The 71,239-nt window shown below is 41.1% G+C and overlaps 1 long non-coding RNA gene across 4 annotated transcripts; it reads right to left on the bottom strand.

Annotated features, from left to right (window-relative positions):
- Nucleotides 1–14,213: 14,213 nt before the first annotated feature.
- On the bottom strand, nucleotides 14,214–64,953 carry LOC142157905 (uncharacterized). 4 transcript variants are annotated; one of them, XR_012692687.1, is made up of 5 exons: nucleotides 64,837–64,953; nucleotides 25,656–25,788; nucleotides 21,883–21,960; nucleotides 15,723–15,972; nucleotides 14,214–15,042 (listed from the first exon to the last, which is right to left on the bottom strand). It is a non-coding gene; the product is annotated as an uncharacterized LOC142157905 (long non-coding RNA). The 4 variants fall into 4 exon arrangements; XR_012692688.1 differs by having other exon boundaries at nucleotides 14,214–15,972; nucleotides 25,648–25,788; XR_012692685.1 differs by having other exon boundaries at nucleotides 14,214–15,972.
- Nucleotides 64,954–71,239: the final 6,286 nt, after the last annotated feature.

The following is a 71,239-nucleotide window of genomic DNA, read 5'->3' as shown; positions in this document are numbered from 1 at the left end:
TAATACTTCTCTTCCCCCCAGTGTCAGTACATGTCCTCGTGTTCTAATACTTCTCTTCCCCCCAGTGTCAGTACATGTCCTCATGTTCTAATACTTCTCTTCCCCCCAGTGTCAGTACATGTCCTCGTGTTCTAATACTTCTCTTCCCCCCAGTGTCAGTGCATGTCCTCGTGTTCTAATACTTCTCTTCCCCCCAGTGTCAGTACATGTCCTCGTGTTCTAATACTTCTCTTCCCCCCAGTGTCAGTGCATGTCCTCGTGTTCTAATACTTCTCTTCCCCCCCAGTGTCAGTGCATGTCCTCGTTTTCTAATAGTTCTCTTCCCCCCAGTGTCAGTGCATGTCCTTGTGTTCTAATACTTCTCTTCCCCCCAGTGTCAGTGCATGTCCTCGTGTTCTAATACTTCTCTTCCCCCAGTGTCAGTACATGTCCTCGTGTTCTAATACTTCTCTTCCCTCCAGTGTCAGTACATGTCCTCGTGTTCTAATACTTCTCTTCCCCCCAGTGTCAGTACATGTCCTCGTGTTCTAATACTTCTCTTCCCCCCAGTGTCAGTACATGTCCTCGTGTTCTAATACTTCTCTTCCCCTCAGTGTCAGTACATGTCCTCGTGTTCTAATACTTATCTTCCTTTGTAGAATGTTTCCCTCATGTACCTTGTTATAACTCTGGATATATTTGTTCCATCTGTAGCTGTCTGTTGCATGAGCTTGCTGCTAACATAACTCTTTTTTATATAAGTGAAGAGTAAAAGACAAATATTATAACTTTAAACATTGTTAAAAACTGCCACTAAGATAGAAACAACTGATTTATTCTCTGTAAGTTGATACATTTACAGTACAGTTTCTCACCATTCTGCAGTAGTGAGGTCTTGCTGCTGATGAATTTGCTTAGTATGCCGCTTTGTAGGCTCATTATGGACCATTAACCCCGGACTGAGATGAACTATTCATATATGGGAAATCTTATCCCATCTTCTAGGTAGACGAAAGTAACGTGAAACGGAAAGACTTGCCCCCATAGCACTGACGACTGGATAAACTCTTCACAATGTATATCTTAGGAAGTTCAATTCCGATCATATCATACAACTGTCATATGCTAAGTTACGTTCAGGTCTAGCACTAAATCTATTGTACTGTGAGTGATCATGAAGATTTCTGGGATCTTCCACATACAGAATCTGGTGGGATAAAATATTCACTGACTCACGGACGTACAAATCACTCTCAGCCAGCAGTCCAAAACAAAGTCTAATCTCAAAAACAAATCTCAAAAAAAAAAAGTTATTCAGATTATTGGAGTTAGTGTCCTTATGAATATTTTAGGATAATGGCTAAGTGGTTAATGATCTTAAATCTTATTGGGTTTCACCAACTACAGAGATGGATCTCATACACTTTCAACGAGTCTTGAGAAAAGTGGAGCAATTTCACCCCCTTTCTGCTTCTCAGGGAGAAAAGGCTGCATTATATGTAAAATATAAGGTGTATTTTATTGTTTTTTCATTATTATGCAACAAAAATGTACAGCTTTTATACCATTATTAAAAATATTTGGGCATTTCTACCTCTAAGATCAAAACAAAAATGAAGTTAACAAGGATGTCAGTAATCATTAACGCAGATCATGTAACTCTGACATCCTGTTTATTATAAAAGACTTTGCTAGGGGTAGCCCACATTTAAAAGTGTATTTCCATTCAAAAATGGGAATATCTAGTATTTAAAATAGGACTTCTGGCTGAAAATACCTGTTGAAAACTCAGAAACACAGTCAATATCCACCAGCAACCTTTGCCACCATGAAAGTCCACATTTTTTTTCAATAGTTAGAAGTTTTGCTAAGGAGTGCAAGTCCTAAATATCCTTTCTGTCAAATGGCGGCAACATTTTTGCTAACGTGGGCTCTCTTCCCTAGGTGGTGCCCTAGTACCCAGGAAAAATGGTGCTCTTGGCAGCCCCTGAAGCGCTGGATTGGGGAACAGGCAAATTTATAGATATATTGCTAAAGAGTGCCAGTTATAAACAGCCTATCTGTCAAATGGCAGCAACATTTTTTCTTAATAGCTGGTGTCCCTGAGTTTAGGGAAATCAGTTGTGTGTGGCAGCCCCTGGATTGGGGGACAGGGAACTTTAAGAAAAAAATGTTCTTGGTGGTAGTGCAGCTTTAAGTATTAAGGATTTTTTACCCAGAATAATGCATTAGGCAATATCATTTTATAATAGCTTTGCCCTTTATATTTAACTCACAATAACAGTATTCTATATTAGTAAGGATATGAGATGAGCAGGAAGATTCATGATAGAGGCCTATTTTGGGCAAACTGTTTGCACACATCTTTTATTACATTTTGAAAACAAAGTAGATTAAAATATTTTTTAAAGGGATAAAAAAGTAAAAAAGTATAATGTATAATGTACATTTGTTTAATGTGTTATCTCTGGGTTTTTTTTTATAGAATTTCAAAACAATTTCGAATACCATATGTGGCCCTGGACTTACTGACAAGCCGCGCATATAGAGGGACATGGTGATAATGTCTGGAGACTACATCCCCCAGATCGGAGTCAAAGATTCACACAGAGGTTGTCAAGAGTGGGAAAGGCAGAGGGGACTGCTGGGAAGGAGAAGAGAGGAGGAGTCAGAGGGAGCGGAGAGGAACCAGAGTGAGAGAATCGGAGAGGCAGGAGCCTGGAGAAATTGAGAGAAACAGCATTCCGGAGCCTGGTGACCGGTTTACTGATCAGAGAAAGAAAGGAGGAGATTGGAGGAGTGGGAAAAGGAGACCATTCGGAGAGGAGTGGATCGGGCTGTAGACTCCATTTTCGGAGAAGGGCCATACCGAGATTAGAAATTGGAGACCTGTGGGATAAGAATATTGGTCATTTACTGCATTATCATATTTACTGGACTGAGACTTGTGATACCATTAGTAAGACAGGGAATTGGTGGGGGTGACCTGAAGATATAGATGTAAAACCCTTTTGCAGGACTGTGGTTTAGTATCAAGGGAATAGTGCAGGGAGAGTTTGATAGGGATTTTTAGACTGAGATACCAAGGAGAAGGAGTTTGTTAAACATAAAGAAGAACCGTTCCTAATTAAACAAATTACATGTGTGACACATGCTAAAAGGAGGGATCAGCCAGCGTTTGATACCTTTTGGAAAACCTCATGTAGGAGAGAAAGAGTGATGGTTATATAAATCTGTAAGATATATGTATATTGTTCAGTGGACGAGAGATGGCAAGTGGCGTGTTGCAACTGATGGTTCTTTGCGCTTTATCAAGTCAAATGATTCAGAGGAACTGTTCTTCATCCATCTATGTCACATGTATGAGCTTAGCATCTATCAGCAAGTAATAAGGGCCTACTGCTTTCATACTACAGGATACCAAAGTTCTGAACACTTATAACTTATTTTATTGCAAGATTTCTTTTGCAACTCTTCACGCAAGACAGAGTGTGGTAAAAGCTTATGGACATAGAACACTGCCTATGTGATTAGCACATTGTGTGTGCCTTCTGGTAATCAGCAGCAGTCAGTTGTCAAACGTAGTGATAAGCGGCCCAGAGGTACCTCTTAACGAGATAAGGAACAGAAAGTGGGTGATGTACAGAACAACCTTTGTTTACATATATATATGTTCATATATTGCTGTCTTACTCATATTCATATTGTTCTTCCTCGTTATGTATATACTATCAAATTAACCGTTCTACGTGGGAATATATATTTTATAAAACAAATCAAGAGCTTTAGTGGTCCTTCACTTAATCAATAAATGCCCGTGTGACTTTTAAAGACCAGTCTGCAGCATTGATACTTTAGTTGTATGTTTGAGGTCATTAGTAGGTGTACAGAGGGTTCCCTTGGTCTCTCTCTGGTGTTACATATTTACTGGAAATTACCTAATGAAGATACTATTGGATCCTGATGAAGGTGGAGGCACTGAGCAGACGATACATTGGTAATAAGTGTTATTCTATTATAAGGGACTAAAAGAAAAAGCACCTTCCCCGCGCAAAATACATATCAGGGAAAGGAGGTATTCATCATATTTACTATCTCAGATTTGCCAGATGTAAAAAGCAGTAATTCATAGAAATGTAAAATTTGTGAAACAGTTCATTCATCTCTAAGTTATAGACTCAAGCGGCCTGATTCATTAAGGAACTTAAATTAAGAAGTTTCTTATTTAAGTCTCCTGGACAAAACCATGTTACAGTGCAAGGGGTGAAAATTAGTATTCTGTTATGCACATAAGTTTAATACTGACTGTTTTTTCATGTAGCACACAAATATCAACTATAAATATCAGTGTACAAATAAGCTATCAAGTATTTGTGTGCTACATGAAAAAACGGTCAGAATTTAACTTATGTGCAAAACAGAAAACTAATTTGCACCCCTTGCATTGTAACATGGTTTTGTCCAGGAGACTGAAATAAGAGACTTCTTAATTGAAGTTCCTTAATGAATCAGGCCCAAGGTGCTCTTAAAAGCAATGACAAGAGATAAGTTAAAATTTTTAAATTTTTACTCCAAATATCCTCCTTGTTTGGTTGCAAAAGTACTCCTTAGTTCTTACACGCACCCCACCATGCAGCAGAATGAATTGAACGCCCTTGTCCCGATTCGATTCCTGTATTATACACTATACAACACGCAAACAGAAGCCATACTAGAAGATTGGACCGCCGGAACGTCTCACCGCATCAAAACAGTCGATCAGTCGGAAACTGTTGGAAAACTCAACTCATGCTAAATTTTTGCCTCAAGTTCGATCATCTCTACTAATAATATCTCTATGCTTTTTCAGTTCTGCGCTAATGTTGTCATTTTTACACCAAAGCGCTGGTTATCATTTTATTTTAATTATAAGGCAGATGCTAAATCATCATTGTGTATGCTTAAATTGTTTGTGATTTCTATGTCTCAGCAATCATGGTCATAATCGCCATGACCAAGACTGGCAACAAATTACAGGTAATTCTGGGCCAATTTGTGCTGTATTATATTTATTTCAATTTAAAATGTTTATCGTTTCGATTCACCTATCATGCGTGCTTCACCCCACAGCACTGAGGTCATGAGTTTGATTCCCGACCATGGCCTTATCTGTGTGACGTTTGCATGTTCTCACCGTATGTGCGTGGGTTTCCTCTGGATGCTCCGGTTTCCTCCTGCACTCGAAAAACATACTGGTAGGTTAATTGTCTGCTATTAAAATTGACCTTGGTCTATGTGTGTGTGTTAGGGGATTTAGACTGTAAGCTCCAATGGGGCAGGGACTGATGTGAGTTCTCTGTACAGCGCTGCGGAATTAGTGGCGCTATATAAATAGCTGCTGCTGAATGCCGAAAAGTGTCTTATTTTGGCCAACGTAGGGTGTATCTCCCTGACCCTGGACTGACGTCCTCCTCTTCCCACAAAAGCTCTATAGAAGTCTTTAGGGTCACGGTTGCAAGGTATTTTTAAATGTGAAGTTTCGCCATCTGGCCTCTGTCCAACGTGGATAAACAAACAAACAATGAGCACTCAGGAAACGTGAGCGATTGAGAAGCTGTGCTCTGTAAAGTCCCCAGTCACACAGGATATTTTATGTGTGTCTAACTTGCAGCTTGGTGAAATAGTCCTCGATTATCCAAATGTTGTGTAAAATGCTGTATAGACAACAATGACACGTTTATGATCCGTTGCAAAACAGCATCTGTGATGGGACCGTAATGTGTATAGAAATCTCTACATGTACACATCTATATAAGTGCAGGACTGTGTAGTGTTTTAGTGTAATAAACTTACCACTGCAGATGTTAATAGGCCACATAAATTAAATAACAGCAGAATACGGACAGGTTTAAGTTGATGTATTCAGTGCTCATTGGAGATGAAATGTATCACACAGCTATGTTGTAATACTGTGCGTCTCTGACAGCAACCTGCACTATTCTCAGAGGGGATACGACAATGGAAAATCAAATAATTAATTTGTTGCAGAAAATGATACATTTTTTAGAATTTGTTTATTGTTTAATATCACAAATGGATATCAGTTAAAAATAAGATTTTAGTGTAAACGGCGCCTATAATCAGCACACACAGGATACCTGTGACTATAATACAGGCTAAGCAGTTGCTGGTGTCCAATTGTGTAATATCAGTAAATGCCGAGTCAGAATTCTGAGCCAGCTGTGATGTGTGGATAACAGTTATGTATACAAGACACCAGCTTAGAGATATACTTCACATGGTTATCAATCTTCATCTCCTGCTCACATGAAGGTCCTCACAGGGTCTGTGTGTGGGAGGGAAATAATAAACTTTAACCAATCAGATCATAATATATGAAGAGATGCGTGAAGTCAACGTGTGGGAGATTGACATTTCCAGAAGTGCAATTATGTTAGTGAGGACAGGGCTGCATGTGAGAGGGACAGTGACATGATGTGAGGAGGGGAATGGAGGTAGGAGGAAGCCACAGACTGAGAGTTATATAGTGAAAGGAGCATAGTCCCCAGCAGCACAGAGTACATCAGGAGATGAGTGATGTGTTAGTGAGGACAGGGCTGCATGTGACAGGGGCAGTGACATGATGTGAGGAGGGGAATGGAGGCAGCAGGAAGCCACAGACTGAGAGGTATATAATGGAAGGAGCAGGGTCCCCCAGCAGCACAGATTATATCAGGAGATGAGTGATGTGTTAGTGAGGACAGGGCTGCAGGTGACAGGGCAGTGACATGATGTGAGGAGGGAAATGGAGGCAGCAGGAATCCACAGACTGACTGTTTGATCATGGAACAGCAGGGTCCTCTAAAAGCACACAATAGTGATTTGACATTTTTCATTAAACTGATGCAAAAAGATTGTGCTGTGAGTCAAAGTTCATACTATACATCCAGCTGGTTCTCCATACATAGGTATGCTATTTTTGCACACTTTTAATAATAAGTGGTCTCATCCTAAGTCTCTACCCAAGATTCCATCATGTCTAAAAATTGGAAAAGCGGGATTCATATCCTATGATTATTTATGAGCAAACATTCATATTTCATTATGTGATTCTCAACCTTTAATCCAACCAAAATCCGATGAAATATAAAAGTAACCAAATTGTGTTGCTCATATCTATACTGGCTCTACCCAGGGCCGGATTAACCCGCGGTCTAACTGGCCTTCAGCCCAGGGGCCTCGCGCAACCAGGGGGCCCTTGAAAGTGCTCAGCAACATTATTTCTCGGCCCGGGGGCGCTGCTGAGCCTGTCACTGTAGAGTGAGACTCACGAGATCTCCTCAGTAAGGAGCTTACAGCGTGCCGCGGAAGGAGGACTACAGTGACAGGAGAAGGTAAATGGAGGCCCTCTTATGCCCAGGGGCCTCCATTCCCTTAATCTGGCCCTGGCTCTACCTCCTCCAGCGAGACCCAGTTACTGGGATAAATGACACTTCCACAATGTTCTACATAGAGGTATTGGTCTAATAACTCAGCATGGTTCCAGTACAGGGAACATATATTTATATATAAGGGATGTCACCCGTCCTACTAGGCAAGGCTCCCTCACCATATGGTCTCCTATTTAGAATCTCCAGGAGAGCAATATTTGTGAGTGTTACATTATAATCACTGTCACCATACAGCGGTCACAGTAGACGCCTCACCAGACTCCTGCCTGTGGTGTTTTGGTAAGTGATGTCCTGTTAATAGTGTATCCGGTATATGGAAGTGGTGAGTTTGTCATCTTGAGTTAACTATTTTTCACACTAGAAATTTTCTATATTTTGACAAGGATACATTTGCAGCACTAATGTTACATGGAAAGTCACTGGGCTGTATTACAGCTTGGGTCTACCCTCAAAGTTAATATTATAATCTGTCACCGGTGTATCTACAATGCCGATTGTCCAAAGAGCTGACAATTACCGAGCAAGGAGACGGGTACATCAGGAACTGGTTTACAGAGGTAATATATAAAAAAAAATTACATTGATTTCTTCTTTGATTTAAAACATTATTAATGCTTGTAGGGCAACAATGTATGTATAGACAGACAGCTCCACACATTCTAAAGACAAATATTCCACGCGAATACACAGGCTTTCAAAAGTATTCATCCCATTTGGCATTTTTAACATTTTAATGAATCAAAATGGATTTTTTTATGGGTTCTTACCATTGAGCAACACAAAATACTTTGGAATGTCCAATGAAATAAAAGCTAAAGCTTTTTCTTAAACAATTGAAACAAGTGCAGACTGATGATAATCGGTAGCATAAGTATTCACACTCCATTGTCAGTCTGTCTGCTTTGCACATTCAGACATATATATATTGTTACCCATCATTATTTGTAATATTGCATAAGTTCCATCATGTTGGATCATTAGTGGACAGCAGTGTCCAAATATTTGAAGGTCTGGGCTTTTTCCGGGCAATCCCAGTACATTTTTGTTGTATTTAATTGACACCCCCAATTGGCACTTTGCTTTCCTGTTGAAATATATATATTTTCCCAAAGTTCCGGGTCTTTTGCAGACTGCAGCAGGTTTTCCTCCTAGCTCGGTCTGTATCTTGTTCAGTACATCATGACCTCTATTTTGACAACTTTTTTGGGGGTTTTTTGCGGACAATAATTTCAGTCTTGGTCTTATCAGACAACACTCATTATCTTAATTTATTTATATAGCACCACTAATTCCACAGCGCCGTACAGAGAATATTTGTTACTCACATCAGTCCTTGACCCATTGACGCTTACAGTCATGGCCAAAAGTTTTGAGAATGACACAAATATTATATTTCACAAATCTGCTGCCTCAATTTTTATGATGGCAATTTGCATATACTCCAGAATGTCACAAAGGGTGATCAGATAAATTGCAATTAATTTCCCTCTTTGCCATGACAATGAACTTTATCCTAAAAACAACATTTCCACTGCATTGCAGCCCTGACACAAAAGGACCAGCTGACATTAGGTCAGTGATTCTCTCGTTAACACAGGCGAGAGTGTTGATGAGGAAAAGGCTGGAGATCACTCTGTCATGCTGATTGAGTTAGAATAACAGACTGGAAGCATTAAAAGGTGGGTGGTGCTTGAAATCATTGTTCTTCCTCTGTTTAACCATGGTTACCTGCAAGGAAACACGTGCAGTCATCATTGCTTTTCCCAAAAAGGGCTTCACAGGCAAGAATATTGCTGCTAGTAAGATTAAACCTAAATCAACCATTTATCGGATTAGCGATAACTTCAAGGAGAGAGGTTCAATAGTTGTGAAGAAGGCTTCAGGGCGCCCAAGAACGTTCAGCAAGTGTCAGGATCGCTTCCAAAACTTGATTCAGCTGCGGGATCGGGGCACCACCAGTGCAGAGCTTGCTCAGGAATGGCAGCAGGCAGGTGTGAGTGCATCTCACGCATGCACAGTGAGGGGAAGACTTTTGGAGGATGGCCTGGTGCCAAGAAGGCCAGGAAAGAAGCCACTTCTCTCCGGGAAAAACATCAGGAACAGACTGATATTCTGCAAAAGGTACAGGGATTGGACTGCTGAGGCCTGCTGTAAAGTCAATTCCTCTGATGAATCCCCTTTCAGATTGTTTGGGGCATCTGGAAAAACGCTTGCCTGGAGAAGGAAAGGGGAGTGCTACCATCTGTCCTGTGTCATGCCAACAGTAAATTATCTTGAGACCATTCATTTGTGGGGGTGCTTCTCAGTAAAGTTAGTGGTCTCACTCACAATTTTGCCTAAGAACACAGCCATGAATAAAGAATGGCACCAAGACATCCTCCAAGAGCAACTTCTCCCAACCATCCAAGAACAGTTTGGTGATGAACAATGCCTTTCCCAGCATGATGGAGCAACTTGCCATAAGGCAAAAGTGATAACTAAGTGGCTCGGGGATCGAAACATTGAAATTTTGGGTCCATGGCCAGGAAACTCCCCAGACCTTAATCCCATTGAGAACTTGGGGTCAATCCACAAGAGGCGGGTGGACAAACAAAAACCTTACAAATTCTGACCAAGTCCAAGCATTGATTTGGCAAGAATGTGCGGTCGTCAGTCAGTATGTGACCCAGAAGTTGATTGACAGCTGCCAGGGCGAATTGCAGAGGTCTTCGAAAACGAAGGGTCCACACTGCAAATATTGACTCTTTGCATAAACTGAATGTAATGGCCAATCAAAGCCTTTGACACCTATGAAATGCTTGTAATTTTACTTCAGTATAACATAGCAACATCTGTACAAAAAGGTCTAAAAACACTGAAGCAGCAAAGTTTGTGAAAAACAATATTTGTGTCATTCTCAAAACTTTTGGCCACGATTGTACAGTCTAAATTCCCTAACATATGTAGACAGACAGAAACACAGATTAGGGTCAATTTGATAGCAGCCAATTAACCTACTAGTATGTTTTTAGAGTGTGGGAGGAAACCGGAGCACCCAGAGGAAACCCACACAGACACGGGGAGAACATGGTTGCTGTAGGCAACATCTCCACTTTTTAAACTGGACGAAAACTCGCAGCATGATAGATTTACGCCCAGGTCTCTCCCTATTCATCATCATCATCATCATCATTTATTTATATAGCGCCACTAATTCCGCAGCGCTGTACAGAGAACTCATTTACATCAGTCCCTGCCCCATTGGAGCTTACAGTCTAAATTCCCTAATATAGACATACACTCACACAGACACAGACAGACAGGGAGAGACTAGGGTCAATTTTTGATAGCCAATTAACCTAACAGTATGTTTTTGGAGTGTGGGAGGAAACCAGAGCACCCAGAGGAAACCCACACAGACACGGGGAGAACATATAAAATTCACACAGATAAGGCCATGGTCGGGAACCAAACTCGTGACCCCAGTGCTGGGAGGCAGAAGTGCTAACCACTAAGTCACTCGTGTGTGAGGCTCCTACATGTGAACTCACAAACTCTAGGTGAGATTTTAAAGAAGTCGTCTGCAACAATGATTTTATTTTTGCCACCCACCCATTAAATTAAGATTTGTGAAGTACCTGGGCTGCCATCTCTGCCATGGAGTGCTGTAACTATGCCAGAGATGTCGTAGGTCTCCTGGGGGCCTCCTGAACATCTGCTCAGTTTTGGTAGACACAGTGTTAGACTAGACAGTTGTTCCATTTCTTTATGATAGAGTTGACAGTGTTCCGAGGGATATTAAATTTAATTTAAATTTAAAATCATCGTAAATGCTTTACTTGCTTTTCAATAGCATTTAATCTAATTTGCTTTGTCTATTCTTTGATCTTCCTGATGAAGCACTTGTATGGAAGTGCACCAACCAACTGCGGGACCTCTCACAGAAAGATGTATTTATATTGAAATCAATAGAGACATTTTAATTGTACATATGTTTATTATAGACTGTGACCTCTGAAAACAACTAATTTGCCGGGTGTATCTTAGCAATGTGGGTGATTGCATAATGTAACTAATTGTTACCTGTTTTTGCTTTTTACCAGCTTTAAATCAATCGTTAAGGAATACCTTTAGAGTCATTTTTTTAAAATGTGAAAGAAAATTATTATGAGCATTTTTGTTGCTCAGTGATAAAAATTTCCAGATGAATCCAATTTGATTCCCTGAAGTAAGGAAAAAATTATAAAAGGGTGAACATCTTTCAAAATCATTCTATCTTACCTTGATATATTTAATGCAAAATATGTATCAAAATTAAATTGTATTTCCCTTAGTATTTATCTAATGTAAACATCAAGGGGTGAAAGTATAAAATATCTTTGTCATAGAACTTCAAGTTCTATGATGGTGCCAGTACGGCTACCTGCAGAACTCACCAACAAGTTCAGTTCCATTATTTGCTTTCTCTTACCAAAAATCCCTTTAACTTCTCCTAGCTCTCTTCTGTCAATCTTATTCCAGTGTGATAATCCTCTCGTACTATAATAATGTATGGGTTAAAGGATCACTTGCTTTAATTCATATTATGCGAGTATTATGAGTTGCTTTTTACAATAAATTAAAATATAGAGTGCATCACCACAGTCCTTATTTCTTCTTCTTTATGTGGTGAGTCAGACTTGAAGAAATACCACTTTGTGCAATCTGGGAGATTTTCCTGTAAGAACAACTGTTATGACATTAGTGGAATTTATTTAAAACACTGGATACTAATTACACTGCGAGAGTGGAATCAGAAGTGGGTGCGATGTGCTGGATCTTTTCAGCTTTCTGGAAAAATCACATACTGCACAATGTAACTGTGGGTGTGTTTTATGTTTAACAATATTACACTATAGTATTGTTGTTGTTTTTCCTTATTTTCCTTTTCTTTTCTTTTTTTTTAAACCAAGTGTTTATTGACGGTCACATAGGATAAACAATGCAACACAATTACAAGCTATATCATACAAAAAAAACAATCAATCAATACTTAAATTAATAGAACAGAGCTCTCCGCGTATCGGAGAGGAAATTGGTCAGATTCTATAAGATAATGTGAAAGAAAGACCGGTATATTTTTATATTTAAAAGAAAAAGTAAGGAAAGATGAGAAAGAGAGAGAGAGAGAGAGAGAGAGAGAAAGAAAGAGAAAAGTGAAGAGGAGAATAGGTAAAGGAGGGAAGGTGGTAGTGTAGTAGAGATCACCCAAGAATTAAGAGCAATGAGACGAGGAGTGGGAGGGTTGTGGAAGGGTATGGAGTATGACTAAGTAAGACTAAGTAAAGGGGCAGTGGTATTGGAAGTTTGACATCCATGGGTCCCAGACCTTGTTAAAAGATTTGGCCGTGTTTCTTATAATGCTAGTCATGTACTCCATCCGATGAGTTTGCCAAATCCTATTTGTAACAGAGATAAGTGCGGGAGGAGCGAGTTGCTTCCAGTCTATGGCAATTTGACATGTGGCTGCTGAGATGATGTGGCTGGCAAGTTTGTTTTGGTGCCTAGTGGCCATGGGAAACCCGAGGGGTAGAAGGAAAAATTTAGGGTCGAAGGGCAAGGGAATTTGGATCACTGTTTCTATCAAAGATTTCATTTCACGCCAGAAGGGGATCAATTTTGGACAGTCCCACCATTTGTGTAAAAATGAACCTGCGCCAGAGCACAAACGCCAACATCTGTCGGAGGAGTCGGGCAGTATCTTTTGTAGACAAGTAGGAACATAATACCACCTGAAGAGGAGTTTATATATATTTTCTTTTATTCTGACACAAATTGAGCTAGAGGCAGCATTTTTCTCAATTTCCGACCATTCCTCAGCATCAAGTGGTGAGCCCAGGTCGTGTTCCCATGCCAATTCATGAGGGTGACGAGGCGGAGTAGAGGGAACGAGTAATTCAGAGTAAATGTTAGATATAAGACCTGACGTTGATGCCTGGTGCAGGCACAATGCTTCAATTGTTGTGAGAGGACGAGAGGTAAGGCGCGACTTGGTGATGGAATGTAAGTTACGAATTAGTAAATATTGGTAAAATATCCGTGTGGGCAGGCCAAATGTTGCTTGAAAGTCTGCGAACTGGGGAAATGATATACTGCGAGTTATGTCGTTTATGAAATGTATCCCTCGGGAGTGCCGTGGAAGGAACGAGGGATGGTGTAAGCAAGGAGGGAAATCTGGGTTATTAAAAAGGGGGATTATTGGCGATGGAAATGGGGAGAGACCGTAGATCCTGATGGACTAGTCCCATATAGCAGAGAATGGGAAATTATGGGATGAGTCAGGGCTTTTTTGGGTCAACGTGCCCTTGGAATCCACAGAAGGGAGGCAGGAGTAAGCGTCCCCAGACTTTCAGCCTCCAGAGTTACCCAGACCCTAGTAGACTCAGGACCGTTCCATAAGACACATTGAGCAAGTTGGGCTGATAGGTAATATTTTTTGAAATTAGGTATAACTAGGCCACCGCCCCGTGAGGACCTCTGCAGAACCCCGAGCCGTACACGTGGGCATCTATCTGCCCAAATAAATTTAGATGACTCAAATTGGAGGAACTTAAATATGTAGGGGGGAATTCGAATAGGGAGGGTTTGAAAAAAGTATAAGAGTCTGGGAAGGATATTTATTTTAACAGAGTTTATGCGGCCTATCCAGGAGATAAATTAGTGAGACAAGCTTATTTTCCTTTTTAATATATCAGCAATATTGGGAAAGACGTTGTTATATCTATTTGAAACAGTTGGACTCACGACTGGATTGGAATTGGACTCTCACACAATGAATGGACTTGCTTTAAATGTTTGCACACATTTAGTTTATTTAATTTTGAAAGTGTGAATTTTTAAGGAGTTTATATCAAACATTTTTTAACAAGATAATGAGGAAAGTTACCATTGGATGTTTGTATTAATATTAAACTTTTGTTGTATTCAGAGCAAATCTGTTTACATAATCTGGTAGATACAGTTATATATCCCCAGTGTATTGGAGAAAATTACCCTGTTTGTATACAATATAATAAGATAATAAAATATAGAATAGTGTCTTGACAGTTATTAGTAAATATGAAAGTTGTATTTTCCATATAAAATGTAATTAAATAAAAGCACAAATAAAATTGAAATGACATGAGATTACATACAAATATGCTAGAGATGTAAAGCCGGACGTAACTTTCGACTGAACATATCCACGTAAATGCACTTTTTCTTGCACGTGTCTTTTTCTGCATACGTGGGTGCAAAATGTGCCAGCACTCTCTATTCCAGAAAAAGTTGACAATTCTTTAGACTTGCACTTCCCAAAATCTTCCCATCATTTTGTATATATTAGGAAATCACAGCCGTTTAGCAAAATTGACCGGGGGCAGCAGCAGACCTCCCAAGATTGGATGTGAGTGTCACATGATCAGATTACCAGGGACACCTCCTCGCCCAGGTACACCCCACTGCTGCCGAGTTGCATATCATGATGCAGCCCGTGATCCTCTACCACATTAATTCAAGCGCTTACAGCCAGGAAACATCTCTAACCATAAAATTCTCCAATAGCCAAGTAGTACTGTCAATGGGTTAGAGAATTCTATCCTGTATCTTTGAATCTTCTTGTGACACGTTCAGTCTGGTGGAAAATTAATGAAGAAGAACATCACTAAACATAAAAATTAACTAAGTACTGTGTGGTTTGGACTGTATTCTTGAAACCACATTCACAGAAGCCAGGGTGTGAAATTCACTTGGGGAGCCAGTTTAGGTACGTGTTCCTGGAGCATGAGAGGATACCTGATTTTTACTGGACTGTGGAGGTCAGTGTGGTCAAACACCATATATCGTGGAATAAATATATTATTAGGTACTTTTCTGCAGACATTGCACCTAGTGGCAAGTGCGTGTATCTTTACAATGAAGTATCACTGTAGTTATGGTCATGCTTTGGTAGGAAACGCATTTAAAGGGACTATTTAACACTGCGGTGTTAATAAAAGGTAGTAGTTTATTGCAGTGAAAAATGCACAATAGATAAGGATATCTTAGATAATTTTAGAAGTGAATAACTTGGAATATTCAGGTTAATTGCTAAGAAAGAAAAAAAAACAACAATTCTGCAATGGTGTTTGATTTGCCTCCATAAACTGTACTCCATCTGTACTTTGCGTGTACACAATTAGTGAAGCTTCTGGTGTAACAATACATGTACTGAATATACCTCTCCCTTATGAAATAGACACTTTGCTTCTCACATGAAAGAGTTTTGAAAAGCTATTTGGTTATTTTGCTTGTAGAATATATTTTGAAGCTTACCGGGCGGACAGTGCAACAGGGATTTCCTGAATCAATGGTATCACGCAAGCTTCCATCTGGCCCTGCACACATGTCAGGCAATCAAACCATTATCATTATTTAACTTTTTTATCAAAAACAATAGGCACATGGTCTGCTTTATCCAGAGAAACAATTGGAAACTTTTTTTGAGGCTGCAGATTTGTTGGCAAGAAACACTCGCTCAGGCACAAGCGCCATCGTCATGAGTGGGAATATCTGCTCTTGTTGTCTACAGAGAATATAATAAAAGAATTGTTCATTTCAGCTCTTCCTGGGTTTAAGCAAAGTTTAAAAGTAAATAGCACAATAGGTTTAGAGAAAAAAAAAATAATTACAGTAATTTTAATTAGCAATGAACACGAAGATGTGTGTTATGCCGTATCCTACATGCAAGAATGAAAGACATGCACAGGCAGTACTGTTCAAGTGTTTAATGGGTAGGAGGTATGTTATATACACAAGTTACCAAGCAGAACAATTGTCATTTGGATCATGGAGCTTCTGAAGAGGGGCTTTACAAGCCAAACACGTGACATCCTTCATCATCATCATCATCATCGTATGCCACAGATTCTGTAGCTCCTAACATCATTGGCATAAATGACATACATGAAAGCAGTAAGCATAGTAACAGCTACAGGGGTAAAACTGAGCAAAACAGTAAATGCGTGGATGCACATAACAGAACAACTCTCTTGGCACACAGAAATATTCCGCGTCAGACACTATAAGGGAGGTGGACAGATCATAAACACACATCAGATAGAATGTAGACAGGACTCTGTCTGTGAGAGCTTACATTCTAGAAAGTGGGGGAGAAGAGAGATAGTAGGATCAAGTGGTACAGTTCAGTTTGGGGCATGGACCAGGTTATGGGGCAGTTTGTAGTTTGATTTAGGGATCAAAAACAAGAACGGAATCTATAAATTAATTGGAATTAATTTAGGAGAATCTATAATGGAAAAGGATTTGGGAGTGCTCGTAGACAGTAGACTTAGCAATAGTGCTCAATGTCAAGCAGCAGCTGCAAGGGCAAACAAAGTACTAGCATGTATAAAAAGGGGCATAGATGCAAGGGAAGACAATGTAATTTTGCCACTGTATAAATCGTTGGTAAGACCTCATCTTGAATATGCAGTACAGTTCTGGGCACCACTCTATAAAAAAGATAATTTGGAACTAGAAAGGGTTCAGAGAAGGGCGACAAAATTGATAAAGGGTATGGAGTCATTAAGTTATGAGAAAAGGCAGCCAGTTTAGGCATGTTTACTTTAGAAAAGGGGCGTCTAAGAGGAGATATAATTACAATGTACAAATACATGAAGGGTCAATACAGAGAACTTTCATGGGAACTTTTTACCCCAAGGACTATAGACAGGACACGCGGTCACCCCCTAAGGTTAGAGGAGAAGAAATTTAACAACCAGCAAAGGAAGGGGTTCTTTACAGTAAGGGCAGTCAAGATATGGAATTCGTTGCCAGGGAAGGTTGTGATGCAAGATTCAAAAGATATGTTTAAGAAAGTGAAAAACATTTTTTGCGGAAAAGTGTATCCAGGGATACGACCGTTCATTAAATCGAAGGATAGTAGTGGATATAGGGTAAAAATAGGACTGCAATATTGGGTCTGGGGGGATTTTCACAATTGAAACAGATTGGCGGTTGCTTACTCTGGGTCAACTTCAAATATAAGTGCAGGATCGCAGGAGATCCAAAATAGGTCGAACTTGATGGACTGGTGTCTTTTTTCAACCTCATCAACTATGTTACTATGTTACTATGAAGAGTAATGTGTGAAGTAGAGGTACTTAGGGGTGGAGCAGATTATTTAGGTACTTAGCGCAAGTTCCATGATGGGAGGGGGTTGGAGGCAGGAAGTTTTGAGGTTGTCCAGGCAGAAAGAAGGTAAGATGGAAAGTAGGGAATGCATGTAGTAGAGTGGGGTGGAGTCCTGAAGCATGGAGGTGAGTGGACCAAAAGCCCAGTAGGTGGCTCTTTAGAATGGGGGAGTCGATGTGCTGAGAAGAGTCAATGCTCCACGTTGAGATTGAGCTCTTTTGGACACCTCTTGGGAGGGGGAATGTAAGGCAGGTTGTGGTGGAGTGTGTACAAGGCCACAGTGTCAGCTATGAGGGCTGGTGGTAGTAAGTAAGCCCGGAATTTGGCAGGGCTAGGTCCAGACGTGCGCTGGGGAGTTCACTTAGTAGATCACCAGACCATTTCAGATGGCCGTAGTCGGGAGTCTGGAAAACCGGTCAGGTAGTGGATGGGTGTGGGGTGCACCACAGTGTCAATTTTAGCCTTGGGCTCCGGGTGCCACCTGGACCGCAAGCTGTCGTTATGGGCTGGAGGTTAGGAGCGGCACATTGTATCAGGCATTTATAATTTGGTATTTCTTCACCTGTCACTTGCGTTTTAACCTGTGGTTTATTCTGTCTGCATATTATGAGCTTTCCTGTCTGCAGTGTTTCTCCTGTTCTTACTAATAATCACTGGTGTGTTGATGGTCTCCATCTGATGTATGGTCATGGCCAATCTGTCAATAGTGCTTCCAATAAACCCCCAAAACTGGCTGTTTCATTGTGGCCCTGGAATCAACTCTACCCATCAACTTATGTTTTGGTTCTTGACCATCCTTTCTAGTTGTGACTTTTGTTCTAAGATTCTAATCTTGGCTCTGATTTCCCAATACTGTTCATCTTTCTATATTTTGTCCTGTCCTGTTTCTCCTCCCTGTTAATCCCGTCCTGTGTGGTAACGGGCAATCAAAATTCAATTGGTCAGATCTGATTGTTTTCAGCCAACACAATTTGTGATGTAATAATTTGGATTGTTTATTAATACTTTTTATAAAGAAACGCCAGACAGTTTAAAGTTATACCAGGTAAACCAGGTTTTGCAGCTATTTGGCTGGCCATGAGAATGAAGCCAGTAGGTAGAAAAAACAAGAGAAGATACATTATTTACAGAGGACTGGTGGTACCATATATACAAGTCTTACCTACAATATCTGTTCACGATTTTTTTTTTCCTGCTTCAGCTTAAAACAATATATATTTAATATATCAACCAAGCTGCAATAGACTTTACTTAACCTATATAATGCACATTTCCAAGGAAGCTACTCTTGGCTGTAAAGTTGTTGTATATGCAGATATACAGATCGACAACATGGGGTTTTGCACCACACTGACCCCAAAATTGCTGCCTATTTGAGTCCAAAATGACCCCTAATCCCGTTGAACATTAATTCCTGATCAATATCTTATAAGGATTTTTCAGCTGTTCACTGAGAATGCAGCAAAGTTCATTAAGCTAAACACCGCCATCTGCCAGTGTGGACATTGGGCCGACCACGCTAATTGGACCCAATGTGATACATTTTTGGGGCCTAAGTTTCTCATCTGAATCTTCCCATGCATGGGTAATTTTAGGGACAATTCTCTCCTATTATCTCTGATTAATTTATTACAACTGACCTTGGAAAGCAAGGACAGCTTTCCAAAAGGCTTGGCCTAGTAAAAGCTGGATTAGGGGTTCCCTGGAGTGAATGGATAGAGAAGGATGGATCCTTTCCTGAGACCCAGTTCAAGTCTTCTGGACACCCAGCCAGACAGCAGCTGATTATCAGCTACAACTGCTACCTGTTCTGTGACAACACACAATACTGCAGATCAGCTCTGTGCCCTGCTTCCCACGTAAAACATCTTCTCACAAATATATACGACAGCTACACATTTTGAAGGCAGTGGGAAAATACAAGTTGATACTGAGGAGGGTAAACACTCTTGCAGAATTTTACCTAATGGATTCTAAAAAGCAGAAACTCACTAGTTCCTATATAATACTTAGCAAAATATGAAACTTAATATTATAAAATAAACCATGACTAACATAAATAAAGCCAGCATTCCTTATTTCAAGTTCACCAGCGCTTATCTGGCGTTACAACTTCTTATCTAGTGAGGAGCTGTTCTAATCTAATGTTTACCACCCTGAATCAAATGTGTACCGCTATCAATCTAATCCGTGGCATTGCTGGATTAAAGTTTGTGTACTTCTGTCATGGCAGGTACGGTACAGCGCTGATATAAGATTTAATAATACTTATCCAACATATTTCGAATATGTGTTACGCAGGTCATAAAAGTTGTAATGTTGCAGCTGATATCAGCAAATGGACCAAAATCACAGTGCGTATGAATGAAAAATTCCCCCAATGCCTCATAATAAGCAGAGGAGGGTTAGTGGAATGATACTGGAATAAGCCCATTGGGCTAGTGGCCAGATCTGGCCATATAAATGTCTTATGTGGCCAAATTAAGCTTTTATACCATGGCAGAGCGCTGGTACTGAGCGGCAAGGTGAACATACGTGTGACCAGATTTAGTAGGCATTCTCCCTCGGAGGTCAGTAAATTGGAGAGCACCTTTAGCTGAGAAAAGTTCACCTCCAGCCAATTGGACACCACCAGCAATTCTCCATCTGGGACATCTAAAACTATTGGAGGACCGTACTTAAGTTTAAGAACCTCATCAAAAATGGGGGTGAATATTAAGCTGTCTTACCAGTGATAATGCGAAACCTTTCAAGTAATGATCTCGAGAAAATCACGGTACTCTGTAGCTGTGTGCTACTGTCAGATCCAGTAAAATTAGTTAAGGAGGTCAGTATAATTGCCATTTAAATACATCAGGGCAACTATGGGGTATTAGGGTCAGTCGCCAGCATGCTCATGATTGATCCAAATTGGCAACAGGCACATATAGAAGGTCAGAGGGTTTCAGAGACAGCTGAGAAGGTGTTTGGAGCCATTATTATTTTTGTGGAGCCCTGTTTGTCCAACGTAAGTGACTCTCATGTTTGCATGTGGATACATAGACGGATGCTTACAGTTGCCTTGTCCACAATAAGCAAGAAATGCTGTAATCTACCCAGCTCCTTCCGTTAGAAGGGGCAACATTGTTCACCCCCCTCTTTGGGACCACACAAATGGAAGTAATAATGCAGAACGGCATGTAGCAGGATTAGTAATATAAAGCTTCCTAGTTCTATAAGGGAAAATATTGTCAGGGTCAGACCATCTACTGTCATCTAATGTTACTGGGTTCCACAGGTTGAACCCACTATTGAGACAGACGTCACCAAGGCTTATTTTCCAGTGCTGTGGTTTACCCGTACCAGTACCGTCTGTAATGGGATTTCACATGCGGAAAGGTCAAGGTCTGTCAGTCAGGATCCCAGCTGTACGGGATTTTGCCTTATGTAGGACACACCAATAAGGCTTCTTCAAAGGGTTCAACGATAGTGGAAGTGGATTTGAATATGTAGAGTATTTATAAACTCAGGATGGTTTTTCACTCCCAAAATGGCCAGGTGATGGAGGTAGGCACATCACTAAGAATGAGTGTACACTCATCTACATTCTAATATCTACATGCATCTCATGTGAGATGGGGGCATGGAAGGTGACATAAAGTCACCTGAACGATTGTATGGGCGTATGCGCTTCTCATTATGAACTGTGCAGTTGGGAGTGTGGGGGCTGCACAACCATCTTGTTTGGAGGCATACGCATCCCAGGCGAGCATGAGTGAGGCGTCTGGGGGTATATAGAACATTGCGTGTAAGAGTAAGGATGTGAATTAAGATGTGATTGGAAGTATGACGGAGGGATGAGTTAAGTCAGAGGGAAATTTACAGCTGAAGTTTGTGTTCATAAGTAGTTTGACCTCGCTAAGAGTTAATGAAACAATGGGAGGTTTTGGGATACGCCCTGTGGGTGGGAAGGATTAAGGAGGAGGTTATGAAAGTTCCATGGAGGAGTGAATTAAGCCTCTTGGATCCAGGACAAGCTGCCCTCTCTCCCATCCCTGATTGCTGGCCCTCGACGAGGGCTTTGGTACAGTCCTGCTCATGGAAAAGGAGGTGCCCCCCTCCACCGGTTATGTTGGGTGGACCCGGTAGACTGTGGAACTGCCTGGTGAAGGTTAACCTGGATGGGGAAGCGTTTCCAGCTGGTGCAGCCCGAGTTCTGCAGTGGGCGGGCAAGGTTGGTGGGGCGCACATTAAATGCATAAAGGCATTAGAACCCATTTCCCTTTAAAGAGTCGGCTTAGGTTTCAGTGCAAGTACTCACCTTGGGTGCGGGCTTGTGGGTTGCTTTACATTAGCTCAGAAGGGTTTTCAGGTTCTTGACCGAATGGGATTCTTGTCCCTATTTAAAGATAAATATTAAAGGTCCACTCAGCTAAAAGTAGTACATGTCTGATGTCCAGAACTTTGTGTCACGTTCATTCTTTATATACTACAGTAATAAGGATACGAGTTAGGGGTAATGGTTATGACACACATTTTAATGGCACTACTATATATATTTTAGTAGAATAATAAAATAATGTTAAGGTCTTTGAAACTATTATTGGGATAGAGAATTTGAATGACAATGTGATTGTCAGCAGTAAAACAGGCATAGAATACAATATTATAGTACAAATAAATTAATAGAATCAGAGCTGGAATCATGATTTGAATTAAAATTTGAATGACTTTGTCTAAAATAAACAAAATTGATCTTACAAAGAATGTAAATGACGTGATCTAAAATAGTTACGATATATCTTATCTATGTTAGATCTGGCCGTTTACATTCTTTGTAAGATAAAGCTTATCTTTTTTTTGAGAGGTACCTCAGATCACGCCATTCATACATTTTCATTCACATAATCATTCAAGTTACTACACAGACTTTGTACTTTAATTCCCAAGAAAGGAAACAAAGTAAAAATCCTGTACACAAAATGTCAATTCATCAGAACGGACACCGTGGGGTATATTTACTAAGCGGAGGTTCTAATGAACCACTGATTCTCAATGCTTTGGCGTAATTCCTCAAAACAGCACTTTTATTAAAGACAAAGCCAGCTGGGTTTTGGCTTTAATAAAATGACTGTTTTAAAACAAATGACGGCAATGTGCAGAGACATAGAGGGTCATCGGAACCATCACTTAGTTGATATACCCCCAAGACCCATATAACCCAAACCACTCAATATAGACATATTAGACTGTGGATTGATTTTTGGATTAAGACAGAGGGACACTAGTGATCCCTCCTCCTATCTGCCTGTTATGAACTTTTACCATCTCGCTGCCTTATAGTTTATTTGCATTTATTGTTCTTGTGCATTTATCTAACATCTGTTATTATATACCGTGCGCATTTATGATAGCAGGGACATAGTTACAAAAATCAGACATGTTATTCTTAAATGACACCAGGTGAAATGTAAATCAGGAATAAGTGAGGACGAGTTGTCTGGGTTACACAATTAGTGTACGCATGTGTAATGCTATCATATCCCTCCTATTTGGTAAACCAGGTCATTGTTATACTAATATCTCTGGATTAGACTCCTAGGGCCTGATTCATTAACAAACATAAAATGTATGTAATAATCATGTACATTGGGCATTGTCCGTATTCAACAAGGAGCTTGGTTGACATTCACATGTCTGCCATAGCAGTCGCAGCCTGGCTCCTGGTCCTTGTCCTGGGGCCCTAACGGTGGCTTATTGTGAGGAACAGAAAATTGCATATGCTGCTAAGACAGACTACTACCCAGAGGCGGAGAGAGTAGTGTATCAATTTGAAATCATTACAGGTGTGGGGAAGGTTGCTCTGGTCAATATGCATACACATCTCCAGGCGGAGTGGGAAAGGCAAAAGAGCCGAGGGCTGAGGGACTCTGGCTCATCCATCAACGTGGTGCGTACTGACTTGGTCCCAAAGTCTTGTTTGTTCCTTAAGCAAAGTATTCACATTTCTATGGTACACTGTGATTTAAAGGACATACCTATGGCTGGGATTTGGTTAGATTGCGGTCACAGTAGGGTCCAAGTGGAAGTGGGGCTTATGAATGGACTACAGTGTTGTCACTTTGCCAACGCTGTGACCCACAGCCAAACTAGAACCAGTTAAGTCCCAGCCAGATTCAAAGACCGGCATTGAAAGTCTTGGATGTGTCACCCACCGCACCCCATATATTGTTACTGATAAGTACTCCTGATACGAATACTGGTTTGATGCAAGGAGACTTGGGGGAGGTGGACTAGATAGAAATAAGACATGCTCAACAGACAAAACCTTCTTTAGTGGGCTTACATGGTAGAGCAGACCAACCCCTTAGTGAAGATCAATGTCACAAACTCACTTGCTCCTGTGCTGCTGATTTTCCTGCCTCTGTTTACAGTTCAGCACCTTCCGCTTATCCTTATTGACTACACTGCTGCCTGTGTGCCTGTGTATCCGACCCAGCTATCCTTATTGACTACTCTGCTATGTGCCTGTGAATCCGACCCAGCTATCCTTATTGACTACTCTGCTGTCTATGTGCCTGTGTATCCGACCCAGCTATCCTTATTGACTACTCTGCTGTCTATGTACCTGTGTATCTGACCCAGCTATCCTTGCTGAATACGCTGCTGCCTGGTCATCCGTGTATCCGACCTGGCAACTCTTCTGAGCGGGGTGTATCCTCAGTGTATCCAACCCGTTATTTATGTCTATCATAGGGGAGCCTTTCCAGAGAGTAGCCATGGACATTATTCAACCCCTTCCAAAACATAGCCATTCCGGGAAGCACTTTATTTTAACCATATTTGATTATGCAACCCGATACCCCAAAGCAGTGGTTCTAACCTCCACCAATGCTGAACACATAACTCAAGCCCTGATAGACATTTTCAGCCCGGTGGGATTCCCGCAGGAGGTTGTCAGTGATCAGGGAGCTCAGTTCCAGGGTTAGCTCATGCAAACCATGTGGGAAAAATTTGAATTAAAAACCTTTGTGTACCACTCCATATCACCGGCAGACAAACCGGATTATGTGAGAGGTTCAACGGTACCCACAAGAAGTTACTAAGAACATACCTCCTCTTGGAAGGGGGAGATTGGGAGAAGGCCTGGCAACAATTACTGTACACTTATCAGAGGCCTCTACCGATTTTTCCCCTGTTGAGTTGCTATATGCTGCGAGGACCTCCAGACTTAATCTGGGAGAATTGGAAGGGTGAAATCCAGGAGTCCCAAGAGCCAATACTTGAGTATGTAGCCAAGTTATGAGACAATCTTAAAAGACTCATGACCCTCACCAGAGCTAACTTGGAGACAGCACAAACGAGTCAGCACAGCAGTGTGACAAACATGCTAGGCGCTGTGAATTACCAATAGGACAACTGGTTATGGCGATGGTACCCGCCAGGTAAAATGAACTACAAGTTACCTAGGCTGGCCCATTCACAATAATGCAGTGACTGAGGGAGGTAGATTATGTTATGTCATTAGACGCAGCGGGTAATAGAGCTAGGAATTATCACATTAACCGATTAACAGCTTATGTCAACCATGAGATAGAGGCTTTGGCCATATGCTGTCCTCCTGTGGACAACCTGAAATGGACAACATTCCTGATCTAAGGGCAGAGGCTCAGAAAGACGTAGAGGTGGAGGCCGTACACTTAGGGGACGGGGGGGAAGTTGGGGAAGTTGCAGACAGAGAAGGGATGAGGGACGTGCTGGAGATAAAGAGTCCACAATTTACCACTAAGACAGGTTGTATTTTGTCTATCACCATGTCGGTACCAGAAATGCGTGGCCACTAGAGGTATCCGTGTATTGGGTACCACCGGAGGTTCTAACCATGATGCGTTCAGCGGTAAATGACATGCTGGGAGAGAGTTTGTAGTGGTGATTGCTGCCTCCTAGAGGATACAGGGATTCCGATCCTGTGAGTTAAGATTTGTTAGAGGTTACCGTGGTGCAGTGCTTTTGCAGGTTTCGGTGTTGTGTGTCTGTGGTAGATAGATGAGGCGTGGTAATGGTGTGTGCTTATCCGGGTGCTCACCTGCTTACCTGGATGGTCTGTTGGTCCTGAGTAATTGTGGCTGTCTGTCTTGAATGTTCTTTACGCTATGGGTCTTAGATTGAATTCTCTCCAGGTGTCGGCTGGTGTGTTCTGCTCTCGGTGTTGGGTGCTTATAGAATTCTGGGGAGAGAATATAAACAGTTGTCCAGTTATATAGCTCTTTTCTGTGTTTTATATCTCTTTTGCTTGACCTCAGGGCTGGATAAAAGGAAAGGAGGCCCCTGGGCTAATGGGCCCCCATTCCCCTGTTAAGCCCCCCCCCCTTGTGAGCCGCCCACCGCCCCCAAGCCCAAGCGCTGTTGTCCTGTCACTGTAGTCCTTCAGCGGCGCACTGTAAGCTCCTTACTGAGGAGATCACATGAGAGTGAGACTCACAAGATCTCCTCAGTAAGGAGATTACTGAGTGCCGCGGAAGGACTACAGTGACAGTGCTCAGCAGCATTGATCGGTCAGGGACGCCCCTGGCCCCGCACTGATCATTAATGCCGCTGAGCACTGTCAAGGGCCCCCTGGATGCCCTAGGCCCCCGGGCTGTAGCCCAGTTAGACCTCAGGTTAATCCAGCCCTGCTTGACCTGTTTATAGTTGAAGGAAGGTTTCAAATATCTATAACTCTGTGTATTTATAGCTTGTGATAACGCTTGTGATGGGCACCTTGGATAATTGCTGTGTTTATAGCTTGCCGTGTGTGCCGGACAAACTTTATAGCCGTCAGTGGGGGTTTTCTTTGCAAAATTTCTTTTGGTCATGGTGTACTGCTCGCAACGTTTGCAGTTTGTCTTGTTTATAGAATATTGTTTAATGCTTACTTGCTTGAAAAAGCTCTTGATCAGGATGTTTAAGGCTCTGGGTGTTCCTAGCTTGTGGTGGCTTTGTGAAGTGAGTTTTTTTAATTTCGATGTTTGTAGCAAGTGTAAGTGTAACTACTTGCTGTGTAGTTCATACAGGTGGATGAGTGTGTGGTGTGGATGAGAATTGTAGCGGTGTGTATTGATGAAATAAATAAAATAAAATGGGAGGTGTTTTTAGCAGAATTGCTTGTGCTGCAGTATCTTCGTGTGGGAGTGTGTCTGATGGGGGGTGTAATAAAAGTAGGTGGGAGGGTTGGGCGAAGTTGCTCTAATAAGAGAAGTTCTGATATTGAAGATTTCTCTTGTTTCTTAGAGTTTGTGGGGCTCTCCAGCATCTGTAACTCCGCAAATGGGGTTTGTGGGTGACCTTCTCCACAGGCAACCAACAGACCCCAATCACCATAGAGGAGGACCCTCAGGGTAATGCCTTATCATTAGCCCACGTATCATAACCTGGATACCCCTAGTCTGCCCACCATTGGCTCCATCCCCGACATATTGAAGGGGATACAATCTGTGTTTCGACTTTACTGAGGTGTTCATGGATCGGTACATGCTGTACCTACGAAGAATCGCATCTGGCTGGTGATGATATATCCAGCTGTCTGTATTGCCATCTATGGAATAAACTGCATTTTGGTTGCAACAAAGTGGCTATGTGATTTTAAATAACCCAGTATCCCATGCAGTCCTCACCAAGAACAATTAAAGTGTGTTATAAAAGAAACAAAGAAATGGTGGAGTGTTGACAATAAAATTATATCCAGAGCTCCACATCTCCAAAAACTCCCTAAATGCTACAGAAATATCAAAGCATTTATGGAAGCCTGGTTCAATGAATGAGAGACTTGCTCACTTAACCTCTTATTTCAGGAACACCAAAATAAACCTAAAAAAAAAAAAAAAGCATTAGTGAACACATTACAGACCACATGCCCACATCACATCGAGATAGCTAACATAGTCATAGGCACACTTAGCAAAATCATTCTAGAAAATAGCAAGAGCAAAACAAACAGACGGTTACAAAAGTGGAACACACAGGAAACTCACCAAAAACAGATCAAACCAAACAAGGAAATCAACAGCCATTGAAAACCACTCATCCAACCATTTAATTCAATGAATTAGCAACAAACACAAACTCATGCCCACCAACGCTAGCCCACATAATCTCAACCAACAGCACCCCAACATAACAACGCCAACAATATAACCATCTATTGAAACAATAGAAAATGACATGTAAATCCATCTAATGTGGTATAGTTAATAAACTGCCCATGTAATCTACACCAGACATCACATAAAATAAAATTATAAAATATTTACAAATATTATGTATTACTGCTATATTAATAATACGTTTTTTTTCCATGTAATGAATACGTTATCCACTACCTTATTTAGTATGATGTTTACCTTAATTTGTGGTTGCGTATTATGTGTAACAATGTTCTCTCCAGAAATTCAGTTCTCTATTGCTTTTTATTTGATTATGCAAGAAGTAATTAACTTTGTCTGGGTTATTTTTTAAGGAATTTTTCTATAACTAAGGAATGTTTTACCCTTAGGACTTTTTTGCTTCTGTTGTTTGATGCTCTTTATATATGGTTCCCTTTACAGAATACCACCTTGGAACGATGCATTGTGTGTTTTCTTTTTATGATCCTTTTGCAGATTTTCTTTTATAGTATTTGTGTTGTTATAGTTTAATTTAGGGCAAGTGAGCATCCTCTCTCTAGGATGTAAGGTAAATAATCACCAAAGCAAGGGAAGAAAATTAAGCTGTGTTCTATTTATCAAATGGTGCCCTGAAATAATGGGATTGATGCGCTTACATTAGATACAGATTTGAGAAGTTTATCTGGTGCAACTGGTACCGTCAACCAGTACTTTGTACATACAATAGTGCACAAATTGTCCTTTCTTCTAATTAATTTTATACCTATTAGGTGGATAATTCTGCTGTGCTAGGAGCAGCGTACGCTTATAAATAAACTCTTACTTTAAAGGTAAAGGCTGTTCTATTTAATTTACTGGTGAAACTGATTGAATCACCACAGCAGGTTAATTATACTCTGATGATATTGTCGAAGTCGTATAATTGGATGAAAGAAAGTATATTGAGTAATATTGTTTTACCGTGCGATTGCGGTCAGTACGCCACGTGTTACGTGTCATGGCGCGATCGCACGATAAAATACGCACGCATACACTCGCACTTTCACATACATTTATTTATATATTTAATATTTAAAATGGTTACATTCCACAGTCATTTATGAGCAGATGGTATTTGGTTTATAGTTATATATATTATAAGGTTATATGTACACTTTAGTGATATTTAAGGTTCAGGGGCCTGATTCATTAAGGATCTTAACTTGAGAAACTTCTTATTTCAGTCTCCTGGACAAATATCAACTTTAAATTTCAGCGTACAAATAAGCTATCAAGTATGTGTGTGCTATATGAAAAAACAGTCAGTATTATTATTATTATTATTATTATTATTATTATTATCATTTATTTGTTAGGCGCCACAAGGTTTCCGCAGCGCCGTACATGGTACAAACAGTAGACTATACAGGGTAAAACAATACAGAACAATAAACACAAAGTACCAGAACTTCAGAAACTCCAGGCAGGCAAATACTGTAAAGACGGAGCGGAAGAACAGGTGTGGAGACAGGGGGGGAGAGGGGCCCTGCTCATACGAGCTTACATCCTAATTTATGTGCAAAACAGAATACTAATTTTCACCCCTTGCATTGTAACATGGTTTTTGTCCAGGATACTGAAATAAGAAGTTTCTTAAGTTAAGATCCTTAATGAATCAGGCCCCAGGTTACAGGAAATATGTCATGTTTAGTATCATTTTAATCACCTACTTATCCGCAGTTCTCTGGTTCATTCGCCGAAGGGATCACACATTGCATACTCTAGTTAGCGATGTTAGGGAATAAATGTTTAAAATGATACTGTATGTGTAATGTAAATAGACTAGTTTAAACTGGATTCTTGGTGGGAAAATCGGAGTACATCCCCTGGAGAGTTGACCCCCACCTTTGGATAATTTCGTTTGAACTGGCCTATGACCTGCATTACACTGGATGCTCCTGAAGCCTGGACCTATTGAAGCAAGCTACATAATCTGTATTGTTTTCTCTGTATCACTCAGTGTATATAGTGTATATATACAGCTCCCTGGGACCAGCTAAGACAGTCATCACTGACCACAGTCTTCTGGACTGAAGGACTGTCTAGCTGTCTAGAGGGTGCAGCATATGTATGTATGTATTTATTTGGTATCGGCTGTATTGTACTTGTTGATCTGAACTGCTAAACGTTTTTTTTGCTTTTTGCTAAATAAATTGCTTGTGCTTTGGAACCACATAAAACGATAAAATTACTTTAATAATATATATATAAATATATATATATATGTGTATATATATATATATATATATATATATATAATGTAAGTGACTGAAATGTGATAGTGTTACAATGAAGGCAGTAGGAGAAGTGGTGGTATGATATACCTCCATATACCCCCCACTTCCACCACTGGTTTTAATTCTTTTTTCATTTCCCACTAAAAGTTTACTAATTTAGAGCAAAACCACCAAACGTGGGAAAAATTACCTGACTGAGAACAATTTCTCCAACTACAACCAGATAATGATGTGAAGAGACATGAATTCGGGAGAGAACAAGACACCATATATAATATAATTTATAGTTCTGGTACCTGTGATATAATGTGTCATGGTTTAATCATAAGACCTTGTACCTAGTAGCAGTATATTTACATACAAGGTTCAGGAGCTATGGCCAAACCAGAGCCAAATAAGGGTGAAAAATGTTAACATTAAACTTCACAAATTGCCTTTTTGAACACAGTGAACTTGTATCTGACATCTCCTAAGGGGATTGTGAAGAAGTCTATTACAGCTATGAACAGAGGACAGTATTCTCTCAGCTTCTGGAAGCGAGTACTATTCTTAACACACTGCATTGTAAGATACAGCAGGATGAAACTTGTTCATTGCTTGCACAAGACAGTAGCCACAACAACAATGTTGGCTATAAACGCGGAAGCGGTATTTTCCAGGAGCAGTGAAATGACAGAGGGTCGTGTCTTGAGATTAACAGAGGAAATTTCAGTATTAATGAAGGAACGAGATCTTTACATCAAGGGAAGCCGCTTCTGTACAATTTATAGTTAGGGGAAGTCATGTCGGCAGATTTGGAATTGTCAGGATGCTATTTTGCAAAACAGGCATCTAACATTATAGTACTTGACCTTGAATTCTTTTTATAGATTAATGGCCCTATTTAGAGTTGGAACCAATTCCTTCTGTGCCAAAAAAAATGTGAATTGCGTAAAATCTGACACATTACGCATGCGCACAACTTGCGTCTGTAGTTTAAGTTGTGTCCCCTTGTGCTTGGGCAGGGCAGGCGTTAAAGTATTATTTTTAATAAATCGATATGATTGTATCTTTAATCATCAGTTCATTGTATTCAACTAAATAAAACCTAAGTCTCCTATTATGAATGAAAAACCTTTCATTGACTATCTACTGAAAATTAATTAGAGTCTTGTTTATTACTTGTGAAACTAATCTATATGTAACCCCTAGATTTTCAGGTATATTTATTATTTAGTATAAACAGAATTTTGTTGGATTCACAAATTCTTACATAAACACCCAGTTGTGGAAAGTAATTTCTAACTGGGAACCAACTCCTGATTAACATTCTCAGAAAGGACGGAATCACTGCTCAATATCTTAAATGAGAGAGAGAGACAGAAGTCATTGATATCACAACTAAGTTCTGTTCGGGATTGTTGTATGACATTTATGTACATATGTGAACTGATCGCATTGCTCAAAAAGTATGAAACCTCCATTCTTACTGGTCAGAGGTTCAGTCCTGAAATCTCCAAGTTAACACGTTGGCTGTGCTGCGTATTTCAGTCTTAAACTAATGTTTTATTAAATAAATGTATTTATTTTTCCTTTAAGCAACTAGATTGGACAATCAGTTATTTTCCACTTTTAAACAGGTCAGAAGGTTTCACATGTAAGTGAAGTCCATTAAGGGTTTGCAGACCACATCAACCACAACAAGATTCATCCAACTTAAAGCTACACAATACTGCCTATTAATCAGATATGTGAGTAGACACCAGGGGGTAAATGTATCATAGTCCGGTTTTTGCATCCTGCGCGAGATCGGCAAGATGACAGCTAAAATTTAAATTTAAAATTCCCTTGTAAAGGGAAGTTTCCCTTTACAAGGCAGCGCCGCTTTAAATTTTAGCTGTCGCCGATCTCGCGCAGGATGCAAAAACCGGACTATGATACATTTACCCCCAAATACAGCTATACACTGACTTTGCATCCTATAGTACGTGCAGGATAATGCACGTCTATATGTTTTTGCAGAACAAGAGAAAAATCAATAAGATAAAAATAAACCTAAGAGAATAAAATATAATTTTCCTTTTACAGTCATAAAATAAGAACCTGTTTTACCTCAATTTAATTTGCATGAAAACAAACACTTTTATTGGGAACATTACTCCTAATAAATAGGCCACAGCGTCCAAACAGTGGTGTTTATCTAAGTGCTGGAATCTGTTCACGTTTTATGCCAAGAGCCATTAAACCATTGGAGCCTCAGGAAAACAAGAACAGCCTTTAATGTAATCAGATCTGAGGAATATACTGAAATCTACTGCTAATCCTCTCCTTACACCTCATTTAAATGGTAAACCCGTACACAACCATATATCAACCACATCTATACAACCACATCTATACAACCATATATATATATATATACAACCACATCTATACAACCGCATCTTTACAACAAGATAGTTAGATAGAAAGTTAGATAGATAGATAGATAGATAGATAGATAGATAGATAGATAGATAGATAGATAGATAGATAGATAGATACACAACCACATTTATACAAACAACTATATACAACCATATATACAATCACATCGGTATGACCACATATATACAACCACATCTATACAACCAAATATATAGAAGCACATATATTCAACCACATATATAGTACCATATAGATACAACCATATATATATATTATAATGGAGAGTGACAAGAACACTGCCACCCCTCCTGTTTCTGTGTGAGCAATGGCAATGAGTAATGTCACTGGAGACTGGAGAGTGAAAAGAACACTGCTTCCCCTCCTGTTTCTGTGTGAGCAATGGCACTGAGCAATGTCACTGGAGAGTGACAAGAACACTGCTACCCCTTTTTCTGTGTGAGCAATGGCAATGAGCAATGTCACTGGAGACTGGAGAGTGACAATAACACTAATACCCCTGTTTCTGTGTGAGCAATGGCGCTGAGTCTTCTGGGGAGGGAGGTACTTATGGAATCCAAAACCCACAGGATCCAACAACGCAACAATGACGTTGTCACGTTCAATGGGAAGGTTACTAGCTAGTATTTGCACAGCTGAGCAAAGAGGTGCGGAGTCTAACGCACCCCCGTGTTCACTAGGGACCACCGCTAAGGAGTTTGGGTATCGCTGCAAGAGGGTGCGCAGGTTCTCAAAGACAGCCACCAGCGCAGTAACAGAGTGGAGAATGCGTAGTCAATCAATCCGGGTCACAAACAATGGACAGCGAGGTACAAAAGGGAGATCCAAAGAATAGTCAGTGGTAGGCCAGAATCAGGTAACCAGAACAACCGGCGAGGTACAGAACGAAATCCAAACGGAGGTAGCCGGGTCACTACTGAGCAGGAACTGAATATAGACAGAGTGCTGGAGCAGCGTGGAACCATTACTCTGGCACTCTAGTAGTGCCAAAGGCTCCTATAAATACCCCTAGAGGAGCCCTGATAGACGGGACGTGTGTCAGCGTCTCTGACCGCCGACCGGAACCTGCCTGGCGTCCCCGTTGCCTAGCAACGGGATGCGGAAGTAACGGCGCATGTGAGCGCCGTGTCTGGAAGCTAGGAAGGCGTCCCTTTGCAAGGCAACGGGACGTAGTGATCGGAACTTGCAGGCGGCCACCTCTCGCACCTACTGTCAGTGCTGAGGTGGCGCCTAACAGACGCTTTGCCTCGTTTCGGCTCGGTACTCGGATTGACGATATTCGGGTGGGTTCGGTGTTCAGAAATCTGAGCCTGAGCATCTCTAATGATCACTATTTACTGTGTTTTACTCCCTTATTGTACTTTGTGACTGTAATGTAAAAATCTCATGATGCACGATGATTACACTGGAATTAATAAATTGTACGTTTACCATAGATTGTAACTATTACACAAGTCTCCTCCTTACTCTTTCTCCACAATAATAGGAGTCAAAGTTATTTTAATGCTCTGCTATAAATTAATTGTACCATTATGCATATTTAATTTGTCACTTCGGGTAATTTGCTATCTTACTTCAATAGTCATGTTTTTTGATGTTGTGTATTCAGTCAGATTGGTTTCTCTATATATAACTTATCGTTAGATTCTTGAATGAAGTCATTAAATATGTATTGTTTCGTTAATTACCTCCCATGTCCAATGTCTAGCCTAGAGTACAATATTAAGGAGAGCCCTGCAAAATAAACATTTTAAGATATGAATTACTTATTTTCTCTTGTGGTAATGTAAGATCAGATCATTGTCATTTTAGAGACTCTTTCTGCTGTATTTTTTAATTTTCCCTTTGTATCTGTCTATGGTATATACAGAATGATGCATGTATAACAATATTTTTCTATAGGACATTAGCGTCTATGAGGAGTAGAGATGGTCACTGACCCCCGTGTTTTGGTTTTGGATTCGGTTTTGGATCTGGATTACCGTCGTGTTTTGGTTTTGGTTTTGGTTTTGCAAAACCGCCATTGCGTGTTTTGGTTTTGGTTTTGGTTTTGTTTGGTTTTGTTTTGCTATTTTTTGGGAAAATCCATGTTTTTGGGCCTAAATTAACCCAATTTAGTGCTCCAACTGTTTTAGAGACAAGTAATCTAATTGTTGAGGTAATAAATCATCCAAAAAAACAGTTTAATTCTTCGTTGGTAGGCCTATTCTACACACAAAACAGATTGTCTTCCTCTCCATCTATGCATATTGGCAATGCAGCCATCGTCTTTGAATGTATATTACACCCTACACTTATAGTTAAATATGTAAAGAAATGGAAAAAGCCAGTTTGCTTTCTGTCTCTCAAGGCCCCCCTCCACTTGTATAAAATAGCAAAAAATTCAGCCATTATAGACTGTACAATATTAATTGACATGGAGAAAGCCAGTTTGGTTTCTGTCTCTCTAGGCCCCCCTCCACTTGTATAAAATACTAAAAAATTCAGCCATTATAGACTGTACAATATTAATTGACATGGAGAAAGACAGTTTGGGGTCACTCTGTCTCTCTAGGCCCCCCTCCACTTGTATAAAATACCAAAAAATTCAGCCATTATAGACTGTACAATATTAATTGACATGGAGAAAGCCAGTTTGGTTTCTGTCTCTCTAGCCCCCCCTCCACTTGTATAAAATACTAAAAAATTCAGCCATTATAGACTGTACAATATAAATTGAAATGGACAAAGGCAGTTTGGTATCTGTCTGCATCAGATCCTCTCTCCACTAGGAGTAAAATAGAAAACTATTCAGCCGTTATATAATCTAGAATATAAATAGAAATTGAGAAAGGCAATTTGGTATCTGTCTGCATCATAATCATCAACATCATCATTAGCGCCCTCGTCGCCTACACAAATCTCCCCCTCATCCTCTTCTAATTCCAAAGTGGCATCCTCAATTTGGGTATCACCGGCTACACTCGGGCTATTAAGGCACACATCAGCAGAATGCTCACGATTAGACATCCCACTGTTGGATGGACTCTCCACAGGGATTGTTGTCATTTGTGAATCAGAGCAAATATTCTCCTGTAATGCCTCACTGGTATCTTGCAGCTCAGCTTTGACGCGTAACAGTAGTTGTGCACCAATTGTAGCCTGGGTAACTTTTTGGGATCTGCCACTAATAGCCAAAGGTGAAGGCCTCATTCTCTCTTTGCCACTGCGTGTGTAGAATGGCATGCTTGCAATTTTTTTTTTATCGTCACTTAACTTTTGCTCAGTTACACTTCTTTTTCGCTTCAATACAGTAAATTTTTTTTTGGTTTTTGTTTTTTGCACTAATTTGAAAACACTCTGTTGTTTGACATCGCCTTGGCCAGATGACGTACTGGGAACACTAACATCAGGACTGGTGACAGAACCTGGTTGCTCATTTAGATCATATGTGGACTGCTTTGAATCCATTCTGAGCGCAAACCACTGAGGAGTGCTAAAAATTATTGAGTAGATACTGCTGACAGATATGACTTTTGACAGCCAGAAATATTAATGCACAATTAGGGAGGACACCCCAAAAACACTGAGGAGTGCTACAAATTATTGAGTAGATACTGCTGACAGATATGACTTTTGACAGCCAGAAATATTAATGCACAATTAGGGAGGACACCCCAAAAACACTGAGGAGTGCTACAAATTATTGAGTAGATACTGCTGACAGATATGACTTTTGACAGCCAGAAATATTAATGCACAATTAGGGAGGACACCCCAAAAACACTGAGGAGTGCTACAAATTATTGAGTAGATACTGCTGACAGATATGACTTTTGACAGCCAGAAATATTAATGCACAATTAGGGAGGACACCCCAAAAACACTGAGGAGTGCTACAAATTATTGAGTAGATACTGCTGACAGATATGACTTTTGACAGCCAGAAATATTAATGCACAATTAGGGAGGACACCCCAAAAACACTGAGGAGTGCTAAAAATTATTGAGTAGATACTGCTGACAGATATGACTTTTGACAGCCAGAAATATTAATGCACAATTAGGGAGGACACCCCAAAAACACTGAGGAGTGCTACAAATTATTGAGTAGATACTGCTGACAGATATGACTTTTGACAGCCAGAAATATTAATGCACAATTAGGGAGGACACCCCAAAAACACTGAGGAGTGCTACAAATTATTGAGTAGATACTGCTGACAGATATGACTTTTGACAGCCAGAAATATTAATGCACAATTAGGGAGGACACCCCAAAAACACTGAGGTGTGCTACAAATTATTTAGTAGATAATGCTGACAGATATGACTTTTGACAGCCAGAAATATTAATGCACAATTATGGGGGACACCCCAAAAGCGCTGGGGAGTGCCAAATATGAAGAAAAAATAATAAACCTCTATCCTCCTCTCTGCACTAGCGATTTTGGTTAGAGCAATTGCAAGAACAATATGGTATTCTCTGTCCCTGCTCTAATTAGCCTATGACTACACCCTGCTCTCTCCCTCTGTCAAATGGCGATGGATTGCTGTGGAGGCGTGTATTTATAAAGTTGAAGTATCGCGAGAACCGAGTCCCGAGATCCGACGACGTCACAATGACGTTCGGCCTCGATTTGGATTCGGAATGGGCGGGAGAGTACCGAGCTGCTCAGCTCGGTACTCGGATACCCAAAGTTCGGGTGGGTTCGGTTCTCGGAGAACCGGACCCGCCCATCTCTAATGAGGAGTAAGTTTACCAGAGCTCACCGTTCAGTAGATTTCCTGTTTGTTAATCTCTTCTCTGTCAGTTTTATTAAAGGGTAATAATCCTCTCACAATACAGTACTGTGGAGCATAGAGTTGGTGCGAGGTGTGACATCTGGTTTGGTACTGTTTAACGGTGCAGAAAATTCCGACACCGAGGATTACTACACTAAAACTCCGACTGTTGTAAAAAATTATTTTAATATAAGCAGACTTACCTCCAAACCGACGCTGTAGATCTTTGATCGCAGCAGGATGGTGACTTGAAGTTATCGCGACTACTCAGGTGTCCGTCACTAGATTTTGAGGTCATTGCAAACTCTATAACTTTTAAATTAAAGCGGCAATGTTGGGTTAAGTGTTTGAACGCTTAACCTGCGGGGTCCTGACATTGCCGCTTTAAATGAAAAGTGATGCAAGTCGCGATGATCTCAGAATCTATTGACGGACACTTGAGTAGTCGCAACTTCAAGTCACCATCCTGCTGCGATCAAAGATCTACAGCGTCTGCTTGGAGGGTAAGACTGCTTATATTAAAATCGTTTTTTACAACTTTCGGAATTTAAGTGTAGTACTCCTCCGTGTGTCGGAATGGTGGTAACGGTGAAAACGATTACCACCGGTGACATCATTGGGCATGATGTCATGGGGAGGGACGAAGCCATCCCTGGTAAGTGCTGAAAATAGGACAGAAGATAAGCAAAGAGGTAGCCTCTGAGTTTGCATGTGACCTGTACAGTTTTATAACATAAATATATGCCTAACATATACATCCCTTGTGCTGGGCCTAGTTAAACCTGACCTGTCACTAGTGGCGGATCCAGGGGGGGGGCGATCAGGGCATTCGCCCCCCCTAACAGCAAAAAGCTAGGTCCCAGCCGCCGACCAAATGGGAGGGGCGGGGCTAAGCGCGAGTGGGGGTGGGGCTAAATGTGGGCCGGCCAATCAGAGTGGCCCCAGTTGGCACTCAAAACGGGGGGCGGGGCCAATCGCGGGCGAAAGGCGGGGTTTAACGCGGGCCAGCCAATCAGAGTAAAGGAGGGGCGTGATTATGAAAAATCGCCCCCCCTAAACATAAAGTCTAGGTCCGCCCCTGCCTGTCACCAGATCCTATAATGCTATTTTCTTGCCTTGTGCCACAACAGGACAGCTGTGAGATACGGTGGAAGCCAGCCCAGGGGACAAGCATTGTATAATAGGCCTTGACCAAGCACAGCGTAGTCAGGACAGGCCGAATGCTCAACTTGGAAAGGGAATCAGGCCGTCAGAGCGGAAAGATGGCTCCTGCACTCTAGCGCTGTGCGGTCTGAAAAAATCACATCAGAAGACCCTGTCCTCTTTATTTAAAGACAAGATTTGGCGCTTAGAGTCCTTTTAAACAAATGCTGACAAAGGACCGGCCTGAACAAACTTTTTGCAAGAACATTACAGAAGGCTGCGCCCTGATAAGAGAAGTAACAGATTGTGGCTCCGTGAAGGCAGGATGAGCTCATGTGTTGTTATAGTGGAACATAATGAAAAATGAAATTATGTCACTTTTTCCAACTTTTTATTTCTAGGAATTTTTTGGCTACAGGAAGTATAGTCATTTATTCTGCAGTCATTTACAGACTGCAATAACAACAGCAGCAAATTAATGTATTTACAAATATGTATTTTTTTCTTGTCCATTTATCTAATATTTGTTTTGCATAAGACCACCTAGTGGTTACCGAGGGTCTACATTGCGAGCAGACCTCTATCTCCTGTCCTATGTCTAATGCTTTGCCAGATAAATTACCAAGACCCCTCATCTTCCGCACCGGACAGTTGTAGTCCTCTGTTTAGGACCAGACCCACCACCGCGTCACCAGCACCGACATTTAGAACTGAGTGACATAAAAGGTTATTCATGTAGTCACTTTAAATCAAGTTTGTTTTGGAAGGGATGCATAAGCCAGTAAAGAGGAAAAAGAATCTGCATTAAAGGTAAGTGTAAGATACAGCCTGCTAGAGATTGTATCTAGCCAACATATAGCCGTATGTTAAGGGCTATATTTGTGACTAGGGTCCATTATACATACAGCCACATCATCACACCTCCCCCCCCAACACGTTTCATTATCACCACCTATGTCAATTTCATGTCATTTCAAATATTGCCTATTCAATCATGCACAGCGTTCAACATTGCTATCACCTAGTGTTGTGTGCTTGGTTTCCATTCCCACCAAGGTACGTGTATCATCATCAGCGACAGCTATTTATATAGCGCCACTAATTCCGCAGCGCTGTACAGAGAACGCACTCACATCAGTCCCTGCTCCATAGGAGCTTACAGTCTAAATTCCCTAATATACACACATACACAGGCTGAAAGAGACTAGGGTCAATTGTAATAGCAGCCAATTAACCTACTAATATGTTTTTGAAATATGGGAGAAAACCAGAGCACCCAGAGGAAACCCACCCAAACACAGGGAGAACTTATAAACTCCTCACAGATAAGGCCATGGTCGGGAATCGAACTCATGATCCCAGTGCAGAAAGCCAGAATTGCTAACCACTGAGCCACCGTACTGTCCGTGTATCTTACATTTTTTTCCTTATGCTCATGTGGGTTTCCTCTGGGTACTTTAGTTTCCTCCTACTGTCAAAAGATAGGGACATTCACTGTATACTCAAAAGCATGACATTTTTTAAGTAAACAGTTGGGACATTTCTAATCATTCCACCGCCATTACATTTCTATTAATATAACATTTAAGCAGTTTGATGGAGGACAATGATTATACAACAGGATGAGGGGGGAGGCAGAATAGGCAATTGCCTTGGGCACAGCAAGGTTTAGGGCACAGGTCTAGCATAAAATGTTTGTTTTTTTCTCCTTCTACTTCGGACCTGCAGATGGGCAACTTTATCTTCAATGTTAAGACAGCCTATGATCAGTATCATCAAGGAAGAACATTTACGCTCCACATTAGGCACCACGTGATGTGTGGAGGATTATGGGACATGAACCTCTCCAAAAAAGATACTAGTAGGTTAATTGGCTGCTATCAAAAATGACCCTAGTCTCTCTGTCTGTGTGTGTGTGTGTGTTAGGGAATTTAGACTGTAAGCTCCAATGGGGCAGGGACTGATGTGAATGAGTTCTCTGTACAGCGCTGCGGAATCAGTGGCGCTATATAAATAAATGGTGATGATGATGATGATGATGATGAACGGTTAGTCATTTTGGTAAACATCTTGGGCTAGATTTACTAAACTGCGGATTTGAAGAAGTGGAGATGTTGCCTATAGCAACCAATCAGATTCTAGTTATCATCTATTTAGTACTTTCTACAAAATGACAGCTAGAATCTGATTGGTTGTTATAGGCAACAACCCCACTTTTTCAAACCCGGAGCTTAGTGAATCTAGCCCTTATAGTCACTGAAAGAGGTTCAGAGCAGAGACAATGGAGGAGTGTAGTCAATGGACACAAAGCAAATAAATATATATATATATATATATATATATATATATATATATATATATATATATATATATAAAACAAGAAATGAAATATTAACATAGATGAAATATTGTTCTACGTTGAAAACGGTCACATATGACTTGATTACCCTCCGATTATCTCGGAGCAGCCCATTATATCTGGAAATGTCGCTTTAGGCAGGGATATTTTAGCCAACCAGTCAGATTACTGTATCGCCCCCCCCAGGTGACTGCTGTTATGGTGAAAACATTGATTCCCCAGTGTGCACTCTATCATGCCAACGTACTTTTCTCAGAAACCCCTAAAGGATCATTTGAAATGAACAAAAGAGTGTTAAGGTAAATTACGCACAGAAGGGAACACGAGGCACTGCTTACGAATACACGGCTTCCTTTTCCCTGACTCAAATTTAGGCTCATGACAAGCAATAGGAAATGTCACTAAACAGACACACGAAAGTTAACTAAATATAGGATTAGGTCTCATCTGGTTGTAACCAGTTCTGTATGTGAATGCACATTGTCATGGGAAATCATATGTAGTTCTGTGTTTTTCCATTATTTGCTAAATCATATTAGAATGGTATACTAGTGTCATTAATGACATAGTATCTGACCAGTAATCATATTTGATTAGAAGCTGTGGATTGAATGTTGAATGCACAAAGATGCAATAATCCTACTTAGGAACTAGTAGAAATATTTTGACTACCGCAGTCATTGTTTAAAAATATGTCTATTACTTTGCTGCAAGATTGATGCGTTACTCAATTGCAATGGAGAATCGATCCCGCCTTCAAAGCTACTAGTGTTCCTATTCATAGTTTGACTCCACTGCAGAGTTCTGACCTCATCTACTGTAATGCTGGACACATAAAAATTCTACCTCCACTGCATAGAGTTCTGTCAAATGTACGTTAACATTATCATCTTTTAGCTAATAGGAAACATCCTTCACAGCAATCTACTGAAGGACACGACACTCAACTCTACTGAAGAATAGATACAACACTCTTGCACGATAAAGCCACCACACAAGAGTGCAACAAGCAAGATCTAGTTCTCAACAGTCCTGCAAGAGTAATCTGTGCCTGATACCTACTCCAGGACATTTCCATTCTTCATCTTTATTGCACGACATTCTACTGTAAGACAGATAATTTCTACCATTAACTCTGTTGCAAAACAGGTTCACTACTTAACTATTTTAAAGGATGGATGTAAACACTTGTAAATGGAAAATATATGTTGCAGATGTAAGTAAATAAACATTAACCTATAAAATTATATTGCAATAGTATCTCGGTTTAGCTGCTAGACTCAGTGAGTTCAGTTTTCCACTGCCATTGCATCTCTGTTCCTCCTTTGGTCATGTCAGTGGCCTCCTTGGTTGCAGCAGCTGCCGCCACACCTACTGTGAGCCTGGGGAACAAGTGTCCTGGCACTGTGTACAGCAGGGAGTACAATGCCAAACATATATAAAGGGCACACAGCTACTCCAAGATGGCAGATAACCACAAGAAGATTGATCATACAGCAATAAGTTGAAAGCCTTCTCCAGACCTACAATAGGAAGGTGATTGGATCACGTAAAAATAATTTCTTGTAAAAATTTATTTCAATTAGTGGTGCAGGCACTGTACTTACTTTTTTATATTGGTATGTGTTTTGTATGGAAATGCATTGATTTTTGAGACAGTATGTCATGTTTGGGTTTTCTAACTTTTCTATAGGCAGTCCCAAGTTTGCATATGAGTGGAGGGGATGTGTTTTTGCAACTGTCTGGAGACAGGTAATCTCATGTTACTTAGACCTTCTCATCGCTGAATGACCACCACGTCTGTTGAGCCTGAAAGCATAGGGGGGGGGGGGTTCATTAGATTGGCTTTCCTATGTGTGTAAGACTCAGAATGCAAGTGATCACAGATTAATGTTAATTTTGCAAGTTAAATTGCTTTAAAAGCAAGATTAAAGAATTGTTATATTCTGATCGTAAACATTTAATATAAAACTTCAGACATTGTGGCTCTATTACCTCCTTCCAGGGTATCTGTGTAAATCTGTATAAAAAGAGGACTGTTTGACCATGTAATGTATCATCATACTATCTGTAACGTTTGGAAAGATCGCTAGTACCATAGACTGGCGTGTAATTGTCCTTATTAGGAGTATATGAGCTAATAAAACATCACTGCTTCAAGATCCTGCTTTGGTACCTACTTACCTGCTGCAATTCCTGTGACCTAATCCATTATCTGGCTGTCCTAAGGTTGGAACTCAGCACCCAGTACCAACGCTCTTCCCGCTACCTGCAGCTCTGGCCAGTGTGATAGGCCAAGAAGAAACCATCCCCAGCAACCCTGTTCTCAATGTAAGAGGTCAGTTGTACCAGCCAGGTACCCAGCAAAAGGGTACACTAGCAGAAAGAGTTACCCAGAAGGACGCGGTTCTCGGTGTTGCTAAGGAGCCTTGTGGTGGCAGCAGCAAAAGCCCCTCCTACTGCGGTTCAAGGGCGCATTTGGGATAAAGAAAAGAGTACAGTGGCAAAACAAGCCCAACCGGTCCCCTGCAACACAAGGACAGGGTGGCATAGGAGGTCCATACTGTCACAGGAGGTATGGTTAAAGTAAATGGTGAAGGACAGTCATGGTTGGCAGCAACATTCTTAAGATTTTAACTGTGCTTAAATATGTAACATCACTTTCTGCGCTGATTACTTTCCTATTTCTCGTGAGTATATTCACAACAGGATTGTGGTTGCAAGTGGTTGCAAGTCGGAATATGTCCAAAATATTTTGCTCATCCAGAATCTGTTGGAAATCGTTTTATTCTTAAGTTGCTTCTAAAACACATGAGCAGCTATTACATTTCATTTACATCTTGTTAGACTCAAAGAATTTCATTACATTGTTTTTATCTGTCTTTGAATTTTATGCACTTCAATGGAGGGAGATAGAATAAAAGATTTGAAACCTTATTGAGGACTACAAAAATTGTCATGGATTCCTAATAAATCTTCATTTGTGGAATCATTGGAGAAAAAAGATTTTGGTTGCAGCGCTCAGTATAGTCTTACTGAGCATGACACATAGGGAGAGTGGCTGCCAGTCATTGTATACACAGAAGAAAATTACTCACCTGCAGACACTGAAATATGTTTCATTTGATAGATTTGGTGTTTGGACTATATTATTATCTGCGTATTTTAGACATTATTTATAAAAAATTATTTGTGTGCCATTTGAAAGTGGGAGCGCCAACCCGCCATCTTTGGGTTTAGACTATGCGTTAATCTTCACGTCCTCGTATAGTTTTAAAGAAGTAGATCTAAGTTAATGATTCTACTCAAAGTCTCCCCCTAAGTCAGAAAATTGAAGGTAATATATAATAATAATAATAGTAATGTAAAAAATAATAAAACTGAGTAGTAAAACTATGATACTGTTGATATACTGCTACACTGATTTGCATATCAGTATTTGCACGATCATTCTTCTTTCATTCGTGTAATCTTTTTCCTATGCCGAACAAAATCAATAAAACTTAACAATAAAAAAAAACAAATCTGAAGGCGCCCCTCATGCACCATTATGGTTTCCGAACAGATAGTTTACTTAATAAAATTCACACCATTGTTGGACATAACAGTGCACCCCCCCCCCCCCCCCCCCCCACTTCCAGTGCATATGAGTTTCAAAGAGGAATATTAACCTTCACCCTCTGGAGTATTTAAGCTGATTTTATCACAACACTGATTATGTTGCACTGATGTTTAGTTATATCTACATCCACCACACTAAAACTATTGCACATATTTAACTAAAATGATGCCCCTTGGCACTACTTAAAGGTTATATCAGCTTGAACTTCTTAATCCTGTCAGATGAACCCTATATTGTAAAAACACCATTAATTCTGTGTAGTTTCAGCTGCATTGACATATATTACACAATGTAACATGTTATTGTTCAGGACCGCTGGATAACAATTAGGTGCTATAGTGATGGACTCTGAGCTGTACAATCACTATGTGATGTAGTCACCAGGGGTGATCACTGAATACCTGGATGTATGGCCAATTTGGACAGATCCAGTGGGTTGGGATGGGTCAAATTACCAGATCATAAAGTGTCCTTCCTATTCCTGATCCATTCAGGTCTGTAGATAATCTCACCCAGGATCAAAATGAGACCAGTGGCTCCCCAGATTCTTCTGCCCTTCCCGATCAAATATGATCTGATTGTTTCAGATTTTAATTGTTCAGAACATTGTTTGGATGGTCACACATTATGCCATATCCTTCCTTACTCAGTTTCCCTTCCTACCCGCAGTGTTCTCTCTTCTTAACGCAAATGTCTCTTTTACAGTAAATAGAGTATAGAACTACAAACAGAATCAGGCAAGAGGTTGGTCTTTAAAGCATACCGAAATATAGCAGAAAACGGTCAGTACATAAACTAAGTTTCACACACTCTTCCCCCTCCTTCACCTTACATCAGTTCCTTCGTTTAGCAAATAAATTTTATTAACTAATTCAGGGTTTTTTGTATAACTTTTTTCTAAAATTTGCTTCTATTGCCAGAGAATATCTCCCTTATTGCCAAAATAAGTAGATTCAGTGTAGCCTAGATCTAGCAGCATGTGACCAGTCAATCACTGTAAGATTCAGGTTACACTGCATCTATCACTGTTGATAAACAAGGAAGACTTGATACATATCTCCCATGACACAAATTTATAGTACTAACTACAAAGGACATCGGTCCGAAAACAATCACTGTGAGGATTCACAGCACTAGATCCAGAGGACAGCGGTCAGAAAACAATCACTGTGAGGATTCACAACACTAGCTCCAGAGGACAGCGGTCAGACAACTATTCACAATGACAGCTACAAACAACTTCTCTCAATTCCTGTAATCAACACTCTTCTAAGACAAGCAATCCATCTAGTCACCTCACCGGGTCTACTGAACAACTTTATTTACTATGCAATCAGCCCAATCAACTAATTATAACCTTTATAAAGTTCCTCAGTTGCACCAAACCTTTCCAGCAGCAGTTTTGTTTTGGATCTCTCTGTATGTGCTTTGAAGAAAACTTGTTTATTTGACTGTACATCACAATTCTACCGTCTCCAACTCTTTGGCTTCATCCTTCACTATTCTTCTACAATCATTTGATGTCTGCTTGCACCTCACTACCAGTCCTCTCAGGACTAAGCAGCTTGGTCGGATGTGGTTTGTCTCTGATGGCTGCAACCTTGTGTCTCTTATCAGGGAGCTGCCAGCACCGTGAGAGCTCTCCGGGCTTCCCTACACCGAAAGAAACCTGGGATTTCCTTTTCTAAATCTGATTGTGTGCACACGAACTGTAAACAATGGTTCTTGTCCACTTCACTATAAGGCTCAGTGCACACTATATAAATTGTCTCCCGATGCGATATCCTTAACAATTTTACCAGCGATTAGAAGAAAAAATAGTCCCGATCAGCAGCCGATTCCTGTGTACATACTAAACACGTTTTACAAGATTTACCGCCAGATCTGTGCTCTTCATCTGTCATAACCATCTGCTAAAAAGATGGTGACTCTGCACACTGCATAGAGATCTATGGACTCTGCCGGTCATGAGTGCATACACACTGCAGAATTGGAACGACATTGTTCCATCGTTGAATGACATACGATGAGCTTTGGAACGATGATTGTTGTTGCAGCGTACAAACTAATGCGATATCAGGCCGAACGGTCATTTATCGTTTAATTGGACAAATAATCGACTGAAAACATTATAGTATGTACCAAGCCTAACCAGAGTCATTGATGACCCTGTACCATCTGTGTGGCCATGTGCTGCAGCAATCAATCGTTATATCCCGGCACCATTAACTAACGTTAGCTAGAGGCAAAGTCCAGCCTCTGTAGAACATCCAAAAACGCCTGTGGGCAGTACTTGAAATTATATTTTTACTGATACCACCATGGATAAATCTGTCACAGACCACAAGTATATAATCATTGTGTGTTCCAAAGCACTTAGTGAATAAATAGCCACATCTGTGGTGTTCCTCCATATTTTCTTCTAGATTGTAAATAACCCTCACTGCCTTACGGTGGTTGGATTGTGCATTAAACTGCACATCCCCATGTAGTGACAGAATGAGGAGCGCAGGAAGAAGGTAGTTAGGATGAAGAAGAGACCTGTTATTGGAGTGTGCGATGATGACAACACATGAGAGAGAGCTCAGGCGTTACATGTTCCCCAGCATGTTACCAGTGTTTCTAGAACAGTTACATTATTTAAAGCAGGCCTGTCCAACCTGCGGCTCTCCAGATGTTGTGAAACTACAAGTCCCAGCATGCCCTTCTAGCAATCAACAGGTTGTCTATTGGCAAAGCATGCTGGGGCTTGTAGTTTCACAACATCTGGAGGGCCGCAGGTTGGACAGGCCTAATTTAAAGGAATAAAACCAGAATAATAATTCGACTCAAAGTTTCCCCATCGCCAAGTACTAAAACTGAAGGGGCCCCTCATGCACCATGACTGTTATTGAATAGATAAAGTTTATTTAATATCACTTCATTGTTGGACATACACGTTCCAGGCTATTAGCTCATAAGGGGGATATGAACCTTCACTCTCTGGAGTATTTACGCTGATTTGTATCATAACACTGAATATGTTGCACTGATATCTAGTTATATCTACATCCATCACACTATAACTACTGCACATGAGTAATTAAAATGATGCCCTTGACACTACTTAAAGGGTTATATCAACTTGAACTTCTTAATCCTGTCAGATGAACCCTATATTGTAAAAACACCATTAATCCTGTGTAGTTTCAGCTGTGTTGACATATATTACACAATGTAACACGTAATTGTTCCAGGAACCCTGGATAAGAATTAAGCACTATAGTGATGGACTCTGATAGAGCTGTACAATCACTATGTGATGTAGTCACTCAGGGTGATCACTGAACACCTGGACGTATGGCAAGATCCAGTTGGTTGGGTCAAATTCCCATATTTCAAAGTGGCCTTTACATTTCTGCTCCTTTCTGGTTTGTAGATAATCTCACCTGGGATCCAATAGAGACCAATGGCTGAGCAGAGTTTTATTTTCTGCCCAATCAAATCTGATCCAATTGAAACAGATTTTGATTGTCCAAAATGTTTTCTGCATGGTGACCTACTGTGCCATGTGAAGCCAAAATGATCTACCAACGTGTTCTGCATGTGGTGGTTAGCATTTATAGGAAGAATGATATATCTTTGTATACAAGGTAAGTAAAATGATTATCAAAGTGATGTGTTAGTGAGGACAGAACTGCATGTGACAGGAGCTGCAGACTGAGATTTATATAATGGAAGAAGCAGGTCCCCCAGCAGCACAGAGTATATCAGGAGATGAGTGATGTGTTAGTGAGGACAGGGCTGCATGTGACAGGGGCAGTGACATGATGTGAGGAGGGGAATGGAGACAGCAGGAAGCCACAGACTGAGAGTTATATAGTGGAAGGAGCAGGGTCTCCAGCAGCACAGAGTATATCAGGAGATGAGTGATGTGTTAGTGAGGACAGGGCTGCATGTGACAGGGGCAGTGACATGATGTGAGGAGGGGAATGGAGGCAGCAGGAAGCCACAGACTGAGAGTTATACAGTGGAAGGAGCAGGGTCCCCAGCAGCACAGAGTATATCAGGAGATGAGTGATGTGTTAGTGAGGACAGGGCTGCATGTGACAGGGGCAGTGACATGATGTGAGGAGGGGAATGGAGGCAGCAGGAAGCCACAGACTGAGAGTTATACAGTGGAAGGAGCAGGGTCCCCAGCAGCACAGAGTATATCAGGAGATGAGTGATGTGTTAGTGAGGGCAGGGCTGCATGTGACAGGGTTATGGGTGTAGGGATAGGGAGCAGGGCCGTCTTTCCCATTGGGCACAATGGGCAGGTGCCCGGGGGCCCTGCAGCCCAGGTGGGCCCGTCGGAGGCAGCAAAAAAAAAAAAACCTGGAAAAAAAAGAAGACAATACTTACCTTGCGGTCAGCTGGTGATCCGGCTCCCTCCATGGTCTCCTCCGTGCGGCGCTCGCAGTGCATATCGGGCGTGACGTCATCACGCCCGCCCGACATCCATTGCGGAGCGCGACGGACCCCTGAAACTCTGACAAAAATTAGGATTAGGAGTTTTTATATATCTACAGTCACTGTTACAACTGTCATAAAATGAGATATCAAAAGCAAGAAATAGTAGTGGCCTTTTGCCCCCCCATGAAAATTTTCGTTCCTACGTCCCTGGACAGGGGCAGTGACATTATTAGAGGAGAAGAATGGAGGCAGCAGGAAGTCACAGACTGAGAGTTATATAGTGGAAGGAGCAGGGTCTCCAGCAGCACAGAGTATATCAGGAGATGAGTGATGTGTTAGTGAGGACAGGGCTGCATGTGACAGGGGCAGTGACATGATGTGAGGAGGGGAATGGAGGCAGCAGGAAGCCACAGACTGAGAGTTATACAGTGGAAGGAGCAGGGTCCCTCAGCAGCACAGAGTATATCAGGAACTGCCCCTTGGCCTAGAAGATCTCTTGGTTTAAAGAGTGGAGTCTCATCTTGCAACATGATTCTAAGATGTTTGTTCAATGATTTTAAAAATGTCATATAATGCTTAAACCATAACCCAAACAGTTACCCAGATCACACTCCCGTCCAGTCCTAACAGATCTCTGGTGTTTCCTCCCCAAATTCTAAAACTGTAAAAAAAACCCACAAAGTATATTCTGTAGTTGTGGAGTCCTAAAGAAAATGCCACATTCTCTCTTAAGAGAACTCAAACCATTTCCCCTCATGTTATACAAAGGTTATGGGGGATTATAATGTGACCTCTGCCCTGGGCACTGTTATGCCTTTAAGCGGCACTAAATGCCCCCAATATATTTTCCATCCGTGGCTATGTCTCCAAAAATGTGGAGAATGTGTAGAAGTTATGGGTCTGGCATTTTGATACATTCATCCAGCTCACTGGTCTATAGATGTATCTTCCCCTAAAACCCGAGATTGATGTTCAGACCGCTGCTTGGGAATAAATGACGTTAGAATTTACTAGCGAACAGGTCATTTAACTCGAGCAGTAACTTCTAAATTTTTTGTGTTTTTTCCCCAGGACACTTAATGCAGTAATGTTTCTCTCATGCCTCTTTGGCCGGCTACCAGAATGAATCCTCCCCTTGCCCTGAAGCCTTTCTTGTCTTCAGTTGCCTAGCATCATCCGCATTTCTTCTTTTATTAATGAATTCATTGTTTTGGTTCCAAGCCCCTTGTTCCTCGCTGTGAACATTTGGAAAGCTTCTCTGCTTCATTTGCACTCCACCACTGTCCCCCCACAACAATGAGGGTCCCTGCAACGATGAGAGACTACTTCTTTATTGACTCTTATCCAAACATCCAGCAAACTCCGATTTTCCTCTCTAAATATGTTACTCGCTCAGTTCTTGCGCTTAAAAATAACAAGCTCATTCCTAAATTCGGATACATCCTTTATCAGCTTTACTTTTATCGTTTTGTAAAAGAGACATTGACTAGTCAGTGTGTTAGAAAACATCTAAAGGATGCAAGTAAACAGGAACACAATTACAATGCAACAAAGTAACGTGATTGCAAGAATGTGTCGTTTTGACAACATGGAGATTGACAATGGAAGTGACTTCAAAACGCTTTCTGTGGTCAGCTGACTTCCTACATATTAAATTCAGAAATAAATAGTGTGTTGCATCAGCCATTGTTACCAGTTGTTCGTAAATGAAAACTCATTAAAAAAAAAAAAGATATCACTTTGACCCAGGAAAAAAAAAAAGTAACATGTGTTCATTCACTGAAACTCCTAAACTCACACACTTTGCACCACATTACAAATTAACATACCTACACAGTGGCAAACGCAGAATTTGTAGAGGGGGGTTTCCACACCACCCTGCCAGTGGGTGTGACTAGCATGCATGGGGGCGTAGCTATAATTTTAGACAGTGCTTGGCTGCTCTCCAACTCTTCCTATCCCCAAAATATACATGGGCAATGTTGCGTGCACTACTGTTAGGTGCACGCAGCTCTCCCTTTTCAAGCAGAGCTGCGTGAAGTGGAACAGGGTCCAGCCACCTCAATTATACAGTGGCCCAGGCTTGGAGGGGGGTTTCCAGGCAGTAGAACCCCCCCCTCGGTTTGCCTATGCTACATACAAATCAGATTAAATAGAAATATCTGCTGTTTTCCAACTTTATAAATCAAATGGAATTTTTGTTTCCTGCAGTAGTCCATATTGAAATGTCAGTTAAGTAATATAAACATACTTGCCAACCTTATGTTGGCCGGGTCCGGGAGATCCTGGAGGGCACGAAGGGGTGTATGTGCCGAGGGGGCAGGGCTTCACGAATTGCGTCATTTTGGTCCCGTCCCCGGTGACGTAATGCCTGTTTTGGCATTACGTCAAAGAAGCATTATATCACTGGGGGCAAATCATGAAGCCCCCTCCACCCATACATGACGGCTTTATTTTACTGAAGTTGGCATGTGCGTAAGAATCGCCAGCTCTCCCGGGATTCCGAGAGACCTACCCGAAATTCGTGAGTCTCCCAGACATTCCGGGAGAGTTGGCATGTTTGAGTATGAATGGTCGGCCATGACTTCATATAATATATTTATGTTAGTGATTTAAGTGCTATCAGCTGGAGGGGTCAATATGCAATCAGTAAAAACAGCAGAGGCTAGCGAGTGCTGCTAATGTCATCATCGTTATGTATCATTGTATTAACCCGCAAAGTGATACGGCTCCTGACAGATGGATATGCGTCTGCGTCCAGATGTAATTGTGTCGCAGTGACGTGAGCATGCCCTTACTTTAGCCTATAATTATCCTCCCCTGCTTCATTCCTCCCCTCCAGGTGTAAAGAGGTGTAAGACAATATATAAGAATACTATATACAGACATGTGCATGTGCAGTACAGAAATGCATATTTTACACAAAAACTTGGAGCGCGCTCATCTGTTAATGTGCCCCTCTTTGGGCATATGCAAATTCACTATTGATCTCTATCCAATAAGTTTAAGCTTACAGGCAGGAAGTCTGCCATGCATAGCAAAAAAGAGGTGCCCTCCACCATCACAACCTTATCTCAAATATCTCCACTTCCTGGAGCCGTTGCAAATACAATTGTGAATTCTGATGATAACTCTTCTGCACAAGTATCCTCTATTTTAGGACTAATAGCCCTTTCAAGTGACACTACCACCAATGACAACCCATGATTAGATCTAACTACAGTAGGTGTAATATATTTCATGACGTGTATTGCGAGATTGCGGTCAGTGAGCCAATATATATGAAATACCCATAGGGCATAAGATACATTATATGATCTCATTCATCCATTGTCTATATGTAAAAAAAAAAAAAAAAAAAAAAAAGTTGACAGATCTGACGATCTAGCCCAGTTCTGGAAAGTCTCGCATGTAAAGTATTAAAAAAAAAATTCCCAGCTCCATCAGAAACATGAGAGAGATAACGTTATTTACAGTCATTCGTCAGCACATTGTATCGGTAGAGCACAGGGCTGCTGTTGGGTCAAGTGGTGGTTTCCTGCACACACCAGTCACAAGCACCGAAAACACGTCCAGCTCAATTATTGTGCAATAATGTCTGAGAAAGTAAAAGTATCACCCAACATATTAAAAATCAAATAATAATAATTGTATTTACATAGCACTTTTCTCCCATTAGGACTCTTGAATATAAAATTATCCATATTTCTGATATACCACAATATGCCGTACCCTAACCAAGCCCCGCCCAGGTGGCCCATCAGATTTCCTACAGTGTAAAGGCCACTTTCTGGGAGACCACATGAAAGAGCAGCCAAAATAAGTATATACGCCAGCTTGTGACCCTACGCATTTTGCCAACATTTGCTATCAAATACGTCTTACCAATCAGCCAACATTGAAACCACCTGCCTAATATTGTGTAGGTCGCCCTCGTGCTGCCAAATCAGCTCTGGCCCCTGGAGGCATGGACTTCACAAGACCTCTGAAGGTGTCCTGTGGTATCTGACACCAAGACTTAGCAGCAGATCCTGTAAGTTGCGAGGTGGGGCCTCCATGGCTCGGACTTGTTTTTCCAGCACATCCCACAGATCGGACTGAGATCTGGGGAATTTGGAGGCCAAGTCATCCCCTTGAACTTTTTGTCATGTTCCTCAAACCATTCCTGAATAATTTTTGCAGTGTGACAGGGCGCATCATTCTGCTGAAAGAGGCCACTGCCATCAGGGAATACCGTTGCCATGAAGGAGTGCAACAATGTTTGGGTAGGTGATACATGTCAAAGTAACATCCACATGAATGCCAGGACCCAAGGTTTCCCAGCAAAACATTGCCAAGAGCATCACACTGTCTACGCTGGCTCGTCTTCTTCCCATAGTGCATCTTGGTGCCATCTCTTCTCCAGGTAAATGACGCACATGCACCCGGCTGTCCACATGATATAAAAGAAAATGTGATTCATAAGAGTAGGTCACCTTCTTCCATGGTCCAGTTCTGGCACTCACGCGCCCATTATAGAAGCTTTTGGTGGTGGACAGGGGTCAGCATGTGCACTCTGATCGGTCTGCGGCTATGCAACAAGCTGCGATGCGCTGTGTGTTCTGACACCTTCCCATCACAGCCAGCATTAACTTTTTCAGCAACTTGTGCTACAGTAGCTCTTCTGTGGGATTGTAAGAGTCTTCACTCTCCACGTGCGTCAATGAGCCTTAGGCGCCTATCACCCTGTCGTCAGCTCGCCAGTTGCCCATCCGTCGACCACTTATGGTGGGTACTAACCACTGCATACCGGGTACATCCCACAAAACCTGCCATTTTGGAGATGTCTAACCCAGTCATCTAGCCATTACAATTTGGCAAAGTCGCTCAGATCCTTACGCTTGCCCACTTTTCCTGCTTCCAACACATCAACTTCAAGAACTGACTGTTCACTTGCTGCCTAATATATCCCACCCCTTGACAGGTGCCGTTGTAATGACATAATCAATGTTATTCACTTCACTTGTCAGTGGTTTCAATGTTGTGGCGGACAGGTGTATATTTATATATTAACATGCACAAATACATAAGTTGCCCCCAGAACTTTCTTCCCATCACCAGCTATTTTCTAACCTTCTTCCCCATGCTTTCTTTTCTTCACTCCCGGGGGTAAATGTATCCAGCTGAGATTTGGCATTTTCAGCGAAAATCTTGGGTAATTTTAAATCTGCTGATGTATTAAAGCAGTGGTCAGGGAACAGGGGTAAATTACCCCAAATGGGGTAAAAATTTAATTCCTGGGGGCAATGCTGATGATTCACATGCTGTCAGTTGGATTGGCAGGGTTGGCAGAGGCACTTCTTGACCCCCGATGCAATAATGAAGCACGTATTGCATTTGAAAACAAAGCAGATCTGTCATATTTTTGGATGTCAACAGCTGCAAAGGCATCAAAATTGCACACGAGGAGGCAGTCAAAAAGTTGCTGCCTTTTGCAACAACCTACCTTTGCAAACAAGGATTTTCCACTCTAACGAACATAAAAACAAAGCAGAGAAATCAATTGGACGCTGAAGACTGTATCCAAATTGCTCTGACATCAAAATGCCCCAATATTGATGCTCTTGTATCAAAAATAAAGCAACATCATTTCTCCAAAACCTGAAGTTTTGAAGTTGAAGCTTTCAAAGAAATTTTCAATAGAGTCAATAAAATTTTGAATTCCAATAATTAATAATATATGATTTCCTTCCTTTCAAATCAAGGGGGCAACATCGGCGCATCTAAATATATTTTGGGGCAAAAGGTAAAAAAGTTCCCTGACCCCTGTATTAAAGGGTGAGTGGATGTAAAATTGCCAGTAAAGTGTTTGTTTCAAAATCGCCATTTGCAAAATTGCTACAAATCCCAGTCCTGACGTTTTGCCATTATACAAATTAATTGAAAATCACCCGGATCAACACGTGGCTTTCTATCAGCGAGATTGGCAAACCCATCACTGTTACCCTGCAGGGCAATGTTTATATATCAGGAGGCAAAATAGAAGTTTAAGTAAAGCATGTTTGTTTTCGAGGGGCAAAAATTATTTAAAATGATCTTACAGATGACAAATTATTTTAAAATATTATTATATTAGTTACTATCTAAATACCAGTGGAGCAATATTTTTTTCTCATGATGTGGCACATCATGAGAAAAAATATAATATTTCATAATATTTCCAGATGGGGTCACCAATTAAAGTACATATATGTGTCAATACAACACCCAGCATGTTATAGGCGTGATTAGCAAACACATCAGCCATTGGTCTATGCCGGCTAATGAGGATTATAAAAAGGGACCCAAAAGCCCATTACTCTGAGGGTGGCTTCAAATGGTGTTGGCAGGAAAAATCTTGTTGGGTGTTTTGGAGCAACATCTGATTGTGGATTCAGCACCGAGAGGGAGAGACGAACATCCCCAGCACCAGGCTCCTGGTAGGCTGTGCGGGCCAAATGGGTTATTATTTTTTTTCTCTGTATGGTGTTTTTGTGTGATATTTAAAACCTCTAAATGTATTTTTGTTTCAGTCTACGTGACTCATGGTATGGGTGTCAATCCTGGTTAATGACACCTCTGTTGAATCTACAGTGTCCTGCCCAACACAGATATAATGAGTCGCAAACAGCCACTAGAGGGTGATAGAACTGACTTTTGGCATTTTATTCATACTTGCCATCTTTTCCTCGTTGGCTTCAGGGAGATCCCGGGGGAGGAGGGCACGCGGGGGCGATGCTTGACAAACCGCATCATTTTGGCTCTGCCCCAAAACGATTGTCACAATTTGGGCCAATTACAGCAGGGGGCGGGGCTAAGATGACACAATATTTGCATCATTAACCTTCCTTCCCCCCCTCGCCACTTATCTATTGCGGGGGCGAGAACCTGGAGGTTGCCCTGCTCTCCTGGGAGGTCTCCCAGAAATGCGGGAGTCCCCCGAACATTTCAGGAGAGTAGGCAACTGTGCATTAAAGAAAAGCAGCTAATGAATCTCTAGAGACTGAAGTGTCTTTTACATTTCTGTCAATATTACTGAAGTCATGTTGTCTTACCTGTAAGTCTTTGATTAAACCTTGGTCTCCATGAAAATGGCCACCTCCATAGGCATCAATACATGGACATAGGACACAATTTCTGAACTGTGTCATCATGCCACAGATGGCGAAGCCAACCACGTCTTGTACTGGCTCAGCATCAGGGAGAATGCCAGACTCTTCAGGGAGTGAGGGAGATCACCCCTATTTCAGGGAGTCTCCCTGACATTCAGGGAGTGTCGGCAAGTATGGTCTTATTGTCCACATTCAGGTGTCTTGATACATCTGGTGGTGTGCTTCTCTATGTCACAGGTAACATGGCTGATATCATTCGTGCTGTGGTGCTGTTTGCTGAATAATTTGACCCTTAACCAAAGTATACCTCTAGCACCAGCAATAGACAGTAATGAAGCAGTTGAACTAATTTCAACAGCAGCTGTGGATAATACAGTGGGCTGGAAGGCAGGTCAGAGAAAGGATAAACCAGACTTATTTCTCAGGTGAGTATGGTTTTTAAGTAAGTATAATTATTTTGTAATTACCAGTAACCTTGTTGTACCAGTAACCTTGAGTTGTATCCAGGTCCGGCTCCCTGCGATCACCGATTTAATTAAGTTAAATTTTTGGAGCCGCGGTGGAGCTGTCATGATGTCACACGTTATGACAGCTCTGTGGGCCGGCCCGCGCTTCAGGTTTGCGGCCGTGCGATGTGACGTCAGGACGTCATGCGCAATGGATGTCGGGCGGGCGTGATGACGTCACGCCCGACATGCACTGCGAGCGCGACGGAAGAGGAGACCATGGAGGGAGCCGGATCGCCAGCTGACCGCAAGGTAAGTATTTTCTTCTTTTTTTTTCAGGTTTTTTTTTTTTGCTGCCTCCGACGGGCCCCCCTGGGCTGCAGGGCCCCCGGGCACCTGCCCATTGTGCCCAATGGGAAAGACGGCCCTGAGGGGGGGGGGGGGGAGAGGACCGGATAATGTCTGCAGGGGGGGGTGGAGAGGACCCGATAATGTGTGCAGGGGGGGGAGAGAGGAATCAAAAATAAGTGGGGGGGCTGAAAATGTATGCAGGGGGAGGGAGGGGCTAAAAATGTCTGCAGGGGGGGTGGAGAGGGGCTGAAAATGTCTGGTCTCAACTATCACTGGAATATTAAATACCAGTGAGATGAGGCTGATAGAGGTTAACATTTTATTGACCACAAATGTTCAGATATTACTTATATATGCCTGTATATTGGGGTAGTGTTATCTGGCCATAAAGGAGTGTTTTTTTTAAAAATAAAAACCCTAGTCATTCTGGGTTTAACATTTTGTAATATAATAAATTTTTTGCATTTTCAATACAGGACTCCAAATTTCCCAAAGCCAGCGAGAAGACAAAAAAGCAGCAAGAGAGAAGAGCAAAAATAGGTAAGAGACGACGGCGCAATCAATCTAAATTTGAATGCTTGAGAATATTTCCGAATATTTATATTTAGGAGTATTCCTATACATTGGGGGGGGAGGGCGCTGTTGGTGTACTTGCCTACGGTGACCGGAACCTTTAGCGCCACTTCAGCGTGCAACAATATTGTGCATGGAGCCGACAGCAGGTGGGCCTGTGTGTTTAAAATGCCAGGGCTGATTTTTAGTCCCAGTCCGGCCCTGGTTGTATCTATTCTTGTAGAATCAACATCGTTATCAACATAAGCACAGGAGTATTTGTAAAAATCTACAACCTCATTTTAAGTGTATGTGTTTTTAAATAACCATTTAAGCATCACTAAAAGATAAAAACAATATCATCAGTTTACCCAGCTTGCTCATCTAAACATCTTAAGGACAATCAACTTGGTTATAAACAAATTATTTATTTTGTAACTAAATTTCACACAACAAAAGGGCAGAATCTGCACAATGTCACTGGTCTGTTTTGCAGAAAGAAAATAGACTTTAACTTTGCAGTAGATGCATCAGAAAAAACCTGGTGGAAGGAAACCAATTCTCCTGTACCCCGCTAAACTGCTGAACGGATTCAGCCAGTCAGTGCTGCAGGTTGTGGTTGGCTGGGTGTTGAAGCTGGTGGGCTTGTTGGTGCAGCCCGCACAGACTCCTTGGGGTATATTTACTAAACTGCAGGTTCAAAGAGTGGAGATGTTGCTTATAGCAACAAATCAGATTATAGCTGTCATTTTGTAGAATATACTATATAAATGATAACTAGGGGCCTGATTCATTAAGGATCTTAAATGAAGAGGATCCTTATTTCAGTCTCCTGGACAAAACCATGTTACAATGCAAGGGGTGCAAATGAGTGTTCTGTTTTGCACATAAGTTAAATACTGTCAGTTTTTTGAGGAACACTTCATGGAAGAATTCAGTGATATAGAGAGGATATGAGTCCCTTAGATGAGGATTTGCTAAGGCAAATCTGCTCAAAGGGGGAGAGAGGTCTTGCAGAGATTCTGGTTGAGGAGGTGCAAAGAAGTCCTTGGGATAAATTCATCAAGCTGCGAGTTTCCGGCGGGTTTGAAAAGCGGAGATGTTGCCTACATCAACCAATTAGGTTCTAGCTGTCATTTTTGTAGAATGCACTACATAAATGGTAACTAGAATCTGATTGGTTGCTATAGGCAACATTTCCACTTTTCAAACCCGCCGGAAACTCGCAGCTTGATACATTTACCCCCATGAGTTGGAGAAATTGATGAAAAGCGGGAGTTAGGAGTTCATAGGATACTTGGAGTTCTGAAAAGGTGGGAAATATGCCCTGTACGGCCAGCTGATTAAGAAGCCTAAGACCGGGCAACATCCAATGAGCAAATGCATTGAGACTGAACAGTCCATTGACCTCAGTACATTTAATTTGCATTAAAAGCATTGAATGGAACAGCCAGATATCAGAAAACCACAACATTGCCACAATGTTCCTGAGTGGGGATAATATTGTGAGTGGACATAGGGTCACTGAAAACAATGGTCTATATTGTCAAAACCATTTTAATGTATTGCACTATCACTAAATATTCCAGTAGGTATGAGGCCCAAAGTAGGCAGTTTAAAGAGCTGGTAGTGAAGTTTATATATATATCTAATATATAAATGTCTAGTGGCGTCTGTGTGTGTGGAAAAAAAAAACCGAGCTGCAGCGCCACCTGCTGGTCAGAGTTATACACTGACCTACTAAATTCTTAGTGTGTGTGGGGAAAAAAATTCAAAAAGGGCTGAAATTTGGTAGGGCTCAAACTCATTTTCGTGAGGTAATTTTACCTCATGAACACACATGTGTAGAGGCGTACGTTAGTGTGTGTGTGTGTGTGTGTGTGTGTGTGTGTGTGTGTGTGTGTGTGTGTGTGTGTGTGTGTGTGTGGAAAAAACTATTTTCTCAGAAAGGGCTCATCCAATTGACCTGAAATTTGGTATACTGACATTATTTGACAAAATAATTAGAATAGTCAAGTCAGTTAACTTCCATCATCCCCCCTTCCCCCCGTGGGAGGGGTAGTAAAGGCTAAATTTACGAGTTAAGGGGTCAAACTCATTTTCGTGAGGTAATTTTACCGCATGAACACACATTAAAAAGGCCGCTTGCGTCGGGAAGTAACGCTCTTCCCCTGAGGAGGCCTGGGCTAGGCCCAAATGCATGACAAGAACCTTTTTAAGACCTTAAGTAGCTTGATTTGACTAGAATGCATGGGTATCATGCACGGGTTAACTTGTATATATATATATATATATATATATATATATATATTCAAAGAAAATATGTAAAAGGGGTATATTAGTTGTGCTCCTTAAACTGGAACATTTTTGAGGTATTAAATGGGCAGCACGGCGGCTCAGTGGTTTCCTCCCACACTCCAAAAACATACTGGTAGGTTAATTGGCTGTTATCAAAATTGACCCTAGTCTGTCTCTCTCTCTATCTGTCTGTGTGTGTATATTAGGGAATTTAGACTGTAAGCTCCAATGGGGCAGGGACTGATGTGAATGAGTTCTCTGTACAGCGCTGCAGAATTAGTGGCGCTATATAAATAAATGGTGATGAAGGACAGATATATAGTTTTTTTGTTATTTTTTTGTTTTTGTTTCCATGGTAAAATTGACCACCCAGGGCTTTGTCTGTTCCCAGTGTTTTGCCAAGTAATGCCAAGGACAAGTGTACCCGATGGGGTAGCAACTGATTTAGCAGAGGAAGCAACTCCCCTGGTTTACGGCTGCTTGGTTCTTTCCCTCTCGTTGTGACTGCAGGGTGCCAGCAATGTTCTGTTTATCAGCTATTCAGGTGTAACCCCCCTATTTGCCTGGTGCTGCTGCCCTCCCCAATAACAAATAGATGTGTCTTCCTTTAACTGTTCTCAAATTCTAACAAGGACCCATCTGTTGCATGAGAAAAAGGTCAATACATCCCTGCTCCATTCTGTCACCCGTAAACTACAATACACAGCTCATCAGCTGAGTGTCCTATGTACATGAGCTGGTGCAAAACCTGAAGACTACATGAGCTGGTGCAAAACCTGAAGACTACATGAGCTGGTGCAATATCTGAAGACTACATGAGCTGGTGAAAAACCTGAAGACTACCTGAGATGGTGCAATATCTGAAGACTACATGAGCTGGTGCAAAACCTGAAGACTACATGAGCTGGTGCAAAACCTGAAGACTGCATGAGCTGATGCAAAACCTGAAGACTACATGAGCTGGTGCAAAACCTGATGACTACATGAGCTGGTGCAAAACCTGAAGACTACATGAGCTGGTGCAAAACCTGATGACTACATGAGCTGGTGCAAAACCTGATGACTACATGAGCTGGTGCAAAACCTGAAGACTACCTGAGATGGTGCAATATCTGAAGACTACATGAGCTGGTGCAAAACCTGAAGACTACCTGAGATGGTGCAATATCTGAAGACTACATGAGCTGGTGCAAAACCTGAAGACTACATGAGCTGGTGCAAAACCTGAAGACTACATGAGCTGATGCAAAACCTGAAGACTACATGAGCTGGTGCAAAACCTGATGACTACATGAGCTGGTACAAAACCTGATGACTACCTGAGCTGGTGCAAAACCTGAAGACTACCTGAGCTGGTGCAAAACCTGAAGACTACCTGAGCTGGTGCAAAACCTGAAGACTACATGAGCTGGTGCAACACCTGAAGACTACATGATCTGGTGCAAAACCTGAAGACTACATGATCTGGTGCAAAGACTGAAGACTACATGAGCTGGTACAAAACCTGAAGACTACATGAGCTGGTGCAAAACCTGAAGACTACATGAGCTGGTGCAAAACCTGAAGACTACATGATCTGGTGCAAAGACTGCAGACTACATGAGCTGGTACAAAACCTGAAGACTACATGATCTGGTGCAAAACTTGAAGACTACATGATCTGGTGCAAAACCTGAAGACTACATGAGCTGGTGCAAAACCTGAAGACTACCTCAGCTGGTGCAAAATGTGAACACTATCTAAGCTGGTGCAAAACTGAAGTCCTGTTTTCAGATAAATTTGCACTTCTTATATGACATCCAAATGACCTTCATATGTCGTATAATGGTTTTAATTGCTCATTAAAATCTCATTTATAAATAATGCAGCTTACACAGCATATAGAGAGAGTGATGAGAGAGTTGGAATAAAGCAGATTTCTGCACTGTATATTTTTTGTACTTTGTGTTTGTTTGTGTGCGATCACATAGGATACCATTGTGTGATATTGTTTTGATTTCTGCACTGTTTTGCTATTACAAACATTGAACCATATTCTTGATGACCTCCGGGAATAGTCAAGGTCAGAGATTAACAAACAGCAGTGAAATCGGAAACCTAATGCTGCTTTAGAGAAATCAATCACATTAGGTAACACTGCAACAAATTCACCTCGAGACAACCTGTTATTAATTGCACACAATAAGTTCCACAATCAGTGTGTTATTTATGCGACAAGTGAAAGCAAAAAGGCTTATTGTTCAGTGCAGCACAGATGTACCAGAAATTAAATGAGAGTTTAAGAAAAAAAACAATTACATTTATAAAACAAATTCTCCCCAATGACAGAACATTGGCCACGTCCTACATTTTTCTACATAACCAGTTTTCCTTTTAAGTCCGTCCCTTTGTGTGCGCAGTTATCTGCTCCCATAAATCTTTTGTGTCATTTGCTTTTTTAATTAATTTATTTCACCGCTAACGAACTGTACTTTCTGGATGAATACATCCATCGGACACATTGAATCCGTTTTGTTTGTTTTTTAAAACCATGACTCTATTCAGAGAATTCAGATGCATGTGAACAGTTCGGAAGCATGATCATTTTAAAAAATAAAAATATTAACAGGGGTGCTGTAGACAGAGCATGAAATCTGCAAAAAAAAAAAAGAGACTAATATAATTTTACGAAAGCGATTATCGCTTGCAATGTGTGAGGAGATATTTGTTCTTTAAACACTGAAGTTGCTAACTGACAAATTTATTAATGGTATTAATTAGCCCAGTGGTAGAGGGATACTCAAACCTGTTGGACTAGGACACAGTGAAACAGAACTGTCTCACAGCATGATACTGGAGATACTTAAAGACCCATAAAAGTCCAGTCTGTGAGTGCTGCTGGAAGGTTCTGTGTTTTGGTGACAGGAAAAATGATGAGACTGTGGAGACAGTGATTCAAGGAATCAGAGTAACAGAGAGAGGACTGAGGAGCCTTGTGAATAGAGAATATAGAGGATAACAAATAAAGAAGAGCGCTAATGAACTGGACAGCAGCAGTGAGCAGGAGAACTGATAGAGTGACAGAGGAGCAGCTGTGACCAGGAGAACTGACAGAGGAACAGAGGAGCAGCAGTGATCAGGATAACTGATAGAGGGACAGAGGAGCAGTGACCAGGAGAACTTATAGAGGGACAGAGGAACAGCAGTGACCCGGAGAACTGACAGAGGAGCAGCAGTGACCAGGAGAACTGATAGAGGGACAGAGGAGCAGCAGTGACCAGAAGAACTAATAGAGGGACAGAGGAGCAGTAATAAGTAGAACTGACAGAGGGACAGAGCAGCAGTGACCAGGAGAACTGACAGAGTGACAGAAGAGCAGCAGTGACCAGGAGAACTGACAGAGGGACAGAGGAGCAGCAGTGACCAGGAGAATTGACAGAGTGACAGAGGAGCAGCAGTGACCAGGAGAACTGACAGAGTGACAGAGGAGCAGTAGTGTCCAGAAGAACTGACAGAGGGACAGAGGAGCAGTGACCAGGAGAACTAACAGAGGGACAGAGGAGCAGTGACCAGGAGAACTGACAGGGACAGAGGAGCAGCAGTGAGCAGAGGTGATGAGACACAGTGAGAGAGAGATCTGAGACAGACATTAAAAAGTGTGAGAAAGCATTATAAAGAGAAACTGATAAAGAGATAAAAAGAGATAACAGAAGAGGATGATGGTATATTTACCTGTTTGCAAGTGACAATTACTCTGTCAGGAAAGCAACAAATAGTTTCACATATTTATCAGAATATCAGTATTATTTATTCCTCCCAATTTACAAGAAGAAATGTACTGAACATTTGGCTGAAAGTTGTTTAATCACCAGATAAGTGTTATGTGTGTCCAGGGAAAGAGACTATTACCTCCCAGTCACACAGAACCTCCATTATCACTGTAATTAACTGTCACCTCAGAGACATCCTCCATTTTGTAGTTGTCACCTTAGAGACATCCTCCATCTTGCGGTTGTCACCTCAGAAACATCCTCCACCTTGTGTTAGGCATCCCTATTGCCTAGCTATGTTCATTGCCACAAACACTACTGATTATTCATAGAGAAAGTAAAAGTTTAATTCTTTTATTTGATAAGCAATAAGTAGAAATGTAAAAATATGTGTGTAAATTTGCTGTGCAATTTAAATCACTGTTGTCAAAACACTCAAAGGCAGTAAATATTGATTTAGATTAAGAGTAAAATATTTGTGAGCAGCATTGTTTATAAATAGAAAATTGTAATTATATGGTATTTGTTGCTAATAATTATTTGCCTCCAAAACATACATTTTAGTAATATATTGTTCCTGAATAATAAATTTGACGTTACTTGACGTTTATTTCTGGTGTCCTAATTGTATTAGTGACCTGAGGGTTCTCTGTCGCAGTCCCGTGTCGTGATACAAGGAATCTTCTGGAGACCTGGTACGATCCGCTCTACACTCTAACAACCCCTACCTATAGGAGTGTTACAGCAGCCATAATTATGACGGAAGAAATAGTGACACTTACCTTGCCGACATGAACATGCCGACAGGCTAAATGCTGATATTCCAATTTCCCCAACACTGATAAAATACTGACATTGTGATTGCTAACAATGAATACTCATTTACATACATTTACATACACTAGTGAAGTGGGTGGGATGTGGGCCTCTATATCGCCATTGTGCCATGGGCCACAATGACGTGATTCACAGTACCTCGCCCTACTTGCACTTCACCTCCCTACTCGCCAACAAACCAGACAAATCAGTGAGTGGTCACGTAAAGGCGGCCACAGAGCAAACCAAACACATAATAGTAATATTGGTGACAAAAGACTTTTTAACACTTGCAATTTAATGTTAAAGCAAATCCTCAGTCTATTACTCAGTACTACGAGAATTATAACAGCTATTTGCACATTGACCGTGTTACCTATAGGACCAGCATAACCAGGAAAAAGTCACAAACACATACTTGCCAACTTTTCCTCGTTGGCTTCAGGGAGATCCCGGGGGAGGTGGACGTGCGGGGGCGGAGCTTGACAAATCACATTTTTTTGGCACCGCCCCCTAAACGATTGTCACAATTTTGGTCAATTACAGCGGGGACGGGGCTGATGATGTGATATTTGCGTCGTTAAGCTCCACCGCCGCCACTTATCTATTGCCGGGGTGAGAACCGGGAGGTTGACCTGAAATGCGGGAGTCTCCCAGACATTCCGGGAGAGTAGGCAACTATGCGTTAAAGAAAAGCAGCTAATAAATCTCTAGAGACTGAAGTGTCTTTTACATTTCTGTCTCCATTACTGAAGTCATGTTGTCTTACCTGTCAGTCTTTGATTAAATCTTGGTCTCCATGAAAATGGCCACCTCCATAGGCATCAATACATGGACATAGGGCACAATTTCTGAACTGTGTCATCATGGCACAGAGGGAGAAGCCAACCACGTCTTGTACTGGCTCAGCATCAGGGAGAATGCCAGACTCTTCAGGGAGTGAGGGAGATCACCCCTATTTCAGGGAGTCTCCCTGACATTCAGGAAGAGTTGGCAAGTATGCACAAACGTGAGTAAGCTGCAGCTGGTTAATATCGTGATCTGAGAAGCAGAGGAAGTGAAGGTGACGGTTCCAGGACAGGAAGAGAGCTGGAAACAGCGGCTCTGTGTGTCCAGCAGTCTCCAAGTACAGCCGTGTACAGCTCCTGTTCCATGCATGCCAGAGCCTCAGGATGTTATGGTATGAGAATGTGATAATGTAGCTGGGAAATAACGAGTACAGCTGGACATGACTTTATGTAACAATATATACAAAGTACGCTTTATTCACGTAAGCCAAGAGAGACATTATTTCATTGTCTAACTAGCGCTAGACACATAAACGCTCATTGCTGATTGGTTGCTGTGGTTTAGACGACCTAAATGTAATGTCCGTTAATGAGCCCCAGTATGTGCATGAGATCATTTTCAGACCTTCAGATGAATATTTGCAATGTTAGGTACATAAGGATTTCTCTTTACAAATGAACCATCTGCACAATATAATCCCTGTTACTTTGTATCCTGAGTGTAATTCGTACCATTCATTCTTATACTCTGTGATTTATAACTTAATGTTTATTGAATAGTAGGACTGAAAATGTATATAAATTATATTATAAGTAAGGGGCCTATATAACAAAAAGCAGTGATAAAAAGTCTATCAGCGCTACTTATTATTAAAGGTCGCTGGGGCAGGTAAGTGATGCTCAGGTCCCGGTGTCACTGGCCCAGTAGCGGAAACCAGAGATTTACCACTTGACTGGCCAGTCGGGGATGCTTCTGTGCATGCGCTACCTGGCACTGCCAGGTTATATATGCGCATTGCGCTGGATCTACGGTGTTGAGCTTCCAGTAGCAGATTCTAAGAAACTGTAAATAAATGTATATATATATATATATATATATATATATATATATATATATAAAAAAGAGAGAAAGGGGCGCCAACATAGTGCATTAAATGTATAACATCTTTGGGATAATCCACAAATGTGCAATTCCCGTACCAGAAATTCAAATTCAAATCGCCTTAGATAAGTGCTCATAGACCTTCACATGAAATGTGGTCTGTAACGGATCGCTGTACTAAAACGTCCTGACTCCAGCAGGGTTTTCTCCCAGAATGATAGCACCACTTCGAATTGGCTAGAACTCAAAAAGAAGCCAATATAGTATAATACCATCACAACAAATGAAATGTGATAAAAAAAAATTAATACAAAAGGAGGCAGTACAGCCTCAACTGCAGCTAAAGTATAATATGCTCGTACATAAAACACAATATAAAACAGCTTATCTGTCCAGTCTCTCGTGCTCAGATGAAACAGCATGCAGGGCAAAGTTAGCCAGTAAGACCACACTGATGCACCAGTCCGGAACAGCGTGCAAAACGATTTGTGTTTTATGTACGATTTTAATTTCTATTTAAATCATAGTTGCCTACTCTCCCGGAATGTCCGGGAGACTCCCGAATTTCAGGGAGTACTCCCGGACTCCCGGGAGAGCAGGCAATTCTCCCTGATCCTGGCTGGCTGTGTAAACTGAATGGAGGGGGTGGGGCATAGTGACATCATAGGCACGTCATCGTGGTCCCGCCCCCTGTTTTTATTGATCCAGTGAAGTGATGTCCGTTTTGGGGGCCGGGCTAAAGACGCAATTCTTTGAGCCCCGCCCCCACACACCCATCTGCACCCCAGATCTCCCGGGAATCATCTTGCCCATGTTGGCAAGTATGATTTAAATAACAATACTTTTGCTCACAGTACTAGTCAGGACAAGTTATTTTAGATCTCATAATAATACACACTTTAATAATTGTACACGTTTCAAGGCGGTTGATAGTGACATATATTTCTATGCTAATAGCGGTCATGGAAAAACATAGCTAAACAGTATCCTCAAAGGACAGTTATTGCACATTAAGAGAAATTATTCCATTGTAAGGACACATTATCATGTACAATACCTTGTTCTGATAAAAATATTTTTAATGAAAGTGGCCACAACTTGTCCTTCTGGAGAAGATTAACTGACATGGTTGATCGTAGCTTTAAGAAAGAAATGTTGTATCTGATTTTTTTTCTTGATTTCAGTAAAGATCACAAAAAGGAGATAATGTTACTCACAAGAACTGGGGAATGTTAAAGATGGACCCGGTTCGTACTCACTGATAAAGTGATTTATACTATGGCAAAAAGCAAAAAAATAAGCTGGCCCCCACTTTAGCTATAATACCCCTCAAAAAAGTGATAGCAAGGGGTCCATTTCCATAAATGTAGCATGTGCAAATTCTGTACACAGGAGAGTAAATTTACTGAAACGTGGAGGTGTTGTCCAAAGCAACCAATCAGATGCTAACTATCATATTCTAGACTGTACTAGATAAATGAGAGCTAGAATTTGATTGGTTGCTATGGGCAACACCTCCACTTTTCCTTTTTAGAAGGTGTGATAAATCTATGTCATGTGATGGCAGATGGGGGAGGGAAGAGGAGGATATTACAGTGCACAGAACAGACTGAGGTGTTCCAAAGCCTCCCTACTCTCTTCGTCATGTGCAATGTGACTGTGGTTGCTATGGTAGTCACATGATGCTTCTTATAGCTTGCCACAGTGATTTATTTATATTTATCCCTTGGAATCCATCTTATCATTCAATAATAATGACATATTTCAGACCAGCGAGAATATTCCTTGTTTATCTACTTATTTGGTATACCTCTGCTTTTGCCCATGTGGCATGTAATATCAGAACACTGAATATACTGGGCCTGATTCACTAAGGAAAGTAATGCAATTAAAGAGAGTAAGTTTGCACCTTGGCAAAACCATGTTGCATTGGAGGGGGAGGTAAATTTAAAATGTGTGAACAGATTTATATTTGGGGTAGGACATATTCTAGATTAAATTTCAGTGTAAAAATAAAGCTATCAAGTATTTGTGCGCTACATAACAAACAAGTCGGTATTTAACTTATGTACAAAATAATAAACTAATTTGCACTCCTTACATTATAACATGGTTTGTCCTGGAGAAAATGTACTCATTTTTTTGCCTTACTTTCCTTAATGACTCAGGCTCAACTTTGCGTTTACAAACAAGCGGAGAACTTGAGCATAGTTCTGAAAAAAAATTTCAATAAAATAACTTAACAACTATTAAAACTATAATCATTAATAAAACTATTTGTTACTTTTTTTTCAGAAAATACATAAAACCGGATGTCCTTACCGTACATGCAGGGCCTTATTCATTGATGTAAACTACGTTTTTCTTAAAAACGCTCGTAATTCTGGCATAAGCACATCCGTATTCAACTGCAAAATGTGAAAACAGATATTTATCAGTAGCAGATTGGATCAGTTACTGAATTTTTAAAAAAATTCCTATATATAAATAAAAATGTATAAATTAAACTGTAAACGGTACAATCTAGTAACAGTACAATTAGAAAATAGATTTAGACCGCTGTTAACATCGAGACTGCCAATATATCTCTTTAAATATGAAAGACCACAAACAAACAGCGCCCTAAAAACCTATTATATTTAAGATAACATACAAACGGCAGAATCAGAAGCCGCAAACACTTCAAATACTTCACATTTAAATTTTATTCAAAAATACACATATACATATGGATCCATAACCTATAAAAATCAAATTCCCAATAAAAAAGAAGGACTTTAGTTTGGTGGCCATGGGAACGAGACCGAAGACCGGATTTACTCGAGAGGAGGAGCGACCTCAAGAGAGGAGAATCCCTTGGGAAGATCAAAGAGAGACATTATTAGAGAGGGTTTATCATCAGAAACATTATATCCATACCAATTCTGGGACACAGAGAACCCCAAAATGTCAACGGGATATAGAAGAAAGAGAGGGGGAGAACATTTCTGCCCTGTATGTTAACTTGTAAATATAAGTTAATAAATATAATAAGTTTTTTTCAGTTTTTGACATTCAAATCATCATCATTATCACCATTTATTTATATAGCGCCACTGATTACGCAGCGCTGTACAGAGAACTCACTCATACAAACTCCACACAGATAAGGCCATGGTCGGGAATCGAACTCATGACCCCACTGCTGTGAGGCAGAAGTGCTAACCACTGAGCTACCGTGGCACATCTGAAGAAACGTCTCCTGTTGAATATGGGTCTAGGCGCGCTCTGCTCTGACAGACACAATATACAGCAGGATACGTCCAATACAAATGGGGAATATTTTATATTGATGTTTCTATATATTATTATAAGCATATGTCTTTTATATTAAACGAAAAGACACTTGTCAGCGCTTATCCTTTACACTGCATATCTGTGTGCATCTAGCATAATGAAAACATGAGGTATTGGTTCATATTTTGATCAAAACATTTAAGCCTGAATCTCAGTGTCAAGGGCACCTATGCCTTTATGTTGTTTGCTGTGCATTGGAAGATTGTGGGGGAGCAGCAGCCAGACTCGGGGTGCAGGGTTTAGGAGGTTAGCAGAAGGAAAACGAGAAAGCGAGGAGCTCAGTCAGAGAGTGAGGAGCTAAAAATCACGTACCTCAGAGATGCCCAAATCAGCCGCTTGCGCATGTGCTCATCCCAGGCACACTTAAACTGTACACTGCCTACTGTAGTCCTTCCCTTCCCACCCCCGTTCCGCTCTTCATATCATAAGTGTCTTTTGCGTGCAAACATGAATTGCATGCAGTCCCGTTCTGGCGCATGCGCAAAGTGATTTTACGCAAGATACAGCACATAAATGAACTTCCTTAATGAATCAGGCTATTTAGTGTTTTTTTAGTTTAGTTAGTTTTAAGTAGAGATGCTCAGGCTCAGTTTCCCGAGAACCAAATATACCCGAACTTAGCAGATTTGAGGCAAAACGTCATCGTGACGTCAACGGATCTCGGATCTCGCGATTTTTGGATTCCTTTTTAAGATCCAACATAACGGTGGGTGGGAGGGAGGACGGACCCCCATTTTTCTTTTCTGCCCCTGCTGTGTGCCAATGTGTCCTAGATGTGCTAGGAACTGCCGTGTGTTTGTGTCATTGCTCTGTCGCTTACCATCCAGCCAGGTCGCTGCAGTATTTGTCCGAAAGTGTATGAAAATAATATTATGACCTGTGAGGTGGTCAAAACTGACTGCAAATTACTTGAAATTAGTGTCATTGAGGTTAATAATAATGTAGGAATAAAAATTTGATTTTAGCATATTTAAACCAAAACACACGAGGGTGGTTTTGCCAAAACCAAAACAAAAACACGAAGCTAATCCAGATCCAAAACAAAAAATCAAAACCAGTTCATGGGGGTCAGTGAGCATCTCTAGTTTTAAGTAAAGAACGATTAAGAAACCAGAAAGATTATTATACAAATTAAACTTCAGGACAGACTGTTATATTTCTGCATTCCAATACAGAAAAATACTGCAAATAAAGCTATAAATAAAAGAATGGATGAAAAGTTTAAACAATAGTGACTTCTTTAAAAACATTTAATCTCGCCAGGCTGGCAAGCACAACTGAGCATTCACGCCAATTGTTTTTTAACGTTCTAGGTGAAAGGAATGTTTATTCTTCCATTTCCCACAATTTCTCCACTTCCAATTTGCCCTTATCAGACATAAACTCGGTGCCCTGTGTCAGGGAAGGCGGGTTCAGTAAAACCTATCGCTCGTCCATTGCCAGCGAGATTCTTATACATGCGACCTATCTGCAGGGTCCTGAGAAGTCACTTCCTACAAAACAAATGTTAGAAGTAACCTCGTATCTCATGGGAACACAGTTACAAACATCAATGGTCAATTATTGGTGCTTCCTAAATCAACCTTCCTTGGCATCACATGAAGTGAAAGAAAGTAATAAACTCCAGGAAGTACATTGTTACACTTTGTCCTGTCCGACTCATGTTCAGAGAGGCGTTGTCCACCTTACAAATGATTCTTCATAAGCATTGTTTCCTCTCCACGGATGAATTATATAATTTGCCTCCTAAATGCCAAGGCCACAGCGCCAAGACAGAGATCAGGATTATGAAATCTGTTAAGTCTTTCAGCGTTGATCATTTGTAATTTTCTTTAAGACTCTCATTCAGCAGAAGAGAATTCAGGGATGGGTCAAAAGATGTAACCCCAAATGTATCCCTGTTTTCCTAGCAAAGCCCCCTTTATTTTCCACCCTAAATTGTAGCT

Source organism: Mixophyes fleayi, chromosome 5, assembly GCF_038048845.1.
Source record: "Mixophyes fleayi isolate aMixFle1 chromosome 5, aMixFle1.hap1, whole genome shotgun sequence".
Taxonomy (NCBI): Eukaryota; Metazoa; Chordata; class Amphibia; order Anura; family Limnodynastidae; genus Mixophyes; species Mixophyes fleayi.
This window is presented reverse-complemented; position numbering and strand designations above follow the sequence as displayed.